The 72,089-nt window shown below is 47.9% G+C and overlaps 2 protein-coding genes across 5 annotated transcripts in view; one reads left to right on the forward strand and one right to left on the reverse strand.

The window, feature by feature from the left end:
• Positions 1-11,498: 11,498 nt before the first annotated feature.
• Positions 11,499-40,572, reverse strand: LOC309551495 (sterile alpha motif domain-containing protein 12-like). 4 transcript variants are annotated; one of them, XM_082252102.1, is made up of 6 exons: positions 40,300-40,572; positions 19,768-19,866; positions 19,235-19,385; positions 17,144-17,284; positions 14,024-14,316; positions 11,499-11,560 (listed from the first exon to the last, which is right to left on the reverse strand). In XM_082252102.1, exons 2-5 carry the CDS (start codon positions 19,783-19,785, stop codon positions 14,312-14,314), a joined length of 315 nt encoding a protein of 104 aa, XP_082108228.1. In that variant the 5' UTR covers positions 19,786-19,866; positions 40,300-40,572; the 3' UTR covers positions 11,499-11,560; positions 14,024-14,311. The 4 variants fall into 4 exon arrangements, with proteins under 4 accessions (XP_082108228.1, XP_082108225.1, XP_082108226.1 ...); XM_082252099.1 differs by having other exon boundaries at positions 11,505-11,579; positions 13,969-14,316; XM_082252100.1 differs by lacking the exon at positions 11,499-11,560 and adding an exon at positions 13,083-13,106 and having other exon boundaries at positions 13,938-14,316.
• Positions 40,573-60,883: 20,311 nt separating this feature from the next.
• CAD (carbamoyl-phosphate synthetase 2, aspartate transcarbamylase, and dihydroorotase) overlaps positions 60,884-72,089 on the forward strand; it is a 68,918-nt gene continuing 57,712 nt past the window's right edge. Inside the window, exon 1 of the mRNA XM_082249389.1 lies at positions 60,884-61,050. Coding sequence (XP_082105515.1) covers positions 60,951-61,050 — 100 coding nt within the window. The 5' untranslated portion in view covers positions 60,884-60,950. The remainder of the gene's footprint in view (positions 61,051-72,089) is intronic.

Consider the following 72,089-nt stretch of genomic DNA (forward strand, 5'->3'; position numbering starts at 1 on the left):
TCTTTTTTTTTTTTTTTTTTAATCACTTTTATTTCTATTACAAGGAATGTAAACTTTCCTTGTAATAGGAATAGTGTTATCGTTTATTTTAATTTACTTTTTTTATTTTTACACTTTTCATTTAAAATTGTTATTTATTTATTTTTTTATTTTTTTTCTATTCCTATTACAAGGAATGTAAATTTTCCTTGTAACAGGAATAGTGCATGACAGGTTCTCTTTATGGAGAGATCTGGGCTCAATAAGACCTCAAATCTCTCCTACAGGCTGGAAAGCCTGAGATTAAAAAAAAAAAAAAACTTTTTTTATTGTTTATTTTATTTTTATTATTTTATTTTTACACAAGGGCACTTAGGGACGCTTTACTTTTTTTGTTTTTTAATATTGTTCATTTTATTTTTACTTTTTTATTTTTACACTTTTCATTTAAATCTTTTTTTTTTATCACTTTTATTTCTATTACAAGGAATGTAAACTTTCCTTGTAATAGGAATAGGGCATGACAGGTCCTCTTTAAGGAGAGATCTGGGGTCAGTAAGAGCTCACATCTCTGCTCTAGGCTGGAGAGCCTGAGATTTAAAAAAAAAAAAAAAACTTTTTTTATTGTTTATTTTATTTTTTTATTTTTACACAAGGGCACAGGGGGCGCTTTACATTGTTTTTTTTTTTTTTTATATTGTATATTTTATTTTTATTTTTACACTTTTCATTTAAATTGTTTTTTTTTTTATCACTTTTTTTCCTATTACAAGGAATGTAAACTTTCCTTGTAATAGGAATAGTGTTATCGTTTATTTTAATTTACTTTTTTTATTTTTACACTTTTCATTTAAAATTGTTATTTATTTTTTTTTTTATTTTTTTTTTATTCCTATTACAAGGAATGTAAACTTTCCTTGTAACAGGAATAGTGAATGACAGGTTCTCTTTATGGAGAGATCTGGGCTCAATAAGACCTCAAATCTCTCCTACAGGCTGGAAAGCCTGAGATTAAAAAAAAAAAAAACTTTTTTTATTGTTTATTTTATTTTTATTATTTTATTTTATTTTTACACAAGGGCACAGAGGGACGCTTTACTTTTTTTTTTTTTTTTAATATTGTTCATTTTATTTTTACTTTTTTATTTTTACACTTTTCATTTAAATCTTTTTTTTTTTTTTTTTTAATCACTTTTATTTCTATTACAAGGAATGTAAACTTTCCTTGTAATAGGAATAGGGTATGACAGGTCATCTTTAAGGAGAGATCTGGGGTCAGTAAGAGCTCACATCTCTGCTCTAGGCTGGAGAGCCTGAGATTTAAAAAAAAAAAAAAAACTTTTTTTATTGTTTATTTTATTTTTTTATTTTTACACAAGGGCACAGGGGGCGCTTTACATTGTTTTTTTTTTATATTGTATATTTTATTTTTATTTTTACACTTTTCATTTAAATTGTTTTTTTTTTATCACTTTTTTTCCTATTACAAGGAATGTAAACTTTCCTTGTAACAGGAATAGTGTTATCGTTTATTTTAATTTACTTTTTTTATTTTTACACTTTTCATTTAAAATTGTTATTTATTTATTTTTTTATTTTTTTTATTCCTATTACAAGGAATGTAAACTTTCCTTGTAACAGGAACAGTGAATGACAGGTCCTCTTTATGGAGAGATCTGGGCTCAATAAGACCTCAAATCTCTCCTCTCGGCTGGAAAGCCTAAGATAATAAAAAAAAGTTTTTTTCCCTTATCGTCTTTCAGGACAGGCACTTCTGAGAGAACCTGGCTCCTCCCTTCTTAGGAAACACCGCCCCAATTTATTGGATTTAAGCCTCCCTCCAGCTGGCTGCTTCAGTTCTGGTGTTTCCTCCAGCGGGGAGACACCGTCCAAGAGGAGCCTTAGCTGAAGCCAGGAGGCTGAAGTTAGAGGGAGTCAGGTACTCTCAGAAGGCGGCCAAGAAAGACAGCACCGGGGGGGACCCGCTTACCTGTCGGCCGCAGAAAATCTTTATCACCACAGCCTCGCTCAGCGGAGTTTCTTGGCTGGGGGGCCCGCTCACCACGCTCGGGGAGAGCGTCCGCCATGGTGCATTCCGCCCCCCGCTTGCGGCGGTGTGGAGCAGCCGGGCCGGATGACGGGGGACGTCACTTCCGGTAGGGGCGGGCACTTCCGGCGGCAAACCGCGACTTCCGGTTCCGGGTCGCGGCGGTGAGCGCGCCACATATGAAAGGCTGGTGCGTCCTGCAAGCTGGGGGACAGCTGCCAGGTTAAGAAGAGCCACTCCAGGAAGCATGTCGGAGGCACATACCTCAGTTACCGCGCCGGGAGATAACAGCACCAGCCACCATAAGGTAAGGAGGCCTGGGGTGGTTCTCCCTTACTTCTCCCACTAGCTCCATTTTCTGTTCCCTTAGAATTAAGGGGAGTAGGGAGGCTGAGGGTCACACTGTGGGATCTTCTTGGTGATGGTCGTCCCTAGCAACACCCTCTGGTGGGGCAAGCTGTGCAGGCTGGGGAGCATTAGGTAGTGGATTTTAAACTATGCCTTTTATATTTGAAATTACAGAAAGCCTCAGAGAAAAAGCCAGCCCATGTTTCCAAGAAGAGATGCCCTTCCTGCAAAGAGAATATGGGGGAAACTTGGACTAAACCCTTATGCAAAGAATGTCTGGAGAGTTTAGTGAAGGAACACACGGAAAGTCAAAACGCAGATCTAGCCACCTCTGTCAAGGAGCTTGCTAGCACTTTCCAATCCTTTAAGGAATTGTTTGCTAACACCCAGCTTCCACAGAGTTCCCCCCAGTCGGCACGGCAGGAAAATGCTCCAACACCGCAGTTACTACCCTCTACAAGTGGGGAGGCACCTGCGGGTTCTGTACATCAAGGGGAAGAGTGCGATAGCACACCCCCCAATTCCCCAGGGGAATCTGAGGCAGAGGGGTCGGATGGGGAATCCAAAAGAACCTCTAGATACAAGCTGTCTCTGGAAGAGGTGGAAGGCCTGATAGCGGCTATCCACACCACTCTAGGAATCCAGGAAGAGAAGAAAACATTATCTTTGCATGATCAAATGTATGCAAGTCTGGGCAAACCAAAGAAAAAGGTTTTTCCAGTACACAAAGTCCTAGTAGACACTATAAAAAGCGAGTGGCAGGATCCAGAAAGGAAACCCTTCTTTTCAGGAGCTCTGAAAAGAAGATTTCCTTTTTCTGAGGATGATTCGGCGGTCTGGAACAAATCACCTAAACTGGACGCAGCCTTTTCGCGAGTCTCCAGGCATACGGACTTGGCTTTCGAGGATATGGGATCACTCCCTGATCCCATGGATAAGCGAGCAGACTCCCTCCTGAAGAAAGCCTGGGACTCAGCTCTAGGAAATCTTAAGCCTGCCATGGCAATTACGGTAGTAGCCAGAAACATGGAGTATTGGCTAACTCAGATAAAGGCACATATTGAGGCTGAGACTGGTAAGGAGACCATATTATCCTCATTTCCCATGTTACTACGGGGAGTAGCATACATAGCGGATGCCTCTGCGGAGTCGGTGCGCATGACGGCCAGGTCATCGGCCTTAACCAATTCGGCTAGAAGAGCCCTCTGGTTAAAAACTTGGCAAGGAGACGGGGGCTCTAAAGCCAAATTGTGTGGGATCCCATTTACAGGGGACCGCTTATTTGGTCCAGGATTAGAAACAGTCCTGGATCACACGGCAGACCGAAAGAAATCCTTCCCAATTAAACAGGGGAAAAAGACGGGATTCAATAGAAAGTCCTATCCCCAGAAAAAATTTTCGGCTCCAAAGAAATCTGAAGGACAGAAAAGATCCTGGAATCAAAGAGGGAAGGGCCGCGGGGGGGCTATTTTTCGCCCTCCTGAACAGCCCAAGAAGTCTCAATGACAACCTCACCACTGTGGGAGGAAGACTGGGGACCTTTCTCCCTCGGTGGGAAGAGATCACCTCCAGCCCCTTTATCCTGCAGATAATAAGACAGGGTTATCAGCTGGAGTTCTCAAGCCCCCCTCCTGCCAGAATGTTAATCACCCATCTGCCAAAATGCGAACAGAAGTCCAGGGCCATACTCTCCTCTCTCAAGGAACTAAAAATACAAAACGTCATTCGGAGAGTTTCAGCAAAGGAAGTGGGAGAAGGTTTTTACTCCCACATCTTTGTGGTGATAAAGCCTTCAGGCAGTTACAGGTTAATCTTAAACTTAAAACCCCTGAATCGTTCAATCAGATACAGGAAGTTCAGGATGGACTCTATCTATTCGATAAGAACCATCCTTCCCCCACAGTGCTATATGGCCTCGATAGATCTCAAGGATGCATACCTGCACATTCCCATTGCAGAGAAAAGCCAAAAATTCCTGAGGTTAGCCGTAAAAACAGGGGAGGACATTCAGCACTGGCAATTTCAGGCCCTCCCTTTTGGCCTCTCCTCGTCCCCCCGAATATTCACGAAGGTAATGGCAGAGACCTTGGCTTTTATGCGACTACAGGGTTTGTCGGTAATCGCATACCTAGACGACCTGCTGTTGTTCGCCCACTCCCAAGAACAATTGTCCAGGGATCTCCGGGATGCAACACGGATTCTGGAAGACCTGGGTTGGCTACTAAATTTAGAAAAATCCTCCTTAGTACCAACACAAAGGATATTGTTCTTGGGGTACGAGATAGACTCCAGGGTCCAAAAAATCTTCTTACCCCCGGACAAAAAGCAGAAAATAAACAAGGCAGTAGGACAGTTGCAAGCAAACCAAGCGATCTCAGTCAGACAATCCATGTCTATACTGGGGTTACTAACAGCAGCCATCCCAGCAGTTCAGTGGGCAGGCCTGCACTTTCGTCCCCTGCAACTATTCATCCTGGAAGCTTGGGACCGCAGCCAGGATTCCCTGGATACCTTCATACAGATCCCAACCGCAGTGAAAAGATCTCTGTGGTGGTGGAGAAAAGCCGAAAACCTATCACAAGGCCTCTGTTGGGTTCAGATAGCCTCCACCATCATCACCACAGATGCAAGCGGCATAGGCTGGGGGGCCCATCTGGGATCCAAGCTAGCCCAGGGGACCTGGGGACTGGAGGAAGCAAAACAATCCTCCAATTGGAGGGAATTGAGGGCGGTAGAGTTAGCCCTCAGAGCCTTCCAGGAGGACTTGCAGGGACACCGAATTCAGGTACGGTCAGACAATGCCACAGTGGTAGCATATCTAAACCGACAGGGGGGAACCAGAAGCAATCTCCTATGGGGTCTGGCAAAAAAGATCTTGCAATGGGCCGAGGTCCAAGTTCTCTCTCTTTCGGCAGTTCATCTCAAGGGAGAGTTAAATCAACTAGCCGACTTTCTCAGCAGAAAGATAAGAGAAGGATACTGGACGTTAAATCAGGAGGTGTTCAATGGAATTACCCAGAGATGGGGAATGCCAAACATCGACCTGTTTGCCTCACGGCAGAACACAAAGACACCTCAATATTTTTCCCTGAGCAGATGGGACGGAGCTCTAGGGGTGGATGCTCTAGCTCAACCCTGGGTGTTCCCCAAATCCTATGCCTTCCCCCCACCAGTGCTAATACCAGCGGTCTTGAGGAAGTTTCAGGAGGAAAGTACGACGCTAATACTTATAGCACCACATTGGCCGAGGAGACCGTGGTTCTCGACCCTAAATCGCTTAGCGGTAGAGCCCCCCTGGTTGCTACCAGTGAGAGAAGATCTCCTCTCCCAGGGCCCAGTACTCTGTCCTCAGACACAACATTGGAACCTTGCAGCTTGGCTACTGAAGAAGAACTGTTAAAGAGCAAGGGTTTCTCGGGCCAACTGGTGCAGACTCTGCTAGGAAGCAGGAAGAAAGAGACACAGAGCATCTACCTAAAAACTTGGAAGTTTTTTAGAAACTGGTGCAAAGCAAGCTCTTTAGACGCAGGAAGTACAGTATCAGTACTCGAGTTCCTACAAGAGGGGGCTAACAAAGGGTTAGCCATCAGCACCCTAAAAGGCCAAATTTCAGCCATTAGCGTATTCCTCGAAATACCTTTAGCAAAAGATCCCTGGGTGATCCGTTTTTTCAAAGCCCTGAATAGGCAAAGACCAACAAGAAATCTCCCATTTCCAATGTGGGATTTGTCTTTAGTTTTGCAGGCTCTCATTAAAGAGCCATTTGAGCCATTGGAGTCTTGTTCGGTGAGAAATTTAACCCTCAAGACAGTTTTTTTAGTGGCAATCACGACCGCCAGGCGGGTTAGTGAGCTAGAGGCCCTTTCGGTTAAAGCACCTTTTTTACAAATTTTTGCAGATCGGGTTATCTTTAAAACCGATCCAGCGTTTCTACCCAAGGTAGTCTCAAGGTTCCATAGAGACCAGGAGATAGTGCTACCGACGTTTTGTTCAGAGCCTGTGAAGGAACAGGAAATTCGTTTTCATAGTTTAGATGTCAGAAGATGCATTCTGCAATACCTAAACATCACGAAGGAGTTCAGGAAGTCAGACTCTTTTTTTGTTTTATTTAATAGTTCAAAGAAGGGTACTAAAGCGTCCAGGCGTTCAATAGCCAGATGGCTTAGATTAATCATCAGTGATGCTTATAGGCTTTCCGGTAAGGAGGTCCCTATGGGTATTAAGGCGCACTCTACAAGAGCAATGGCGGCCTCTCAGGCGGAAAGAGCTGGTGCTACCCCGGAGCAGATCTGTCGGGCAGCAACTTGGTCCAGCTACACAACTTTTTCCAAACACTATAGACTGGACCTGCTATTCGCTAAAGATCAGGCTTTTGGGCGAAAAGTCCTGCAAGCGGTAGTCCCACCCTGAAAGTAAGTACTCTCTTATCCTCTCAGAAGTGCCTGTCCTGAAAGACGATAAGGGAAAATTAAAGTTACTTACTGGTAACGTCTTTTCCAGTAGTCTTTCAGGACAGCACTAATACCCACCCGAAAAAGGTCTGAATATAAGATGATCAGAGGATGGAGGTTAGTATGATATATCTTTGTGTCTCCCCAGTGGCCGGAGGTACTCGTAAAGAACTGAAGCAGCCAGCTGGAGGGAGGCTTAAATCCAATAAATTGGGGCGGTGTTTCCTAAGAAGGGAGGAGCCAGGTTCTCTCAGAAGTGCCTGTCCTGAAAGACTACTGGAAAAGACGTTACCAGTAAGTAACTTAAATTTTTTTTTTCTTTTTAATTTATTTTATTTTTACACTTTTTAATTAAACGTTTATTTATTTATTGTTTTTTTTATTATTGTTTTCCTATTACAAGGAATGTAAACTTTCCTTGTAACAGGAATAGTGCATGACAGGTCCTCTTTATGGAGAGATCTGGGGTCTATAAGTCCCCACATCTCTCCTCTTGGCTGGAAAGCCTGAGATTTAAAAAAAACAAAACTTTTTTTATTGTTTATTTTATTTTTACTTTTTTATTTTTACACTTTTCATTTAAATCTTTTTTTTTTATCACTTTTATTTCTATTACAAGGAATGTAAACATCCCTTGTAATAGGAATAGGGCATGACAGGTCCTCTTTATGGAGAGATCTGGGGTCAGTAAGAGCTCACATCTCTGCTCTAGGCTGGAGAGCCTGAGATTAAAAAAAAAAAAAACTTTTTTTATTGTTTAATTTTATTTTTTTATTTTTACACAAGGGCACAGGGGGCGCTTTACATTGTTTTTTTTTTTTTTTATATTGTATATTTTATTTTTACACTTTTCATTTAAATTGTTTTTTTTTTATCACTTTTTTTCCTATTACAAGGAATGTAAACGTTCCTTGTAACAGGAATAGTGCATGACAGATCCTCTTTATGGAGAGATCTGGGGTCTATAAGTCCCCACATCTCTCCTCTTGGCTGGAAAGCCTGAGATGTAAAAAAAAAAAAAAAAACGTTTTTGATTATTTATTTTATTTTTACTTTTTTATTTTTACACTTTTTATTTAAATGTTTATTTATTTATTGTTTTTTTTTATTATTGTTTTCCTATTACAAGGAATGTAAACTTTCCTTGTAACAGGAATAGTGAATGACAGGTCCTCTTTATGGAGAGATCTGGGGTCTATAAGTCCCCACATCTCTCCTCTTGGCTGGAAAGCCTGAGATTTAAAAAAAAAAAATCTTTTTTTGTATTGTTTACTTTATTTTTATGTTTACACTTTCCCTATATTTGTATATTTTAATCACTTTTATTCCTATTAAAAGGAATGTAAACATCCCTTGTAATAGGAATAGGGAATGACAGGTCCTCTTTATGGAGAGATCTGGGGTCTATAAGTCCTCACATCTCTCCTCCAGACTGGAAAGCCTGAGATCAAAAATAAAAAAATGATCTCAGCCTTCCAAGTAGAGCTGCACAATTAATTTGCTAAAAGATCTTGATCTCGATTCAAACCCCAGCATTTCCAGTAGTAATAAGTGCAGAGCAGTTCCCTGCTCACAGCTGTCAAAAAAAAAAAAAAAAGCAGTCGGGAATGTTTATCAACAACATTGCTCAAAAAAAAAAAAAAGAAGCAGTCGGCAATGTTACAACATTGCTCGGCTCTATAGCGCTTTTCCACTGCATCGAACCGAACGGTTCAGCTCGCTTTTGTGTTTTTCCACTGCTGGTACCGCATGGTACGGTGTAGGAATGGTTCGGTACGGTACAGCGGTGCTTTTCCACTGCATGGAACCAAATGGTACGGCTCGCTTAAACAGTACCACCTCAATTGTGGTTCCAACAGGGCCGTACCGGTACCATATCCCACAATCCTTTGCATGCAGCCTTGACTGTTTGTCGCTACTAGCCACTGATTGGTCAGAGAATCATTGTTATCCCACCCACGTACTACTTTAGTGGAAAAGCAAACTGTACCGAACCGTTCCAACACGGTACCATGCAGTGGAAAACCAACAGAGCCAAGCAGGGCCGAGTGGAGCCGAGCCGGTACTTGCAGTGGAAAAGTGCCATAAAATGACAATGGACTTCTCTGGACGATAATAGGGAATTTATTTATTTTTTTCAACAGTGGTCTCCAAACTGCGGCCCGAGGGCCAGGGGTGGCCCTTAGCTTGCTTTTATCTGGCCCTTGGGGCACAATTTCCTTAACTGACACCAATGAAGGGGCACGATTCCTCCCAATGACACTAACAATGGGGAACAATTCCTACTAATGACACCAACAATGAAGCCCAATGACACCAATGATTGGGCACAATTCCTCCCAGTGACACCAATTATTGGGTACAATTCCTCTCAGTGACACCAATTATTGGGTACAATTTCTCTCAGTGACACCAATGATTGGGCACAATTCCTCCCAGTGACACCAATGATGGGGCACGTTTCCTTCCACTGGAACCAATGATGGGGCACAATTCCTTCCAGTGACACCATTGATGGGGCACGTTTCCTTCCACTGGAACCAGTGGTGGAGCACTTTTCCTTCCAGTGACACCAAAGATGGGGCATTGTTAACTCCCACTGATGCTGGGACATTTTCTACACCCAGTGGCCACAGTCCGACCCCCTAAAGTCTGAAGGACAGTAATCTGGTCCTTTGTTCAGAAAGTTTGGAGACCCCTGATTTACACTGCCATTGCTTCTAACAGTGATGATCACTGTTATAAGCAATAGTTTTAGCTGGCATGCATAGCTTTCATTCATAACCGCGTACTTACTATTGTGATGCTGTGATTGGCTACAGATAATCATATGGTACAGGGTGCTGTGACTGGCCCAGGCACCATGTGATAGCTGTGGGCAAATCCCAGCATCACAATAGCAAGCAGGTTGTCATGAATGTAAGCATTTCATGACAGCCGGCTTACTATTGTGAAGATGTGATTGGCTACAGCTAATGGTACAGGGAGCTGTGCTTGGCCCCAGTACAATGTGATAGCTGTGGGACAATCACAGCATCACAATAGCAAGCAGGCTGTCATGAATGGAAGCATTTCATGACAGTTTGCTTACTATTGTGATGCTGTGATTGGCTACAGTTAATGGTACAGGGAGCTGTGCTTGGCCCCAGTACAATGTGATAGCTGTGGGCCAATCACAGCATCACAATAGCAAGCAGGCTGTCATGAATGGAAGCATTTCATGACAGCTTGATTACTATTGTGATGCTGTGATTGGCTATAGCTAATCACACGGTACAGGGTACTGTGATTGGCCCAGGTACCATGTGATAGCTGTGGGCCAATCACAGCATCACAATAGTAAGCAAGCTGTCATGAATGGAAGCCATTCATGACAGTTTTTCTTACATATAATCATGCAATCGCTTTTATTGGTCATAGCGATCACATGATACCCCGGCCGCTCACAGCAGCCGGGTACCGAGCACCATGATCCGTTGTGGGCTCTGGACAAAAAGGTCATGGAATTGCGCCGTTGCGCGCCCCAGGGGGAACGCTACTGCGCATTCGGTGACCGACGTACCAGTACGTCCCTTAGCCTGTAGTTGCCGCCCACCCGCAGTAAAAATGTACTGTGAGTGGGCAGAAATTGGGATTTTGTTGCAGGAAAAACGCATCAAGAATGTACAAATGTAACTCTTAGCCCCCGTTCACACTGGTGCAACTTGTCATGCGATTTGACAGGTCCAAATCGCACGACAAGTCGAACCCTATTGACAACAATGGAACTGTTCAAAATGGTGTGACTGCGACTTTGCGGTGCCGCACCGTTTTGCAAAAGAAAAGGTTGCTGTAAGTTTTTTTTGCGATTTTAGGTGCGACTTGCAAGTGAAATCGCAAAATTTCAAAGTCGGATTCAGTGTGACCGGGGGCTCATAGTAATCACTTCTTCTGATAAGATACAATAGAATGGAACGTCTCTGAAACAATGTTTCCCCCTCCAGCCAGGACCTCCCACAGGGCGATATGATGAGAACGGAGAACATGACTACATTGTTACCAGAAAGCTGATTGTTTATTGAATGTTTACAGACACAGATCCTTCCCTTATATACTCCGAATATCACGCTGTTCTATTCCTGGGTCAGAGCAACGCGTTTCATATGTTTGATACATTGTGCTGGCTCAACGCGTTTCATCTTTGTCGGTTTTATTCTACAATTGTTCTTTTTTTTGGGGTGAAACAGATAACCGGAATCTTTGAAGGACTTTATTATACCGGGTGAGTAGAAGATCTCCCCGTGTATTGTATACATGCCAAAAATTAGAAGGAATTATCTGAGGCGGCTGTCAGAGTGGTCCCAGGAAATGACGACTCCCAATTTCTGGAGTGTTCTGTGAAGGGAAGAGATCATCTGACACCAGAGGTGGCACCCTGGTGTAATATATACACTGTATATGGAAGGGGTTTCCACCAGCGTGTAAACGTGGGGCCTCTGACTTATTATTGGATGCCCCCCCCCCAGAGCTCCAGTATGGACCCCAGTATGGCGGATTGACGCCACTTATCTGTACTGAGTATTTATTACATATCTACCTACCACCTATATTCCTATGGGCAGTTATATACTACAGATTGGACTGGTACGTGTCTGGTCTCTCCTGGGGAGATACATAGGGCCCATTGGACTGGTACCACTCTTCTGGGCAATTATATACTGTATGTTGGACTGGCACCAGACTTTTCACCCTACACCTACCTACCACCTACACACCTCTGGGCTGTATACTGTATATTGGACTGGCATGACTCTTCACCCTACATCTATCTATCCCCTATATTCTTCTGGGCAGTTATATACTGCAGATTGGACTGGCACCAAACTGGTCTCTCCCGGGGAGATATACACTGCCCATTGGACTGGCACCAAACTGGTCTCTTCCGGGGAGATGTACACTGCCCATTGGACTGGCACCAAACTGGTCTCTCCCAGGGAGATATACACTGCCCATTGGACTGGCACCAAAGTGGTCTCTCCCGGAGAGATATACACTGCCCATTGGATTGGCACCAAACTGGTCTCTCCCGGGGAGATATACACTGCCCATTGGATTGGCACCAAACTGGTCTCTCCCGGGGAGATATACACTGCCCATTGGATTGGCACCAAACTGGTCTCTCCCGGGAAGATATACACTGCCCATTGGATTGGCACCTAACTGGTCTCTCCTGGGGAGATATAAACTGCCCATTGGGCTGGCACCAAACTGGTCTCTCCTGGGAGATATACACTGCCCATTAGATTGGCACCAAACTGGTCTCTCCCAGGGTGATATACACCGCCCATTGGATTGGCATGAAACTGGTCTCTCCCGGTTAGATATACACTGCCCATTGGATTGGCACCAGACTCTGCACTCCACACCTATATACCACCTACATTCTTCTAGGGAATTATATACTGTATATTGGACTGGCATGACTCTTCACCATACATTTACCTACCCCCTATATTCTTCTGGGCAGTTATAACCAAACTGGTCTCTCCCCGGGAGATATACACTGCCCATTGGATTGTCACCAGACTGGTCTCTCCCGGGGAGATATACACTGCCCATTGGATTGTCACCAAACTGGTCTCTCCCGGGGAGATATACACTGCCCATTGGACTCGCACCAAACTGGTCTCTCCCAGGGAGATATACACTGCCCATTGGATTGGCACCAAACTGGTCTCTCCCTGGGAGATATACACTGCCCATTGGACTGGAACCAAACTCTGCACTTCACACCTACCTATCATCTACATTCCTCTAAGGAATTAAATACTGTATATTGGACTGGCATGACTCTTCACCCTACATCTACCTACCCCCTATATTCTTCTGGGCAGTTCTATACTGCAGATTGAACTGGCACCAGACTGGTCTCTCCCGGAGAGATATACACTGCCCTTTGGATTGGCACCAAACTTAGCACTTCACACCTACCTACCACCTACATTCCTCTAGGGAATATATATACTGTATATTGGACTGGCATGACTCTTCACCCTACATCTACCTACCCCCTATATTCTTCTGGGCAGTTACGTACTGCAGATTGAACTGGCACCAGACTGGTCTCTCCTGGAGAGATATACTCTGCCCACTGGACTGGCACCAGACTTTGCAGTCCCCACCTATCTACCACCTACATTCTTCTAGGGAATTATATACAGTATTTTGGACTGGCATGACTCTTCACTCTACATTTACCTACCCCCTATATTCTTCTGGGCAGTTATATACTGCAGATTGGACTGGCACCAAACTGGTCTCTCCCGGAGAGATATAAACTGCCCATTGGACTGGCACCAAACTCATGCACTCTTTTGGGAAGGTACATAAAGCAGACAGGACTGGCACTAGACTCTGCACTCCACACCCACCTACCTACCACCTACACTTTTCTAGAGAACTATATACTGTATATTGGATTGGTACAAGGCTCTTCAACCTACACCTACCTACCTTCTGTATTATTCTGGGCAGTTATATATTTTAGATTGGACTGGCAACAGACTGGTCTCTTCTGGGGAGTTATACACTGCCCTTCGGACTGGCACCAGACTGGTCTTTTCTGGGGAGTTATACACTGCCCATTGGACTTGCACCAGACTGGTCTCTCGTGGGGAGTTATACACTGCCCATTGGACTTGCACCAGACTGGTCTCTCCTGGGGAGTTTTACACTGCCCATTGGACTGGCACCAGACTGGTCTCTGCTGGGGAGTTATACACTGCCCATTGGACTGGCACCATACTGGTCTCTCCTGGAGAGTTATACACTGCCCATTGGACTGGCACCAGACTGGTCTCTCCTGGGGAGTTATACACTACCCATTGGACTGGCACCAGACTCTGCACTCCTCTAGGTAGTCATATACTAAAATTGGACTGGAACCAGGGCAATTATATACTGGATTGGACTGATACCAGACTCTACACCTTTCCGGGGCAGTTATATACTGCAGATTAGACTGCTTTCAGACTCTTCACCCTACATCTACCTACCACCTACACACCTCTGCATTATACTGTATATTGGACTGGTATATTCTTCTGGGCAGTTATATACCGTATATTGTTCACATTATTGTACATTTGCCTACCACCTACTCACCTCTAGGGAGTTATCTACTGTATATTGAACTGGCATCAAACTCCTCACCCTGCACCTACCTACCACCACTATTCTTCTGGGCAGTTGTATACTGTAGATTGGACTGGCACCAGACTCTGCACCCTTCGGGTAGTTGCAGACAAGACTGGTACCAGGCTCTGCCTTCTACAACTACCCACCACCTACACTCCTCTACGGAGTCAAACACTGTATATTGGAGTGGCACCAGACTCTGATCGGGGGGTTTGTCGTCAGTAGGATCTCCTCATATAACACTTTGTAACATAAACACTTCTATTGTTTCAGCTGATTCAGCGATGTGATTGGTCAGATCCTCCTAGCTTCATTCTGTAATGACAAATAGAGAAATATTCCCATTATTCCCATTATATAGATGTTCACAGAGAGAGGAACTCAGATCCTATAGATAATATACAGTATTTGTTATTACTTGATAAGTGTATATCAGAAATGTAGGTCTGTTCATAAAATTGTATGTTGTATGAGAGTATCTGAAAAGCTGTATGTTTCACCGCCACGCACACGGCATACTTCTATCGCTTCATCACAGCCAATATACATCAATACCATATACCTTCACCCCACATATACATTGTACACTGTTTATATTACTACATATATGGGTCCTCACCCCACCTATACATTGTATACTGTTTATACTACTAAATATATGGGTCCTCACCCCACCTATACATTGTATACTGTTTATACTACTAAATATATGGGTCCTCACCCCACCTATACATTGTATATATTACTAGATATATGACTCCTCAGCTGACATACATACATTATATCATTATATATTGTACATATTATTAGATATATGATGTTTAACCCCACCTATACATTATATACAGTATATATTACAAGATATATGAGGCTTTATCCCACCTATACAATATATACTGTCTATATTACTAGATATATGCTAACCTCTCTCACTCTTGGTCATTTTCATTTGTGGACATGCTTTGTTACACCCATCCTCAGTCACATCCACCCACGGCCATCCTCACCCTTGGCACATCCACTCTTGGTCATCTCAGCCTTGGACACCCTCAGTCACACCCAACCTCGTTCATCTTTAACCTTGGACACTTTCAGTCACACCCTCCCTCACTCATCCTTAGCCTTAGGCACCCTCAGTCAAACATTTTCTCAGTCACACCCACCCTTGTTCATCCTTAACCTTGAACACCATCAGTCACACCCACTTTCGGTCATCCTCAACCTTGGACACCCTCAGTCACACCCTTTGTCATCCTTAAACTTTCGACACCCACAATCACACCCATCATTAGTCATCCTCTACCTTGGACAACCTCAATCAAACACACTCTTACTTGTACTCAACCTTGGACAGCCTCAGTTACACACACCTTTGGCCATCCTCAACCTTGGACACTTTCAGCCTCCTCCACCCTCGGGCATCCTCAACCTTAGACACCTTCAGTCACAACCACTCTTACTCATCCTCAACCTTGAACACCCTCAGTCATCCTCAACCTTGGACACCCTCAGTCACACCCATCTTGAGTCATCCTCTAGCTTGGACACCCTCAATCACACCCACTCTTATTCATCTTCAACCTTGGACGGCCTCAGTCACAAACACCCTTCATCAGCTTTGACCTTGGACATCCTCAATCCCACCCTTGCTCGTTCATCCTCAACCTTGAAAAACTCTCTGGCACATAAATCCTGATTCATCCCCAACCTTGGACACCCTCAATCACACCCACCCTGACTCATCCTCAGCCTTTAGGCACCCTCAGTCACACTTTTCCTCAGTCACACCCACCCATGGTCATCCTTAACCTTGGACACCCTCAGTCACACCCATCTTCGGTCATCCTCTACCTTTGACACCCTCAATCACACCCACTCTTACTTGTCCTCAACCTTGGACAGCCTCAGTCACACACACCCTTGGCCATCCTCAACTTTAGACACTCTCAGTCACATCCACCCTCGGGGAACCTCAACCTTGGACACCCTCAGTCACACCCACTCTTACTAATCCTCAACCTTGGACACTCTCAGTCACACCCACCCTTGATATTCCTCAACCTTCAACACCCTCAGTCTCACACACCCTCGGCTATCCTCAACCTTGGACACTCTCAGTCACACACACCCTTGGCCATCCTCAACTTTAGACACTCTGTCACATCCACCCTCGGTATCCTCAACCTTGGACACCCTCAGTCACACCCACTCTTACTCATCCTCAACCTTGGATACTCTCAGTCACACCCACCCTTGATATTCCTCAACCTTCAACACCCTCAGTCACACACACCCTCGGCTATGCTCAACCTTGGACACTCTCAGTCACATCCACCCTCAGGCATCCTCAACTTTGGACACCCTCAATCACACCCTTCCTCAGTCATCATTTACCTTGGACACCCTCAATCACACCAACTCTTACTCATCTTCCACCTTGGACACCCTCAGTCATGCCTGTCCTCAGTTATCCTCAACCTTGGACACCTTCAGTTACACCCCTTTTTACTCATCCTCAACCTTGGACACCCTGAGTCACACCCACCCTTGGTCATCTTCAACCTTGTACACCCTCAGTCACGCCCGTCCTCGGTTATTCTCAACCTTGAACACCTTTAGTCACACCCATGCTCGGTCATCCTCACACTTGGACACCTTCAATAACACCCACCCTCGGTCATCTTCAACCTTGGACACCCTCAGTCACACCCATCCACGGTAATTTTCAACCATGGAAACCCTCAGTCACATCCCTTTTTACTCATTCTCAACCTTGGACACCCTCAGTCACACCCACCCTCGGTAATCTGCAACCTTGGACAACCTCACTCACAAACCCATCCTCGGTCATCCTCAACCTTGGACACCCTCAGTCATAACCATCCTCAGCCATCCTTAACCTTGTACACCCTCAGTCATACCCATCTTCGATCATCCTGTACCTTGGACACTCTCAGTGACACTAACCCTCGGCCTCGGCCATCCTCAACCTTGGACGCCCTCAGTCACACTCATCCTCGTTCATCCTCAACCTTGGACACCCTCAGTCACATTCACCCTTAGTCAAACCCATCCTCAGCCATCCTTATCCTTGGACGCCCTTTGTCACATTCATCCTCAACCCCCCCCCAGTCATCCTCACCTTCAGTGATAAACAGCAGTTGCTGTAACTCTTGCTGCAACCTCAGCTCCAGGACTTCTACCAATATCATTCTTCGCAGACTCTCCTGGTGAATCCCTATCCGCTGCAGCAGGTCATCAGAGAGTCTCAGCAGAGCGCGACCTGGAGAGAGGAGACAAACGGTCACGCTATGCTATAGTATTGCATCTGTAACCATAACCCAACCTATTAGGGGAATTCCAATCACTTGACCTCTAATGTACCTGACCTAATACACTGGGTCATTAGAGAAATAGCCAATTATGTGGCTCCAGCATAATATATAAAGAATGCTGACATGGTGAAGACATTCAGCTGTGCTTCAAACAAATATGAGAATGTGCAAGATTTAATTATGGCCTAGCTGTTAATGGCAGCCGGAACGGTTTCTGCACCTCAGGGACTTCTGACCTCTCTGGATTTTACAGCATAGAAGGAACAGTGAATGGTGTGATGGCAAGTCTTTTCAAACCTTTTACAGAGGAGCCCTTCAAACAATATTACGGTCTTGGGGAACCACTTCGTTAAGTGTCAGTTACATTGGTGATCAGTGGGAATAATGTCCCTTACATTGGTGGTCAGTGGGAATAATGTCCCTTACATTGGTGATCAGTGGGAATAATGTCCCTTACATTGGTGATCAGTGGGAAGAATGTCCCTTACATTGGTGATCAGTGGGAAGAATGTCCCTTACATTGGTGATCAGTGGGAATAATGTCCCTTACATTTGTGATCAGTGGGAAAAAAGGCCCCCTACATTGGTGATCAGTGGGAAGAATGCCCTTTTCATTGGTCGTCAGTGGGAATAATGCTCCTTCCATTGGTGATAGGTTTGAAGAATGTCCCTTACATTGTGGTCAGTGGGAAAAATGCCTCATACATTGGTTGTCAGTGGAAATAATGCTTCTTACATTGGTGATTAGTGGGAAGAATGTCCCTTACATTGGGGTCAGTGGAAAGAATGTTCATTAACCGCTTGCCGACCGCCGCAAGTAGATATACTGCGGCGGTCAGCCCCGGCCAGGCAAAGTGATGTACAGTATATATACGTCACTAGCCTGTGACCGGTTTGTGAGCCAATATCGGGCGAGCGCGCGCCCGCTGAGGCTCGTTCACGGAGGAGTCCGCGCGTGTGACCGGCGGACCCGATGTCTGCCGGTCACACCACGATCGTCAGTAGAGCGGGAGAAAGGCGGTCGGCTTATGTAAACAAGCCGCCTGTCATTCTCCCCTGTGTAAAAATGGAGATCAGACGGTTCTACTATGTAGAACCGTTGATCTCTGTTTTTACAATAGGAGACCTGTCCCACTACAGTAAAAAAACACGCCCCTAGGACACACTTAACCCCTCCCTCTCCAATACAGTTAGCCCCTTCCCTGCCAGTGTCATTTTTACAGTAACAGTGCATATTTTTAGCACTGATTACTGCAGTAATGTCACTGGTAACCCCAAAATTGTCAAAAATGTCAGTCAAGGGTCCGATCTGTTCGCCGCAATGTCGCAGTCCCGCAAAAAAAATTGCAGATCGCCGCCATTACTCGTTAAAAAAAAAAAACACCAAAAATGACAAAAATCTTTCCCTTTGTTAGTAAACGCGATAACTTTTGCGCAAACCAATCAAAATATGCTTTTTGCGATTTTTTTTACCAAACATATGTAGCATAAAACAAATTGGCCGAAAATGTTAAAAAATTTTGATTTTTACATTTTTTGGGGGGGAAATTTCATATAAAAAATGTGAAAAATATTGTTATTTTTGCAAAATTGACGCTCTTTTTTTGTTTATAGCGCATGATCAAAAAATCACACAGGTGATCAAATACCACCAAAAGAAAGCTCTGTTTGTGGGAAAAAAAAGGACGTGAAATTCATTTAGGTTGGTGATCAGTGGGAAGAATGTTCCTTACATTGGTGGTCAGTGGGAAGAATGTCCCTTACATTGGTGGCCAGTTTGAAGAATGCACCTTACATTGATGGTCTATAGGAAAAATGACCTTCCTGTCCTGCGACCCCTCTTATCTCCCCATGAAGAGGATATGAGCCAGGGTGCAGTAAGCAAAAAGACAGCTTACCAGATATGTGATGAGTGTAAGCTGCCTGGAGGAGCCCAGCACTGTTCTGTAGGGGTCCATACTGGAGCCAGGAGCACACGTCCTGCACTGTCCAATCACTAACTGGCTTCTCCCAGATGATCTCGTCGTCCGACCCTTCTGACTCTGAATCCTAAAGAGGAATGAGACACTTTAAGAATACTATGCTTCCATCACCCTCCTCTACATCTTATGTTAGCAGCACAGACTTTGCCGGGTTTAGGTGAGTTCTGGGGTCTTAGTCGCTTGTTGGCCCAATATGCCATGGGAGCTCCAGCAATGAGGTCTCCCTACCACAGCTCTTGGCCTTTGACTTTGGAGTGTTGCCACCCATCTTTATGCTGCAAGTTCCATCAACTTGCACCTTCATCAGGGGTGAATGATGACGCATGTGAAATGCGTAGAGAATGCACCTAAAACACTGTGCGTCCCTTCACAGGGGTTTTGACGCCATGTTTTAATGGAAAGACAAGCATGACACCATTGCAGTCTGGATGAGGATTAACACATATTACCTTGAAGCACTCCGCCATGAATCCCTGCCGTATATTCCTTCGCCTCCTGGATTACCGGGCCTATCACAAGCTTCATCCAAGCCTCCTCATTCTCCTCTCCTGTGTGGAGCCAATGGAGTGTAAATAGGTCTGCCATATAAACACAGTACATTACATGAGCATACTAAACAAGTCACTAGACGTTGCATTCACTTCATTATATTGAGAGATTCCTGCGCTCTGGTTTCCACGATCTGTTTAACCCCTTTATTCACGTATGGCTACATTGTAGCAATCTGTTTGCTGTCAATTGAATATGTATAATTTCCTTTGGGAACAGCCAGCAAAATAACCCTTGGGAACAGGCAGGGTATACCCCTTTGGGACAGTTGGGGAATAACCCTTGGGAACAGGCAGGGTATACCCCTTTGGGACAGTTGGGGAATAACCCTTGGGAACAGGCAGGGTATACCCCTTTGGGACAGTTGGGGAATAACCCTTGGGAACAGTCAAGGTATAGCAATTGGAGACAGTCAGGGTATAGCCTTTAGGGGACAGTCAAGGAATAACCATTGGGGATCAGCAGAGAATAACCATTGGGGACAGGCAGGGTATAGCCCTTGGGGAGATGAAGGGAATAGCTCTTGGGGACAGTCAGGGTATAGTCCTTGGGGACAGTAAGGGAAAAGTCCTTGGAGACAGTCAAGGTATAACCATTGGGGACAGTCAAGGTATAAGCATTGGGGACAGGCAGGGTATATCTCTTGGGGACAGTCAGGGTAAAAGCTTCGGGGACAGCCAGGGTTTAGCTCTTCGGGACAGTCGGGGTATAGACTTTGGGAACAGAAGGTAAAAATTATTGGAGGCAGTCAAGGTATAGTCATTGGAGACTGAAAGGGTATACCCATTGAGGACAGGCACGGTATATCTCTTGGGGCCAGTCAGGGTATAGGCCTTGGGAACATCCAGAGTATAGTCCTTGGGGACAGTAAGGGAAAAGTCCTTGGGGACAGTCAAAGTATAGCCATTGGACACAGGGTATAACCATTGATGACAGGCAGTGTATATCTCTTGGGGACAGTCAGAGTATAGCCCTTAGGGACAGTCAGGGAACTGCCCTTGGTGACAGACAGGGAATAGCCCTTGGGGACAGGCAGAGTGTGGGCCTCACAGATAGTCTCAGAGTTGATACAGCAGTGTTAGTACAAGAAGAGGTATTTTCTGCTAAACAATAAATAAGGATGACACAGAGGACACAGGCTGGGACACGTACTGCTCCACAACTGCCAGCATTCTTCATACTGTCCACCCTCTGATTATATGTAATACACAGCAGAAAAGTCATCCCAAACACGCAAAACACTGCACCAACATCTGATCTCAAACCACCCAACACTGCACCAACATCTGATCTCCAACCACACAGCACTGCACCAACATCTGCTCTCCAACCACACAACACTGCACCAACATCTGATCTCAAACCACACAACACTGCACCAACATCTGATCTCCAACCACACAACACTGCACCAACATCTGATCTCCAACCACACAACACTGCACCAACATCTGATCTCCAACCACACAACACTACACCAACATCTGCTCTCCAACCACACAACACTGCACCAACATCTGATCTCAAACCACACAACACTGCACCAACATCTGATCTCCAACCACACAACACTGCACCAACATCTGATCTCCAACCACACAACACTGCACCAACATCTGATCTCAAACCACCCAACACTGCACAAACATCTGATCTCCAACCACACAACACTGCACCAACATCTGATCTCCAACCACACAACACTGCACCAACATCTGATCTCCAACCACACAACACTGCACCAACATCTGATCTCCAACCACACATCACTACACCAAGATCTGATCCCCAAGCACACAACGCTGCACCAACATCTGATCTTCAACCACACAACACTACACTAACATCTGATCTCAAACCACACAACACTGCACCAACATCTGATCTCCAACCACACATCACTACATCTACATCTGATCTCCAACCACACAATACTGCACCAACATCTGATCTCCAACCACACAATACTGCACCAACATCTGATCTCCAATCACACAATACTGCACCAACATCTGATCTCCAACCACACAACACTGCACCAACATCTGATCTCCAACCACACATCACTGCACCAACATCTGATCTCAAACCACACAACACTGCACCAAGATCTGATCTCCAACCACACATCACTGCACCAAGATCTGATTCCCAACCACACAACACAGCACCAACATCTGATCTCCAACCACACATCACTGCACCAAGATCTGATTCCCAACCACACAACACAGCACCAACATCTGATCTCCAACCACACATCACTACACCAAGATCTGATCCCCCAACCACACAACGCTGCACCAACATCTGATCTTCAACCACACAACACTACACTAACATCTGATCTCAAACCAAACAACACTGCACCAACATCTGATCTCCAACCACACATCACTACATCAACATCTGATCTCCAACCACACAATACTGCACCAACATCTGATCTCCAACCACACAATACTGCACCAACATCTGATCTCCAACCACACAATACTGCACCAACATCTGATCTCCAACCACACAACACTGCACCAACATCTGATCTCCAACCACACAGCATTGCACCAACATCTGATCTCCAACCACACAACACAGCACCAACATCTGATCTCCAACCACGCAACACTGCACCAACATCTGATCTCCAACCACATAACACTTCACCAACATCTGATCTCCAACCACACACCACTGCACCAACATCTGATCTCCAACCACACAACACTACACCAACATCTGATCTCCAACCACACAACACTGCACCAACATCTGATCTCCAACCACGCAACACTGCACCAACATCTGATCTCCAACAACACAATGTTGCACCAACATCTGATCTCCAACCACACATCACTGCACCAACATCTGATTCCCAACTACACAACACAGCTTCATCGCTCCTTTAGTAAATCAGCCCCAGTGTGTAGACAATGTATTTCAGCATATATGACATCTCCACCCTTCCAACAATAATAATGTGATTGGACTTTGCCCCTTGTTGTCTTATCTCTGACTATTCATATTTCCATCCCACATCCTAGAAGCTCCTCTGATGTCTCTGTACTGTAATGAGCTGACAGTGTTACATTGTCATATATTGTTAGCGTGACATTTACTATGATTCACATTGTATACACCCACTATAATTACTTTCATTACATGATTAACCATAAAGGCTTTCAGAAGACGTCACTTAGGCCTTCAAACTCTGTTCACTGATAAAAACATAACCTAACTAAGATACTTTATAGGATTTGAGATAAATTATGATATTAGGGATGGAGATACTTTATATGATATGATGGATGGAGATACTTTGTATGATATGAGGAATGGAGATACTTCGTATGATATGAGGGATGGAGATACTTTGTATGATATGAGGGATGGAGATACTTTGTATGATATGAGGGATGGAGATACTTTGTATGATATGAGGGATGGAGATACTTTGTATGATATGAGGGATGGAGATACTTTGTATGATATGAGGGATGGAGATACTTTGTTTGATATGAAGGATGGAGATACTTTGTATGATATGAGGGATGGAGATACTTTGTATGATATGAGGGATGGAGATACTTTGTTTGATATGTAGCGGGGTCTTCCATTATACAAGTTCTAAAAGACTGCTGCTTGACATTTGAGAGGAACTCGGCTCCATCTAGTGGCCAAAAGGACACATTGCAGCGGCTATGGAATGTCTTTTGATGTTATTTTCCTTTCAGGAAGTTGAGCAGTCTTCATCGCCCATAGTGCTTTGAGAATACCAGGGTGCACTGCTGCACCGCACAGCCTTCTGGGGGAAGCTTTATAAAGGAAGGGAGGAGCCAGGCTCACTCTCTTGGGAAAGACACAGTGAGACAAGCAGGATGCCAGTGCTGTGGGCTGATGCTGTATGCTAGGCCGAAACTCCTGGGCCTTAAGTGACTAAGTTGCAGTGTTTCATCTCCAGTAGAGGATCCCTCCTGGAGGTCCCATCGATGTTCTACAGAGACCAGACTCATCCACCCCAAATACCTAGCGCGGCTGGTGACAGAGGCCGGAGACTGAGACAGCAGCGGAGGCTTCCTGGGAGACAGTCCTGTTGGTGAGAGGGCACCTGCCCAAAAACTGACTCTATCTATCAAAGAAGTAACTTTAGTCAGGATTAGCCTTAGAGTAGTAGAAGGCAATATACCAGGTGGCCCAGTACATCTCTCACAGAAGTTTTACCGGCAATCCTGCACAGACACCCCGCGGTGATTACTAACTGTTTGCTGCCATTCTCTCTATTGATCACCCATCCTCAATGTGGATTACAAATTGCGAGTGCACCAACGTTGCTAGCGAAGATATAGAGAAGAAACAGCGGACTCAGATAGGTCTGACATTCTGATACTGTGTCTAACTGAATGCTGAGCCTTATCTCCAAAAGTATAATAGTGATTAAGATGGCGGTCCTATAGGCTCTGAGACATTTCCTGAAACAATTAATGTGCCCTTGAGGAGTGATATCACAGTATTTATCTTATCTTTGATTAATTAATTAGTATATCCTTTTACAAAGTCATATTTTACTGTATCGAAACTGTTTATTTGATTCACAGTAAATAACTTTCCTGTTTAAAAGCAAGCTTGTGTGTGGTCACCTTGTATTACCCAGAAGGACTGCAGCTGGAGAGAGGTAACAGGTCATTATTATTTATTGAAGTGTTATATTCCAATCTGTGTAGCCATTTGGTATTCCAGTCCTATTCTGGGTCAGTTGTGCCTAGGGAGGGTTCGAGCCAATTCTGTGGGTTGTTAGGCAGGACGTAGACCCAATAATCTAATCAGCAGCTCCTGCGGGGGTGGTGCTACACGTGGGGGCTCGTCCGGGATGATCTACAGTCCTGCAACACAACCCTCTCAGCCACAGAATCCCCCTCAACGCAGAAATGGATCCTACCGCTGCAGCCGAGTGGTGCAGGGAAGAGAATGTCGTAGTGGAAAATGGCCTGGTGGTTGAAATCAAGGGAGAGGTCTGGACTGAGGAAAAACTCCTCCCAGTTTTAAGGGCACTGTCCACAGACAGGAAATTCTGGGTGACTGACATAAAGACAGACACCACCGTTCCACACACGTATGCATTGTGTGAGTGGAGGAAGGGGGTCCCTGATTACTTTAAGGGAACCAGTGTAAAGACTACTGACCAAACAGAACTTTTCTTAATACATCCAGAAGTCCTTACTGAAGGTCCCTCATCCACCACTCCTGGGGGATCCAGCAAAGAAAAAGGTGTCCAAGAAGGGAGTCCAGAGTCACCACCTTTGTCTACCTTTAGCTCAGAACTGTGTGCTGTTCTCGGGGAAATCGTAGCAAAATGTAGTAAGGACTCCCCAAACTATCTGATGACTGAATATAGGAAGCTCAGGACATTCTCTGGGAAACAGCCTGTGCCTTCGACAGAAGATGGGTTTGAAGAGTGGTTAGATACCGCCACTCAGGCTTTGGAAGAGTGGGAGGTACCAGAACAGCACAAGAAACAGAGAATCACAGAAAGTTTAAAGGGACCTGCACTAGAGGCCGTACGTAATCTCAAGCTAAGCAAAAAGAACTGTACTGCACAGGATTATCTAGACATTCTACAAGATGTATTTGGTCGGACGGAGAACGTGGCTGAACTTCTTTACCAGTTAGACCACTGTTACCAAGAAGAGGAAGAGAAGTTGTCCGAATTTATTAGACGCCTAGATAAGATCATCCACCAGATCTTGATAAAGAAAGGGATAGACCCCCGGAAGGTAGATGAGACTCGTGCACGGCAGGTGCTGAGAGGGGCTCAACCCTTAGATCCCATTGCCATACTGTTGCGAACTCGCCAAGATGGTGGCATTCTGGAATACCCTGACCTGATCCGAATGGTCAGAGAAGAAGAGGTCATGTTAGACAACAAAAGGAAGAGTCGGCAGTTTGACTCAACTGCTCGTGTCAGAGTGATAAGTGCAAAAGAAAGTGACTCGCAAGTTGAACTCCTAAAGACCCAGGTGTCCCAGTTGATAGAAATGGTGTCCATCCTGACTAGTCAGGCATCTACTCTACCTGATGGGAACGTGTCAGAGAAGCCGGATAAACCTTCTAACCTTAGAGTAGACCCGGAACCGAGACCTAGGAGATCGCTAACTTGTTTCAACTGTGGGGGAGTAGGACATGTTAGAGGAGTATGTCCCAGCCCAGGAAATGTCGCCTCAGAACCTCGCAAGCCAGCGGAAAAACTTCAGAGGGCACCCGTGAAGGAGTCGACCGGGTGCCCGCCAGTTTCAAGGGAATCCAAGAGACTCAATGATTCAGGGAATCTGAGTCAGGGAGTCAGATCCAGGTACAACGCCCCTAGTTCTATACTCCAGGCTACTGAGAGAAGGAAAATCAATGCACACCGGGCCCAGAGGGGACTGAAGTCCAGAAGAAAAAAAAAGAAAAGAGCCTGGGTGCAGAGAACTGAATCAGACAACAAGGCCACTTCAAGAGAATTCCCAACTAACTTGGTCGGGCCTTCCCCTGTAGTCTCTGTCCAGGTAGAAGGAATTTACACAAGAGCCCTCCTTGACACTGGGGCCCAAGTGACTCTTCTGTATAGAGACTTCTATGATAAACACCTTACCCATCTACCTCTGCAGAAGTTGGAAGATCTGGAGATATGGGGTATCGGGACTCAAAGTTTTCCCTATGACGGGTATCTGCCAATCAAGTTGACCTTTGACCCATCAGTGGCTGGTGAAGCTGAAACCTTCGACACCCTAGCGGTGGTCTGTCCTCGTCCGCCAGGGGCCAACAAAAGCTCTCTCATCGTAGGGACCAACACTGACCTAGTAAGGCGCCTCCTGACACAACTGGTCCAGGGACAGGATGCTCCAGCGCCAAGGATTCACCCCATGCTACGGCAGGCCTATCAACGATTAGTATTGGAGCAAGAGACTCCTGCAGAAGGAGTTGGAAGACTCTGGAAGTTGGACAGAACGGAAAAGGTCTTGCAGCCAGGAGAGGTGGCTTGTCTGAAAGCTTCCGTTAAACTCACATGGAAACAGCCGGGCCCTTTTATCATCTTTGAATCAGGTCCACAGGAAGAGGAGAGAGGGATAGAAGTAATCCCTGAAGTGATCCCTTTGAAGGTGTTACAGAAAAACCATGGAAGGGTTTTAGTGAGTGTCAGAAACACCTCTACTACACCGGTGAAGGTACCGGCCAGAGTGCTGTTGGGCCAAGTTAACCCGGCTACCCCAGTTGTCCCATCTGATCTTAAAGAGGAGGGAAGGGGTGAAGATGTTATAGAAGAGCTCTGCTCTGGAAACGCTGCCCTCCCACCAGAATGGGTGAAGAGGGCCAAGGCACAACTTGCTGGATGGCGAGGAATATTTTCTAGGGCTGAGTTCGACGTGGGATGCGCCAGGAGTGCCACTCATAAGATCCGCCTGAGTGAGGACAAACCTTTCCGAGAAAGAGTCCGGCGAGTTCCCTTAGGTGACTTAGAAGATCTACGTCAGCAGCTGGCGGAACTCAAGAAGACTGGGGTTATTCGAGAATCCAGGAGCCCATATGCTTCTCCGATAGTGGTAGTCCGGAAGAAAAACGGATCTCTGAGGCTTTGTATCGACTACCGAACACTGAACAGAAGAACCATCCCAGACCAGTATACCACTCCTCGAATCGAAGACGCCCTACAGAGCCTGTCAGGGGCGAAGTGGTTCAGTGTGATGGACTTAAAGAGTGGGTATTATCAGATCCCCATGCACCCTGAAGATCGGGAGAAGACAGCCTTCATCACCCCTGTGGGGTTCTTTGAGTTCAATCGCATGCCTCAGGGATTGTCAGGGGCCCCTGCTACCTTCCAAAGGCTGATGGAAAGGACCGTTGGAGATATGAATTTGATAGAGGTACTGGTATACTTGGATGATGTTATCGTGTTTGGCAGAACTTTGGAAGAACACGAGGAGAGGTTGGAAAAGGTCCTGAAGAGGCTACATGAAGAAGGCCTGAAACTTTCTCCTGAGAAATGCCAATTCTATCAGTCCTCGGTCCATTACCTGGGCCACATCGTGTCTGAAGAAGGGGTGGCCACCGACCCGGACAAGCTGGATGCTGTCGCCTCCTGGCCGAGACCTACAAATGTGACCGAACTTCGGTCGTTCCTGGGTTTTTGCTCCTATTACAGGAGGTTTGTAGAGGGGTTCGCCAAGATTGCCCGACCCCTCAATGAGTTACTAAAGAACGAAGAAGATGACGTTCCTGAACTGGTCAAGCCAATGAAGTCCACCATGGGACCCCGGAAGGCCAAGGAGTCCATCCAGGATCAGTGGACCCCAGAATGTGAAGGGGCTTTCATTCAGTTGAAAAAGAATCTAACCACTGCCCCTGTGTTGGCCTACGCAGACCCCACGAAACCATATGAACTACATGTCGATGCCAGCCGAGATGGGCTGGGTGGGGTACTCTACCAGGAACATGGGGGCCACCTGCGACCCGTAGCCTACGTGAGCAGGAGTCTACTACCTGCTGAAAGGAATTATCCTACCCACAAACTTGAATTCCTGGCCTTAAAGTGGGCAGTGGTCGACAAACTGAAAGATTACCTGTACGGAGCTGAATTCATTGTCAAGACGGATAATAATCCCCTTACCTATCTGTTGACTACAGCTAAGCTGGATGCAACAGGACACAGATGGTTGGCTGCCCTCTCTAGCTTCAACTTCAGCCTGAAGTATCGGCCAGGAATCGGGAACAGGGATGCAGATGCCCTATCCAGAAGGTTGCATGCACCACACGAACCTGATGAAGAATGGACCCATTTGGCTCCAGAAGGGGTGCGTGCCCTATATCAGGGAACTGAACTTCGATCCAGAGGAGGATCAAGAGCCGAAGAGATTGGGGTTTCGGCTGTCGGAGTACCCAAATACTATTGCAGGGTGACCCAGGTTGAAGGGGAAGATTTACCCCGGCTGTCCAAAAGGGACTTGAGGAAGGAGCAGCTGGAAGACCCTCTGGGAAAACTTCTTTTGGAAGCCTTGGAGATCCAGCGCCCTGAGTTGCTTCTCACCGACTCTCCTCAGGGGGCCCGTCTGTTGCATAGAGAGTGGACCCGGTTACAGATCCGAGAAGGGGTGGCCTACCGAAGAGGCCCATCTGAAGATCTGGAGGAGAAGTGGCAACTGTTCTTACCAGCTAAATACAGGGAGAGAGTTCTGGCTGCTCTTCATGATAATCATGGCCATCTGGGACCTGAAAGAACTTTTCAGCTTGTCAGAGACAGGTTCTACTGGCCCTGTATGAGGGCCGAAGTTGAAGGATACTGTCATTCTTGTGTCCGATGTATACAAAGGAAGACTCTGCCACGTCAAGCAGCCCCAATGGGCCATCTGCAAAGCCAGGGACCCATGGAACTGGTGTGCATTGATTTCCTTTGCCTAGAGCCTGATCTGAGTGGCCAAGGGAATGTCCTTGTGGTAACAGACCATTTTACCAGATACGCCCAAGCATTCCCAACAAGGGATCAGAAGGCCTCTACAGTAGCCAAAGTTCTTGTAGAAAAGTTCTTTGTACACTATGGGTTACCACAACGCCTCCATTCAGATCAGGGAAGAGACTTTGAAAGCAGACTGATCAAGAGACTGTTAGATCTGTTAGGCATCCAAAAGACTAGAACTACTCCCTACCATCCACAAGGGGATGCCCAGCCGGAAAGATTTAACAGGACTCTTTTGGACATGTTGGGGACTTTAAGCTCAGAGAAGAAACAGCATTGGGGCAAACATGTAGCTGCCATTGTGCATGCCTACAACAGTACTGTCAGTGATGCTACTGGATATTCCCCTTATCGTCTAATGTTTGGACGAGAGGCTCGATTGCCAGTGGATTTGGCCTTTGGCATCTCGCCCGATCACACCTCTTCAGCATCGCACAAGGGATATGTGGACCGACTGCGGAAGAGTCTGAAATCGGCCTATGATAAAGCTCAGGCCACATCTGATCAACGTGGACTGAGGAATAAAAGGAATTTCGACTTAAAAGTTCGGATCCAAGACTTGCAACCAGGGGACAGGGTATTGTTGAGGAACTTGGGTGTCCCGGGAAAACACAAGTTGGCAGACCGCTGGAAGTCCCAACCTTATGTTATCTGCAAGCAACTACCAAACCTCCCTGTGTATCAAATTCGGCCTGAAGGAAGTGTGGGTCCATTGAAGACTTGGCATAGGAACCATTTACTGCCTCTCTCTGAAGCAGTTCGCATGCCTCCTGTCGTAGATTCGCCAGAGACCCCTTCGACCTCTCGCCTGTCCAGACCAGTCACCAGATCTCAGTCGACACTCCCAGATGTGAGGGAGGGAAATTCTCCATCTGAAGATCTGGAAGATGAAGAGGAGGTACCTGACTGGATGTGGTCGTCTCAGTTACCAGAACCCACACCTGCCTCCCTGTCTTCATCCGAATTGGCTGACAGAGGAACCCTTCGGGCGGAAGCCCCCGAATTCATACCTTTCCACATGCTTCCAGAAGAAGTAGTTGATGATGAAGATCCTGAGGAGGAGGTTGCACCTTCCTCTGAAGAAGAACTGACCGCTCTTGAAGCATCAGATTCCTGTGTGTTGGAACATGAGGAGGAGGACATTGAAGAATCCCCAGAAGTGGCTGGTCCTAGTACCTCTGAGATCGTGCATCCCAAAGAACAGAGGGAAAGAAGAGTCATTCACCCGCCCAAAAGACTGACCTATGACCAATTGGGTGAATGCTCAGAAGAGGCTATCTTTACTTCCAAACGAACTCTTGATCAGCCTAGTTCTTCCACCGCAGATTTGGTGGAGGACAACCCTAGCTCACCCCCAGGCACATCTGTACAAGCCACTCAAGTGTCAGGGGTCTGTGAACAGAATTACCTTCCCTCCCCTGACAATTGGTGGGAGGTTCCTATGTCGAACCTGTGTTGTAATATGCAGTTGTTAAGTTTGAACTCTGCTTATGAAAAGGAAGATGATTCCCTGTTATGCATATGTTAATGTTTTTTTTGTGTACTGCCAACATATGCACTGGAGTACATGCTGTTGTCCTCTTTGGGGACCAAAGTTTCTCAAGTGGGGGGAGTGTGTAGCGGGGTCTTCCATTATACAAGTTCTAAAAGACTGCTGCTTGACATTTGAGAGGAACTCGGCTCCATCTAGTGGCCAAAAGGACACATTGCAGCGGCTATGGAATGTCTTTTGATGTTATTTTCCTTTCAGGAAGTTGAGCAGTCTTCATCGCCCATAGTGCTTTGAGAATACCAGGGTGCACTGCTGCACCGCACAGCCTTCTGGGGGAAGCTTTATAAAGGAAGGGAGGAGCCAGGCTCACTCTCTTGGGAAAGACACAGTGAGACAAGCAGGATGCCAGTGCTGTGGGCTGATGCTGTATGCTAGGCCGAAACTCCTGGGCCTTAAGTGACTAAGTTGCAGTGTTTCATCTCCAGTAGAGGATCCCTCCTGGAGGTCCCATCGATGTTCTACAGAGACCAGACTCATCCACCCCAAATACCTAGCGCGGCTGGTGACAGAGGCCGGAGACTGAGACAGCAGCGGAGGCTTCCTGGGAGACAGTCCTGTTGGTGAGAGGGCACCTGCCCAAAAACTGACTCTATCTATCAAAGAAGTAACTTTAGTCAGGATTAGCCTTAGAGTAGTAGAAGGCAATATACCAGGTGGCCCAGTACATCTCTCACAGAAGTTTTACCGGCAATCCTGCACAGACACCCCGCGGTGATTACTAACTGTTTGCTGCCATTCTCTCTATTGATCACCCATCCTCAATGTGGATTACAAATTGCGAGTGCACCAACGTTGCTAGCGAAGATATAGAGAAGAAACAGCGGACTCAGATAGGTCTGACATTCTGATACTGTGTCTAACTGAATGCTGAGCCTTATCTCCAAAAGTATAATAGTGATTAAGATGGCGGTCCTATAGGCTCTGAGACATTTCCTGAAACAATTAATGTGCCCTTGAGGAGTGATATCACAGTATTTATCTTATCTTTGATTAATTAATTAGTATATCCTTTTACAAAGTCATATTTTACTGTATCGAAACTGTTTATTTGATTCACAGTAAATAACTTTCCTGTTTAAAAGCAAGCTTGTGTGTGGTCACCTTGTATTACCCAGAAGGACTGCAGCTGGAGAGAGGTAACAGGTCATTATTATTTATTGAAGTGTTATATTCCAATCTGTGTAGCCATTTGGTATTCCAGTCCTATTCTGGGTCAGTTGTGCCTAGGGAGGGTTCGAGCCAATTCTGTGGGTTGTTAGGCAGGACGTAGACCCAATAATCTAATCAGCAGCTCCTGCGGGGGTGGTGCTACAGATATGAAGGATGGAGATACTTTGTATGATATGAGGAATGGAGATACTTTGTATGATATGAGGGATGGAGATACTTTGTATGATATGAGGAATGGAGATACTTTGTATGATATGAGGGATGGAGATACTTTGTATGATATGAGGAATGGAGATACTTTGTATGATATGAAGGATGGAGATACTTTGTATGATATGAGGGATGGAGATACTTTGTATGATATGAGGAATGGAGATACTTTGTATGATATGAGGGATGGAGATACTTTGTATGATATGAGGGATGGAGCTACTTTGTATTAGGGCTGCGCATCTTCACTTTGTATGCTATGCGCATCTTCACTTTGTATGATATGAGGGATGGAGATACTTTGTTTGATATGAAGGATGGAGATACTTTGTATGATATGAGGGATGGAGATACTTTGTATGATATGAGGAATGGAGATACTTTGTATTAGGGCTGCGCATCTTCACTTACCTCACGATTCGATGCGATTACGATTATTAGGGTCGCGATTCGATACGATTTGATTCCGCGATGCATCACGATGCATCATGATTACTGCCCAATGCCCATGCCCAGCCCACTGCCCAATGGTTTTCAAAACTTTATCAAAAAAAACAAACAATCAAGCAGTCACAAATAAAATAATCCTTTTTATTTTCATTTGCTTCAAAGGACACTTTCCTGGACCCTGTCATGGCCTGCAAGCCCTGCATACTTTAGTGCACTTGCACTGCAAACATATAGGAAGGTCTGAAAATGCAAACAGCATAGCAGAGACAGACAACAACACTAGTATTTTACTAGAAGTAACAGTAAAATTAGTAAAAAACTGTAGTAGTGCAGTTTACTGCTTCATAAAAGAAAATATTAATATAAGCCAGGCCTACCACCATTTAAAGTACAACTAAAGGCAAAACTTTTTTGATTTTGGATAAAGTTTGGCCTATAGTTGTACTTTAAAGGCAAGCCAAGATAGAAGAAGCCAGCCAGCCAAGCTAATATTCTTGTGAAAATGGTCATCATAAATTCCCACAAAACATTATATATAAATCCTTTTATGTGAATATGCATTGCAATAAATTCCAGGTGTGCCATAACCTGTCCTCTACAAAACAGAGCACTTCCTGACTAGTAGCAAACATCAAGGGTGAACCTGGCAATAGTGCACTGCTGCATAACTTCCATGTTCACCGTGATGTTTATTTCCCTCTGCAACTGCCAGTCAACTCAAGTGAGTTGATGGCTGCTAGAGGGGAGTTACAAATATAAGCTTTAAGCTTATCAATTCACTTATGTCACTTTTATGTCACTTACTTTACAGAAAACGTTACCTGTCCTGCAGACAGTCTCTGTCTCTACCACGATTAAACCCAACTGAAGCCAAGCCAAAGCCACCATTAGAGGAAGGAAAACCCTTGACAGAGTAAATCACCAACTGAAGCTGAAACCTTGAGTAAATCTTCATGGGATCACAAAAAAACACACAACAGTCTGCATCAGAATCATGAGAACTGAAGAAAGGTTTGGCATTGGCACACTGGTACAACGCGAGGCATATAGGTTAGGTCAGGTTTGTGTGTATTTGTGATCCAGTAAAGATTTAATCAAGGTTTTACGCTTCAATGTATGATTGATTTAATCTTTCAAGGATGTCCTTTCCTGTACCATGGCTGCCGGCTTGCCTTCAGTTGTCTAGATACACTTTTACCTTTAGTATTTGTTTGGTTGAGGGAACCCCCTACACTTGCTATTGTTACAGAGTACAACAGACACCAGCAGACAGACATGCATTGCAATAAATTCCAGGTGTGTGCCATAACCTGTCCTCTACAAAACAGAGCACTTCCTGACTAGTAGCAAACATCAAGGGTGAACCTGGCAATAGTGCACTGCTGCATAACTTCCATGTTCACTGTGATGTTTGTTTCCCCCTCCAACTGCCAGTCAACTCAAGTGAAGTTAGTTGATGGCTGCTAGAGGGGAGTTATACAAATATAAGCTTAAGCTTAAATATTAATTCACTTATGTGAATGGACCAATTTTGAAAAAAAGCCATTCTCCATCTCTCCAGTGCCAGAAAAGCTGTAAAAAATATAAAATGTTCCAGGTTCACTGCGATTGTGTTTGCCCCTGCCATTGCCAGTCAACTAAACACAGTGTGTGTGTGTCGTGACTCGTGACAACTCAAAAGCTTATACGCAGCCTCAGCATCAACTCAACACACACACACACTGTGTGTGTGTGTGTTGAGTTAATGCTAGAGCTGCGTTATAAGCTCTTGAGTTGTCACGACAGTCAGTCAGTCAGTCATGTTACAGAAAGAAAACTTTACCTGCACTGCACTGAGCAGCACTCTACCATGTCTATTACATCTGTAACTGAAGCCAAGCTAGCCAACAAGCCACCATTAGAGGAAGGAAAATCCTTGAGAGAATAAATTGTAAACTGAAGCTTAACCTTGAGGAAATCCTATGGGGGTCACATTCACAAACTCATAAATATAGTATATTACACAAGAATCCACAATTGGTGTATTTATTTGTGATCCAATAAGATAAGATTTACTCGAGGTTAAGCTTCAAATGTGCAAGTTATTTCTCTCAATGATTTTCCTTCCTATAATGCTGCACCGTGGCTGGCTTGGTGTCAGTCAGTTGTCTAGAAGAAAATACACTTTAATATTATTTATTTGGTTGAGGGTTAAATGAACCCCTGCCTACTTGTCTAATGCCTAGACACTTTTAGTGTGAAGCAACGGAACGGATTATGGATTGGAAATGGACACATTGGACAGGACAATCTTCAAAACAAACCATCAGTGCTTTAAAGCTATAAAACAAGACTGGTGGTGTGACTGACTGGTGACTGGCGGCAGACTGAATTAGTAATTACTAATTCATTAAAAACATGAATTAGTAATTATTTCAGTGCTTAGCATTTGGGAACATGTAGGTTTTTCTGTAAGAACACTAGATGATCCATATGCTCAGGTTTCAGACTGCTTCTTTTCGCTGTTATAACATCTCCTGCAGTATTCGGTCTGACCAGACTTATGAGGTTGAGCATCCCATCCCCCACACACACCTGTACTCTATTGGTTTCCTCTATCAAGTAGATATAGGAGGAGTCCCCTGCAGTGCATTAGCACACCTTCCCAGCAAGGAGTGTTGTCTCCAAGGGTAAGAGAGGCTGGATTCACCCCTTTTTTATGGATAGTGTAGGACCCACTGATAATGGGGTACTTTGACGCAGTGGTGGGCTTGAGCACGATATGGCCATATGGTGGGACTAAACCCCCATTTTTATTTATGGATTGTCTCCATATTTAATAGTCATTTCTTTTGCATGGTTGCGCTATTCTTTTTTAATAGTAGAGAAAACCCGCTCTGCAGATACACTTGTACCTGGGATACACAAGTATTGCTTTGACAGCTGAGAGAGGAGGGGGAATATGACCTCATGCTCACGCCACAATTTCAAAGGGTCCTCAGTGAGAGGCAGAGGTGGGGCTTTACAATATTTTTCCATTTTGTCTTCTGCCTTGGCATAGGGGGTCATAGGTTCTATTGCACCATCAGTGAAAGACTGCCCCAGCAAAGTCATGAGCAGCGATGTTGTGGCCTTTTTTTTGGGAGGAGAATGGCTGTCCTCAATGGGTGTTTCTTCTTCCACAGTTGCTTTTTCCCTAGGCACTTCATCCACATTTGTCCTTCTATTAGATGTAATCTGTGTGTTTGAACAAAAGATAATAGTATAAGAAGAGCTGAACTGACTAAGAGTGTGATTCATTGATGAGGTGTGGGAAACTGCACGGTAATCCATACCATACAGTTCCACTTCCCACACCGCATCAGTGAATCAGGGCATGTTATTACACAACACAATGTAGCTGAGCTTCTAGCTGTCTGGGAGGAAGCATGATGAAATTCTAATTACCCCCAAAGATGCAGCCTCCTCAGTCACTCCTCTGTATATCTCCGATCTCTCCTCCTCTGTGAGAATAAAAGGCAGTCCTTTAAAGCGAGGATCCAGTGCAGAGGCTGTATGAAGGATCTTCTTCTCTGCCTCACTGCTGTACCTCTTCAGGAGATCTGTTTTGATGGCATTCTTGATCTCATGGGTCATGGCTGTGTCTCCCATGGTGTCTGTCATGCTCTGGAGCAGTTGTGCATTTAGAGGGGCAATGAGAGACACTGTTGGGTTGCGCTCTTCTGACATCAGCAAGGTTGCATCCTTCATTGGCTTTAATGCACTCACAGCGTCCTCTGCATTTGACACATCTGTTTCATTGAGAGTGCAGAGATCAGACTCTTCTTTTCTGACTTCTGGAGACAGCAAGGTGGCACAAACTGCAGGTTGTTGTTCTAAGAACCTCTCGACCATGTCATATGCGCTGTTCCATCTTGTTGGCACATCAGTTATTAGCTTATGATTCTTCAGGCCCAGACATTTCTGTTTCTCTTTTAGACAGTGGCTTGCTCTAGTGCTGCGATGGAAGAATGTGGATATTCGTCGCACTCTGGCGAGAAGCCTGGAGAGCGTGGCCCCTTTCAGTGCCCGCTGACATGCAAGATTGAGTGTATGGGCAAAACATTTAACATGAGGAAATTTACCAACTTGAGCTGCAACTATCATGTTCGCCGTGTCTCATCTGTGTGAGACTCATAAATGGCTCTTGTTTGCAACACATGTGACAAGACCTGCCAGTCCTTAGTAACGTAATGTGCTGTTATTTTAACATAGGACTCCATTGTGACTGAAGTCCATGAATCACACGTTATTGCGACTCGACTGGCTTGGTTCATTGACGCAAGTACCTGAGCTTTGGTGTCGTGGTAGAGTGCAGGTATAACGTTTTCTGTAAAGTGACTGCGTGATGGGATCTTATAACGTGGCTCTAGCGTCTTCACAAGGTAGCGAAACTGGCGTTGTCCACAACTGAGTAAGGCCGTAGGTCCTTGGCGATGAAAGCTGCCACAGCTTTGGTTAGTTTCTTCCCTTTTTCTGAGTTGGGCGGATAAGTTGACAGTATGGCATCAATTCTTGGCTGATCTGGGTCTAGCAGTCTTTCCTTGGCAGTGGTGGCACTGCTGGTGGCGACAGGTGTTACTAACTCAGAGTGAAAACGGCTAACATGGTTTCTCAAGTTCGTAGTATTCCCTAGGTATTTAATTTTTGTGTGACAGGCTTTACATACGGCGTGTGTCTTGTCGAACTCACGCTTCCCTGTGTGTTCGTAAAATCCGAAATGTGCCCAGATGTTTGCTCTTAAAACGCTAGGTGCATTTTTTTATCTCTCGATCTTTTTCTCCTTCTGCCATTACCATACTACCACGTATGTGACGGAGACAGATGACGTAAGTTGCCAAACTCTGTCAGTGTTTAAAAAAAAAAAAATACCACTTGTAAACTAAGCCGCAACAAGTCAACCAAGCAACATCTTTCATAAAATATGACTGTCTGTCTGTCTGTCTGTCTGTCTGTCAGACTCCCTCTTATGCATGCACTGAGCCAAAACCCCCGGGCCCCCCCCCCCCCTTACCCCACAGCTGCCTGTGACAGTGACACTGACAGAGACCCCCCTCCCCCCACAGCTGAGCTGACAGCCTGATACACTGACAGAGACCTGGATGTCCCACTGTCCCACACCTTCCCCAATCCCCCACAGCACTGACAAACACTGAGCATGAGTCCCACCCTTGCCCAGACCCCCACAGCTGACACTGACAGAGACCTGGATGTCCCACTGTCCCACACCTTCCCCAATCCCCCACAGCACTGACAAACACTGAGTGAGTCCCCCCCTTGCCCAGACCCCAACAGCTGACACTGACAGAGACCCCCAGGCCCCCACTGACACTCAGAGAGAGCCCCCCTGGCTGCCAGACTGCCACAGCAGAACAGTAGCCCCGGGCCCCGACCGACCGTCCCCTGTCCCAGCCCCCCCCCCCATCACAGACATCCCCCAGAGATACAGACGAGACCCCCATGAATGTCATGATTATACAATTATTTGTTCGGACTACATACCTGCTGCTGTGTGACTGTGTGGGTTGTTGTGCACTGCATTGCAGAGGAGGACAGTTGCTGTGCTGCTCTGTGGCAGCTACGGTGAGGCTGGCGGCGCTGGCTGGCTGCGATGGGGACGCACTTTGGGGCTCCTCGCTCCTGTGCTGTGGAGTGTGGACTGGCTTCTGGCTTGTGGCTTGGCTGGCTGGCTTCTTGGCTGCAAGGCCGCAGGTGGGGGATGTCTTGCTGCGCCTCGGCCCGGGTCAAAGAGACGGAAGGGGAGGGGCGGAGCCTTTTTATCAAGCTCCCGCCACTAACCCACCAATCAGCTGCCGATCTTGTGACTTTTTCTCCCTTGCGTGATATGGCGTGGCCGCGGCTGATGACGTCATTTCCTAATCGATTATGCCGGCAACCCGCATCGATGCAGAATCGCGAAGGGTCGAATCGCGATGCATCGATCTTTCGATTATATTCAGCAGCCCTACTTTGTATGATTTGAGGGATGGAGATACTTTGTATGATATGAGGGATGGAGATACTTTGTATGATATGAGGGATGGAGATACATTGTATGATATTAGGGATGGAGATACTTTGTATGATATGAGGAATGGAGATACTTTGTATGATATGAGGAATGGAGATACTTTGTATGATATGAGGGATGGAGTTACTTTGTATGATATGAGGAATGGAGATACTTTGTATGATATGAGGGATGGAGATACTTTGTATGATATGAAGGATGGAGATACTTTGTATGATATGAGGGATGGAGATACTTTGTATGATATGAGGAATGGAGATACTTTGTATGATATGAGGGATGGAGATACTTTGTATGATATGAGGAATGGAGATACTTTGTATGATATGAGGGATGGAGATACTTTGTATGATATGAGGGATGGAGATACTTTGTATGATATGAGGGATGGAGATACTTTGTATGATATGAGGAATGGAGATACTTTGTATGATATGAGGGATGGAGATGCTTTGTATGATATGAGGGATGGAGATGCTTTGTATGATATGAGGGATGGAGATACTTTGTATGATATGAGGGATGGAGATGCTTTGTATGATATGAGGGATGGAGATGCTTTGTATGATATGAGGGATGGAGATACTTTGTATGATATGAGGGATGGAGATGCTTTGTATGATATGAGGAATGGAGATACTTTGTATGATATGAAGGATGGAGATACTTTGTATGATATGAGGGATGGAGATACTTTGTATGATATGAGGGATGGAGATACTTTGTATGATATGAGGAATGGAGATACTTTGTATGATATGAGGAATGGAGATACTTTGTATGATATGAAGGATGGAGATACTTTGTATGATATGAGGGATGGAGATACTTTGTATGATATGAGGAATGGAGATACTTTGTATGATATGAGGAATGGAGATACTTTGTATGATATGAAGGATGGAGATACTTTGTATGATATGAGGGATGGAGATACTTTGTATGATATGAGGAATGGAGATACTTTGTATGATATGAGGAATGGAGATACTTTGTATGATATGAAGGATGGAGATACTTTGTATGATATGAGGGATGGAGATACTTTGTATGATATGAGGGATGGAGATACTTTGTATGATATGAGGGATGGAGATACTTTGTATGATATGAGGGATGGAGATACTTTGTATGATATGAGGGATGGAGATACTTTGTATGATATGAGGGATGAAGGTACTTTTTATAATACGAAGGAATTGAGATAACTTGTATAATATATTCCATGTCAGCAACCAGGTCTTTTATTTTTTTTCATAAAAGCCGGACTACATTATATAGAATCCCATTCCCAATAGTGACATTCCACGTAATGGCCACCCCATTATCACCAGCAAGTTTAATGAAGTATTCTTATTTATAATAAAAGTCATGGAGGCAGGTGTGTAATACACCTTACATGTTTTGGTATTCTGTGACTTGGAGGATTATAATCTTTGCATCCGGCATTGTATAACAATGTGTGCTCAGCGGCTTATTATCTCTCTACATTATATCTGGACACGTTGTCTTACCTGCATTTCCTGGCACCATACGACATTCCCTGGCGATGGGATGGAGGAGGTAGTGGACTGAAAGCCAGATTTCCCGTCACCCGTTCCTGTGTGCTGTTATAATGGCAATACGGTGGCTGCTTGACCGCAGAGCTTGCACTCTCTCCGGTGAGATGACAGCAGGGATTGCTCTCGGCGTGTACAGGACTCTGTACTCACATGGACGCCCCGCCTCTCCCCTGACATTCCTGGGCTGGCTGTGGGATGGGATGGTAGAATTACAGAGCCTGGGGCTGCACTCCACCTGTGAATACCGGAAACCATACAGACACACCGTACCCACTACCTGCCAGGACTTGTACACCTTCACCGACTGCTTCCAGGCCAAACCCAGCGTGCACATGGTGCTACTATTTCTAGAAGATTCCGCCTGCCTGCAATTTCAGCCCTGGGCACATAGACAGCCAGGGAAATAAGAGATATTGGTCAGATTAAAAAAAAAAAAAAATTCTCTGAAGGTGATTTTTAGGAAATGTAACATCGGTCATACAAGTAACGATTAATCAATCACAAAGTCGAAACAAAGAAACACAAAGACATTAAAACATTATATATCATATATATATAATCAAATATATATTTAATATATCTTTTTTTTTTTTTTAAATGTCTTTGTGTTTCTTTGTTTCGACTTTGTGATTATATTTATTTGGTTAAATTTGATTGAATTCCCTATTGAGAATAATTGTCCAAATTACTGAAAACAATCAAATTGACCATTTTGTGCACTCAGCTTCTGATCTGATTCTTCCGCTACAATCAGTTCATTGTACAATTTCTGATATGATTCTTCCGATCCAATCAATACATTGTACAATTTCTGATACGATTCTTCCGATCCAATCAATACATTGTACAATCTATGATATGATTCTTCCGATCCAATCAATACATTGTGCAATTTCTGATATGATTCTTCCAATCCAATCAATACATTGTACAATCTATGATATGATTCTTCCGATCCAATCAATACATTGTGCAATTTCTGATATGATTCTTCCGATCCAATCAATACATTGTACAATTTCTGATACGATTCTTCCGATCCAATCAATACATTGTACAATCTATGATATGATTCTTCCGATCCAATCAATACATTGTGCAATTTCTGATATGATTCTTTCGATCCAATCAATACATTGTACAATCTATGATATGATTCTTCCAATACAATCAATACATTGTACAATCTATGATATGATTCTTCCAATACAATCAATACACTGTGCAATTTCTGATATGATTCTTCCGATCCAATCAATACATTGTGCAATTTCTGATATGATTCTTCTGATCCAATCAATTCATTGTGCAATTTCTGATATGATTCTTCCAATCAATACATTGTACAATCTATGATATGACTCTTCTGATACAATCAATACATTGTACAATTTCTGATATGATTCTTCTGATACAATCAATACATTGTACAATTTCCGATATGAATTTTCTGATATGATCAATACATTGTAAAATTTATGATCTGATTCTTCTGGTACGATCAATACATTGTACAATTTCTGATATGATTCTTCCCATATAACACATACATTGTACGATTTATTATATGATTCTTCTGATATAATCAATACATTCTACAATTTCTGATATTATTCTTCTGATACAATCAATATATTGTGCACTCTATCATCTGATTCTTCCAATACAATCAAAAAATTGTACAATTTCAGATCTGATCTTCTGATACAATCAATATATTGTGCAATCTAATATATGATTCTTCTAATACAATCAATACTTTGTACAATTTATTATATGATTCTTACAATACAATCAATACTTTGTACAATTTATTATATGATTCTTACAATAAAATCAATACATTGTACAATTTCTGATCTGATCTTTTGATACAATCAATATATTGTACCATTTCTAAATCCATTCCTCTGACACAGGCAATACGTTGTATCCTTTCTGACACAATTCTTCTGATATAATCAATACATTGTTCGATCATGTAAATATCTGGGCCTCGTTATCACTTACAGAACATAAGCTCCATAATTGTCCAATCACATCCCATAAATCTCTATACTTTGATCACCTGCAGTCATATTGTTCTGCAATGTGCGTGTTACAGCGAGGAGGGTTACCACATGCTATGTGTTTTGTGGTGTGACTCATTTGGAATGGTGCCCCAATGCAGTAAGGTAATGCCTCTCCGACACACATGTATAGCATGCACCACAAAGCAGGGCAGTGCGCTACCTATGGTGAACTACATTGCCAAAAAGAGCACAGGTCCCAACCAATGACCTTCACTTTACTCTTCACACTCCTTGCTATTAATACTCTTTACACTCTTAGGGCTGCATGCACATCTCCGCGTGGTGTGAACATGCTTATTGCGCTACACACATAAGGCAGCCGCCCAATACTCTGAATGTGCTGCCCTTTGAGAGACAAATGCGCTAATGAAGCTCCTGCACCTTTTTAGACGTTGCACACAGCAAAAAGAAAAAAACGTGAGTTTGCTGGCCGCAATTGGTACTGCAAGCAGAACACACATTTTGTGTGCATTCTGTGAGCGCATGTGGAAATGCTTGCTTTTGTGTGCGTTCATGCAACACTTAGATGTGATTGGAGCCTTATAGTCTTTATATTCTTTATAATCTTTATACTCTTTATATTCTTTATAATCTTTATACTCTTTATAATCTTTACACTTTTTTATATTCTTTACACTTTTATTACTCTTTACACTTTATACTTTTTATATTCTTTACACTTTTATTACCCTTTACACTTTATACTTTTTATATTCTTTACACTTTTTATATTCTTTACACTTTTATTACTCTTTACACTTTATACTTTTTATATTCTTTACACTTTTTATATTCTTTACACTTTTATTACTCTTTACACTTTATACTTTTTATATTCTTTACACTTTTTATATTCTTTACACTTTTATTACTCTTTACACTTTATACTTTTTATATTCTTTACACTTTTTATATTCTTTACACTTTTATTACTCTTTACACTTTACACTTTTTATATTCTTTACACTTTTATTACTCTTTACACTTTATACTTTTTATATTCTTTACACTTTTATTACTCTTTACACTTTATACTTTTTATATTCTTTACACTTTTTATATTCTTTACACTTTTATTACCCTTTACACTTTATACTTTTTATATTCTTTACACTTTTTATATTCTTTACACTTTTATTACCCTTTACACTTTATACTTTTTATATTCTTTACACTTTTTACATTCTTTACACTTTTATTACTCTTTACACTTTATACTTTTTATATTCTTTACACTTTTTACATTCTTTACACTTTTATTACCCTTTACACTTTATACTTTTTATATTCTTTACACTTTTTATATTCTTTACACTTTTATTACCCTTTACACTTTATACTTTTTATATTCTTTACACTTTTTATATTCTTTACACTTTTTATATTCTTTACACTTTTATTACCCTTTACACTTTATACTTTTTATATTCTTTACACTTTTTATATTCTTTACACTTTTATTACCCTTTACACTTTATACTTTTTATATTCTTTACACTTTTTATATTCTTTACACTTTTATTACCCTTTACACTTTATACTTTTTATATTCTTTACACTTTTTACATTCTTTACACTTTTATTACTCTTTACACTTTATACTTTTTATATTCTTTACACTTTTTACATTCTTTACACTTTTATTACCCTTTACACTTTATACTTTTTATATTCTTTACACTTTTTATATTCTTTACACTTTTATTACCCTTTACACTTTATACTTTTTATATTCTTTACACTTTTTATATTCTTTACACTTTTTATATTCTTTACACTTTTATTACCCTTTACACTTTATACTTTTTATATTCTTTACACTTTTTATATTCTTTACACTTTTATTACCCTTTACACTTTATACTTTTTATATTCTTTACACTTTTTACATTCTTTACACTTTTATTACTCTTTACACTTTATACTTTTTACATTCTTTACACTTTTTACATTCTTTACACTTTTATTACCCTTTACACTTTATACTTTTTATATTCTTTACACTTTTTACATTCTTTACACTTTTCTCTCTTTATATTCTTTACACCTTTATTACTCTTTACACTTTATACTCTTTATATTCTTTACACTTTTTACTCTTTATATTCTTTACACTTTTTATATTCTTTACACTTTTATTAGTCTTTACACTTTATACTTTTTATATTCTTTACACTTTTCTCTTTATATTCTTTACACTTTTATTACTCTTTACACTTTATACTCTTTATATTCTTTACACGTTATACTCTTTATATTCTTTACACTTTTTACTCTTTATATTCTTTAAATTTTTTATACTCGTTACTCTTTATATTCTTTACATTTTTATTACTCTTTACATTCTTTACACTTTTTATACTCTTTACACTTTATACTCTTTATATTCTTTACATTTTTATTACTCTTTACATTCTTTACTCTCAATGGAGCCGGTTCACACAGGTCCGGTGTGGCCACGGTCCACATTCCAAATGGGCCCTGTGCACGTTTGGGACCGGTTCAGGTGCGAATTCAGGCAAAAATTCAGACCAGATTCACACCTGAACCAGTAAACAGGAACGCACCGGACCCCATGCTGTGAACAGCGGTCGCACATATGTGAACCCGGCCTTACTCTTTATACTATTTTTACCCTTTACACTGCTTATACTTTTTACTTTTTACACTATTTTTACTTTTAACACGTTTTTCTCTTTATACTGTTTTCACTCCTTATACTCTTTATTCTTTATACTCGTTTTAGTTTTTGTATCCTTTACTTTTCATTTTCTCTTTTACTCTTTACACTACCGTATACTCTTGATATTCTTTATACTTTTTATTCTTTATACTCTTTTTACTCTTTATACATTTTCTATTCTTTATACTCTTTATTCTTCATATTCTTTATACTCTCCTTACTTTTTATGCTCTTTTTACGCCCTTTCTCTTTTTATACACTTTATACTCTTTTGACTTTTTATACTCAATTACTCTTTATAATCTTTACTTTAAATACTTGTTTTATCTTTATACTTATTATTCTTTATACTCTTTTCCTTTTTTGCATTCTTTATATTTTTAATATTCTTTATTACTCACCTTACTTTTTACGCTCTTAATTATTTTTATATACTTTATACTCTTTTTAGTTTTTATGCTCTTTTCTATTTAATATTCTTAATACTCTTTAGGCTCTATTCACACCTGAGCGTATCATTTTTGGTAGTTTTTTAGGCGTTTTTTTTAGGCGTTTTCTGCAGGTGTTTGGAGGCAGGCATTGATATCTAACAAAAACACTTGTAATCTGCCCAAAAAAAAAAGCTCATGTACTTTTTTGAGCTTCAGGCGTTTTGCTTCAGGCGACAAAACACTCATATGTGAACAGGGGCCAATGAAATGAATGGGATTTTGCTTTTTGGGCGTTTTGAGACTTCAGAGATGAGCGTTTTTTACGAGCTGAAAAACGCCTAGATGTGAACACGGCCTTACTCTTTTTTAACTTTTTCTTCGCTTTTGTCATTGTCTGGTGTAATTTCTGACACAATGTTCCAGTGTCGTTTTCTGGCCCCTTGTGTGTGGGGGGGGGGAGGGGACTCTGGACATTCTTTATGTACAGAACAGCTCATGTGATTGGTTGGTTGTTTTCCCCAGAAGTCATTGCAGTCTGTCCACACCGTCATCCTTCTTGTCCTGATCTGAACTTTGCCACTTTAGTCAACCGGATGAAAACACGACACAAGCTGCAAGGTTTACGATTCCACGCGCACGGTGTGAACCTTGCCTGGCTTTCCTCTGCAGCCGTGCTCGGCTTTTATTGCACTATATATATATCTGTCATTACAGAACGGGGTGTCCGGAGTGAACCAGGCTCTGCTTATAAATGAAATACAGTAAAACCTTGGATTGCAAGCATAGTTAGTTCCGGAAACATGCTTGTAATCCAAAGCACTCTTATATCAAAGCAAATTTCCCCATAAGAAATAATGGAAACTCTGATGATTCGTTCCACAACCATTTATTCATAAACCCTTCAGTTTATAGTCCATATAAAAAGATTATAGAAATGTGATAGGTTGTGTAACCATAAAATGTCCATCCACAAATGGCGCCTCCACAAGGGGATTAGAAGCAAAATCCAGCAGGAGCTCCAGATTATAAAAGAGAAGAGAGGGCGCCTCTAAGTGTAGCAATCTAGTTACATTTAATGAAGGTTTGTCTCCAGCTCTACCTCTTTTGTTTGAGGTGCACATATATAGTAAGTTTTGTAACGAGTATAATTATCCTTAAAGCGGAGTTCCGCCCCCCCCCATGAAAAAATTAAAAGTCAGCAGCTACAAAATACTGTAGCTGCTGAATTTCAAATAATAGAACTTACCTGTCCAGAGAGCCCGCAATGTCGGCACCCAAAGTCATTTTTCGTATCGGCTCTCGGGTGCTGCCGCCGCCATCCAGGGTAAGGGAACCCAAGAGTGAAGCCTTTCGGCTTCACTACTGGTTCCCTACTGCGCGAAGCGCGCTGCGCTTTGCAATTGGCCCGGCGGCGGAGGAAAAAAGGAGGGGGCCGAACTTCCGAGGGACAGCGCTGTCTCCCGGAAGTGGGGAAGGGTATCTGTCAACAACAGGTACCCGTTCCCCCCTCCCCCCTGAAAGGTGCAAACTGTGGCACTGGAGGGTGGGAAGCATATAAGCAGAGTTCCACTTTTGGGTGGAACTCCACTTTAAGTACACTGTTACCTGATTTTATAAATGTAATAAAATGTTTGATGTACTGTATGTATACAGATCTTCTTTTGTATATTATATTTATTTTCATACATCACGGGACACACAGCCATAATCATAACATATGAGTTATATAGCCACCTTCAGGTAAAGGACACTGGGAACCAATCAGAAAGGATGCCCCCCTATATAACACCTCCCACACATGAAGTACCTCAGTTTTTTCGCCAGTGTCTAAAGGTGATGGTCACTGTGGAGAGTCTCTCCACATTTCTCTTCAAAGAAGATATGCTACATACCCTTATCAAAGATCTCTGGATCTAAGGGGTTAGCTATCGGATCCATCTAAAACAATCAATAGACTAAAAAGATGGTACCCGAGCCTCGGGAAGCAGATACGAGGTTTTGCCTGTAATGCTGTCCTTTTTTAGGCGCTGGACTCTTGGAATACCAAACCCCAAAGGCGCTCCCTGCAGGGTGTTCTACAGGTCCAAGGCTGCGGCCCCTCAGATATAGGGGACCCAGCCCTTGAAGGTCACCAAGACAAAGCTGCTCCTCCCCTGGCCCGACTCCCACAGTGACTGAATACAGCGGGAGCGAGCCTCCGGCGGCGCGCGTGCGCCGCCGAGAGAGGGGAATGTCTGGCGACATAGGTCTACGTCGTCAGACGTTATCGAACCACTTTGCCGCAGTAGCAGCTCAGTGAGCAGCGGTAAAGTGGTTAAAAGACTGTTTGAAGCTGTAATGTTCTGGTACCTTTGGGTACCCTAATTACTCTTTCATAAGTGTATGCACCCCACCATTCTCTTTTGGTAAGGTGCGCATACACCTTTAAGACTGATGCTGTCATCACTGAGCGCCGGACTGGATGGCTATTTAGATCGCCGGCTCTCACTCACATGTGTTCGTTAAAACTGCTTTGTGCCTTGATGCTAACCTGTCTTGAAGCTCACATGCTTGCAAGCATACCTCGCTGTCGGAACCACGCTGCGCTGATCCCTGTATCCCGTTACCGGATCATCCGCTCTTGCCGAACCTCTCCTCTGCTACATTGCTATTAGTGATAAGTACCCCACAGGGGAAACCTCTATAACCTTTATACTAAAGCTTACACTATCTAGCTCTGCATACTAAGGACTATTACTACATCTGCATTATCTAAGATTGCTAGCTCTTGAGACTACTACCACCTGTTCTTGCACTGGGTTGATCTCTCTTGTATGTCCACCTGCTACTCTGTCATCTACTACCATACATGATTGCTAAACCTATCTGCATCCCATCTGCTACTATCTTACTTTCAAGAACATTTCCTTTCAAGTGTCTGTCATCTACCATCTCTACCCAACCTGTCTCTTCAGCCTATCATCACTGTGTTACTATATACATAAGTCACTCTAGGAAACATCTTATTGAGTGTGTGTATTTACTTGCTGAATTGAGATCATCCACACATGATGAGTCATTGAGAGTTGGGAATGGTGTCTCAGTGTTTCTCTACATGACTACTGAAGTGGAATATTTCTGCAGCTGAAAATCCACATCATACGTAAAACGCAGGAGCGTTACAGATTGAACGAACCACAAATGGATTCAGCAGAAATAACCACTCAGATGACACAATTAAAACAGCAAGTAACTGCGTTAATACACGCACTTGCTGAATTAAAAGAAGACAATCAGGCTCTGTCGCAGCAGGTAATTAGACTGACACAACTTACCACTGCTCAGTCCCCTGAACCCAAAATAAATCCTCCTTTGGTATTTACAGGCGATCGCAAAAAAATTCGCGAATTTAAAAACGCATGTGAGTTACTTTTCTTGCTAAAACCCCGTACCTACCTTACTGATCACATTAAGGTTTGTACTATTATTTCTTACCTAACAGGCGATCCTCGGGCCTGGGCAGACTCTCTTTTTGAGAAAAGCGACCAGCTTCTCAACTCCTATGCCTTGTTCCTAGCAGAACTCACTAGCCTATATGATGATCCCAATAGGCAGAGTACTGCCGATCTTCAATTAAGATCCTTGAAACAAGGTGGGAGACCTGTAGAAGACTTTGTCGCAGAATTCAAGAGATGGACCCTTGATTCAGAATGGAATGATGCATCTCTGAAATCCCAATTTAGGCTTGGCCTATCAGAGGCCGTTAAAGACGAGCTCGCCCGAGCGGATCTGCCAAAAACCCTGGATGCATTGATACAACTCAGTATCACCATAGATAGAAGACTACGAGAAAGAAAGGCTGAGAAAATGGGAATGCCATTATCCAGTTCTTCTCGGATTTCGGCCGTTGACCCCGTTCCTATGGAGGTAGGAACCATACGCCCACCTCTATCAACTATGGAAAGAGCCAGAAGACGATCTGGTAATCTCTGCTTGTACTGTGCATCCCCGGATCACAAGATAAACGTCTGTCCCCTAGTCTACAAAAAGAAGGGTGAGTGTTCACATGTCCTCCTAGGGGGATTGACAACTTCAATCACTAACCCTTACATTTTTGTTTGCTTAACATTACAGTGGGACCAGAACAGGATTACTACTAAGGCCATGATTGACACAGGATCTTGTGGAAATTATATTGACATACGTTTTGCTGCTTTAAATAAAGTTCCTATTACAGTATTTCTAAACTTAAACCTGTCTCAGTGAGTCTTATTAACGGTGTTCCTTTATCCTCTGGTCCGATCACTGATCAGACACAGGCACTCCTAGTCACTACTAACGGGTCTCATATGGAGACCACTACCTTCGATCTAATACCTTCACCCCACTTTCCCATTGTTTTGGGACTTCCCTGGTTGCACACACATCAACCAACCATAGATTGGAAGGAACGGACCCTGACCTTCCTCTCTTGCTATTGCGAGGGTACGTGTAACCTCCCGTCTTTCGGGAAGATCCTGTCTGTGGTGACAGATGAGATTGCATCACTATGTTATCAGGATCTCTCTGAGGTTTTTCTTGAGAAAAATGCTCAAGCACTACCTCCCCATCGAGACTATGATTGTAGCATTGATCTACTCCCAAATAGCAAATTGCCGTTCGGTCATGTTTATCCTCTTTCACAGGATGAACTTTCCCATCTCAAAGACTATTTGGATGAGAATTTGGAAAAAGGTTTTATTAGACCTTCCACTTCTTCCACAGCAGCAGGACTCTTTTTTGTCCGCAATAAGGACTCAAGTCTCAGGCCTATCATCGACTATAGGCAATTGAATGCTATTACAATAAAAGATCGCTAGCCTCTACCGCTTATCCCTGAGCTCATTGAGCAGGTGCGTGGAGCTACCTATTTTTCAAAATTGGACCTGAAAGGAGCATACAATCTCATTCGAATCCGTGATGGACACGAGTGGAAGACTGCATTCAGAACCAGATACGGATTGTTCGAATATCTTGTAATGCCATTCGGGCTATGCAACGCCCCTGCAGTTTTTCAACGATTTATAAACGATATTTTCAGAGACTTACTAGATGTCTGTGTTGTGGTATATCTGGACGATATACTTATATATTCAGGATCCCTGTCTGAACACATAAGACATGTAAGACTAGTATTATCGAGATTGCTTGCACACAACCTTTATGTGAAACTGAAAAAATGCTTGTTTCATAAAGAAGAGGTACTGTTTCTAGGCTACATCATATCCAAAACAGGAATCGAGATGGACATGAGTAAGATATCCTGCATTCAGGATTGGCCTACACCAACCACACGCAAGGCGCTACAGCGATTCCTTGGATTTTCGAATTTCTACAGGAAGTTCAGTAGAAACTTCTCTGCCATTGTGAGACCCCTCACACAGCTCACTAGCATTAAAAAACCATTCAAATGGTCAGATGAAGCAAATAAAGCTTTTCCCCTGTTAAAGACAAGGTTTACTTCTGCTCCCATACTACGCCATCCAGACCCATCCCTCCAATACATTCTGGAAGTAGATGCTTCAAACATGGCAGTAGGAGCAATACTCTCCCAACGACCAACTCACACTTCACCACTTCATCCAGTCGCCTTTTTTTCTAAATCCCTAAGCAGTCCAGAGATAAATTACCCCGTGGGTGAAAAGGAACTGCTTGCTATAAAATTGGCTCTGGAGAATTGGCGACATCTACTCGAAGGCACCCAATTACCAATACTTATATACACGGACCATAAAAATCTCCAATATCTTCAGACTAGCAAAACTCTCTCGCATCGACAGGTACGATGGTCACTATTCTTTCTAAGGTTTAACTTCCTAGTGACCTACACACCTGCAGATAAGAACAAAAAGGCGGATGCACTATCACGACTAACTGAAGAAAACTACTTTGAAATCCCTTCCGTTACTATAATACCTCACAATGCATTATTGGAGTTGTCCGTTCCTTGAAGGAAGAGGTTTTGCATGGTATAAGTTTGGATTCACCCCCACCACAACTAAATACTGATGCAGAAGGCTTCCTCTACTACAACGACAAACTTTACATACCACCTACCATACGCACCAAGATCTTGGAATTATCGCATGATGTGCCTATGGCAGGACATATGGGTATGACAAAGACTCTTAATCTGATTACCAGGCAATTCTGGTGGCCTGACATGAAAACATCTATACAAAAATTCGTCTCTTCATGTAATGTCTGTGCCAGGTCCAAAATTTACACTACGAGACCATCCGGTCTACTATGCAGTCTACCAATACCCCAAACTCCATGGAAAGTTGTGTCCTTGGACTTTATAGTGGAATTGCCTCCTTCCAAAGGATTTAATACCATCTTAGTGTCAGTGGACCATCTGACAAAAATGGCACATTTCATTGCTATTCGCAGACTACCTTCGTCCAAACAAACGGCAGAACTCCTGATGAAACATGTCTTTAAGTTACACGGTATCCCAAAAACTCTTCTGTCTGACCGTGGATCACAATTTATTTCCAAGTTCTGGCAAGAACTATGTCACATACTACGGATCGAGCGGAAGCTCACTTCTCCTTACCATCCGCAGACCAACGGACAGACTGAAAGAGTCAACCAATGCATCGAGCAATATTTACGTTGTTACACTTCTTACCAACAGGATGATTGGGTGGATCTTCTCCCTCTGGCAGAATTTGCCTACAACAACGCAACCCACAGTACGACCAAGCAGAGTCCACTCTACTTGAACTATGGGTTTCATCCCTCTATTCTTCCACCACGCATCCTTCCTTCAAATAACCCAGTAGCTTCAGACTATCTTACCCAAATAAAGGACTCTCTGGGTTTGCTTAATACTACCATTGCACACGCTCATAGTCAACAAAAGAAGTACTATGATCTTCGCAGAAGACCTTCTCCTCAGTACGCTATCGGGGACCTCGTTTGGCTCTCAACAAAAAATTTAAGACTGAAAATCCCTAGCAAAAAGCTTGGACCTCTGTTCTTGGGACCTTTCCCAATCAAGAAACTTATTGGAAAAGCTGCAGTACAGCTTACATTGCCAATAGACCTCAAAATACATCCCATTTTCCATGTGTCGCTACTGAAGCCCCATGTTCCGGACCAAGGAATAAGGCCTACTATCCCACCTCCTCCTCCTGTACAAGTTGAAGGTGGAGAAGAATATGAGATAAAAGAGATTCTGGATTCTCGTATCCACAGAGGAAGACTTCAGTACTTGGTTCGATGGAAGAACTATGGGCCCCAAGACGACACCTGGCTAAACACCTCTGACATACATGCCTCTAGATTAATCCGCAATTTTCATGCGAAGTACCCAGACAAACCAGCTCCAGAGGCCTTCAGGAGCCGGCCTTAAGGGGGGGTACTGTAATGTTCTGGTACCTTTGGGTACCCTAATTACTCTTTCATAAGTGTATGCGCCCCACCATTCTCTTTTGGTAAGGTGCGCATACACCTTTAAGACTGATGCTGTCATCACTGAGCGCCGGACTGGATGGCTATTTAGATCGCCGGCTCTCACTCACATGTGTTCGTTAAAACTGCTTTGTGCCTTGATGCTAACCTGTCTTGAAGCTCACATGCTTGCAAGCATACCTCGCTGTCGGAACCACGCTGCGCTGATCCCTGTATCCAGTTACCGGATCATCCGCTCTTGCCGAACCTCTCTTCTGCTACATTGCTATTAGTGATAAGTACCCCACAGGGGAAACCTCTATAACCTTTATACTAAAGCTTACACTATCTAGCTCTGCATACTAAGGACTATTACTACATCTGCATTATCTAAGATTGCTAGCTCTTGAGCCTACTACCACCTGTTCTTGCACTGGGTTGATCTCTCTTGTATGTCCACCTGCTACTCTGTCATCTACTACCATACATGATTGCTAAACCTATCTGCATCCCATCTGCTACTATCTTACTTTCAAGAACATTTCCTTTCAAGTGTCTGTCATCTACCATCTCTACCCAACCTGTCTCTTCAGCCTATCATCACTGTGTTACTATATACATAAGTCACTCTAGGAAACATCTTATTGAGTGTGTGTATTTACTTGCTGAATTGAGATCATCCACACATGATGAGTCATTGAGAGTTGGGAATGGTGTCTCAGCGTTTCTCTACATGACTACTGAAGTGGAATATTTCTGCAGCTGAAAATCCACATCATACGTAAAACGCAGGAGCGTTACAGAAGCGAAGGTCCAAGACAGTTCCTTCTCAAGGAGAGTCTGTGGAAGATCTGTCAGATCTACCTCGCACTTTATGTTTTTCGCAGTTGATGCTCTTACGGACTCCATAAGGCAAATGTCACGAGTTGCTCTGATGACAGGGCATATGTGCAGTACCCTTTAGTTAAAGAGCTGATCTGCGGAATTACCATGTAAAAGGTTACTGGCTAGCTCCCTTTTCATGGAGAACGCCTTTTTGGTGATGATCTGGAGGATAAGTATATCCAAAAGATCTCGGGGGGGGGGGGGGGGTAAGTATGTTGCTACCTGTAAAAAGGAAGAGCAAGCGTCCTTCTTTTAAGATCCCCAGCACTCATACTACCAGTGCTTCTAATTCGAGATGGTGGGGACAGCTTTAGCCATCTGGGTCCGGAACCAAGCCTTTAGGGCAGGGTCAGAAAAAGTCCTGGGCCCAGAGATTAGCCAAGTCTTCCTCTAAGCCTACTGTGTGAAGGGGCACCCCCACTCACTTGGGTGGGGAAAGGCTGCTTCGATTCTCAAAGGTTTTGGTGGAAACGATCCAAGACAACTGGGTTATTTCCACCATCTCGCAGGGGTACAAACTGGAATTTTGGGTGTTCCCGCATCCTCAGTTTGGAAAGTCAAGTATATCGACAGATCCCCTAAAAAGAAGGTCTCTCTTTCTGGTGTTGGACCAGCTGAGGGCCCAAAGAGCGATAATGGAGGTTCCGGAGAACGAAAAATTCAGGGGTTTTTACTCAAACCTGTTCATAATCCCCAAACCAAGCGAAGACTCGAGACCTATTCTGGATCTCAAAGCTCTAATCTAGTTTCTGAACTTTCGTACTTTTCGTATGGAGTCAATTCATTCAGTCATTGCCCCCCTGCAGGTAGAGGAATTTGTAGCATCCATAGACATCAAGGATGCATATCTTCATGTGCCTATATTCCAGGCTCATCAAAGGTTTCTACGCTTTGCAATAGAAAACTGTAATTTTCAGTTTGTGGCCCGGCCCTTCGGGTTAGCCACAGCTCCAAGAGTGTTCACAAAGATCCTAGCTCCAGTATTGGCTGTTCTAAGGTCCCGATGGATATCTATAATAGGATATCTGGACAATCTATTACTTATAGACCGATTGGCTTCGGCTCTAAGCCGAAATGTCCTCCAAACAGTACAGTTCCTAGAACGTCTGGGATGGATACTGAACTTGGCAAAGTCAGCACTACAGCTGGTCCAGCGTCTGGAATATCTGGGTCTTCTGGTGGATACAGTACAGGCAAAGATATTCTTGCCAACAAGAAAGGTCACAGACCTAAAGGATCTGGTTCGGTCCGTAGTAAGGCTGAGATATCCTTCTGTACATCTTTGCATGCAGTTATTGGGGAAGATGATGTCAGCATTCGAGGAAATTCCCTTTTCTCAATTCCTTGCCAGACCTGTATCATGCCCGCAGCCCTGCATCTCCTACACCATGCCTGCGGCTTCTGCATCTCCTGCACCATGCCTGCAGCCCTGCATCTCCTGCACCATGCCTGCGGCTTCTGCATCTCCTGCACCATGCCTGCAGCCCCTGCATCTCCTGCACCATGCCTGCGGCTCCTGCATCTCCTGCACCATGCCCGCAGCCCCTGCATCTCCTGCACCATGCCTGCGGCTCCTGCATCTCCTGCACCATGCCTGCAGCCCCTGCATCTCCTGCACCATGCCTGCGGCTCCTGCATCTCCTGCACCATGCCTGCAGCCCCTGCATCTCCTGCACCATGCCTGCAGCCCCTGCATCTCCTGCACCATGCCTGCAGCCCTGCATCTCCTACACCATGCCCGCAGCCCCTGCATCTCCTGCACCATGCCTGCGGCTCCTGCATCTCCTGCACCATGCCTGCAGCCCCTGCATCATGCCTGCGGCTCCTGCATCTCCTGCACCATGCCTGCAGCCCCTGCATCTCCTGCACCATGCCTGCTGCCCCTGCATCTCCTGCACCATGCCTGCAGCCCTGCATCTCCTACACCATGCCTGCAAATCCTGCATCTCCTACACCATGCCTGCAAATCCTGCATCTCCTACACCATGCCTGCAAATCCTGCATCTCCTACACCATGCCTGCAGCCCCTGCATCTTCTACACCATGCCTGCAAATCCTGCATCTCCTGCACCATGCCTGCAGCCTCTGCATCTCCTACACCATGCCTGCAGCCTCTGCATCTCCTGCACCATGCCTGCGGCTCCTGTATCTCCTGCACCATGCCTGCAGCTCCTGCATCTCCTGCACCATGCCCGCAGCCCCTGCATCTCCTGCACCATGCCCGCAGCCCCTGCATCTCTCTCTTATTTGTTACAAATATTTTTTTCCTCTTTGTGTATGTTTAGGTGATCAGGGGGCGAGGGGTGAGGATGGGGGGGGGAGGCGCCACAAGATTATCTCACGCAGGGTGCCTGAACACCTAAGGCCGGCCCTGACTGACTCTCATACAGCACCCATATGAACTCCAACCCTAAAGACTAAACCCTATAGAGATTTTCTGGTGGCAACCAACTCTGCATATAGAATTTCAGAGATCTGGGTTCTGGGCTGTAGAGAACTATATATAACCTTCTACCTAGACGATGTAGTCATTCTATCAACCCAACAGTTCCTGCCCAAGGTCACCTTAAGGACTTAAGGTCTGCCTTCAGAACTTTACCAGAGAGCTCAATGCCACCAGAACTCTGAAAGCATATCCCCAGGTCTTGTTAGTCAAGGAAAGATAAAGAAGAGTTCATCCTCTTCATGGATGGTCTATCGGTAGATTTACACTGAAGACCATCTACTAACTGACCCTCATACACCACCAATATGGGGTCCAACCCAAAAGACTAAACCCTAAAGAGATCTTTTGGTGGCAACCAACTCTTCATATACAATGTCAGAGATCTGGGTTCTGGGCTGTAGAGAACTATATATAACCTTCTACCTAGGCAATGCAGTCATACTATTAATCCCACAGTTCCTGCCCAAGATCAACTTAAGTTCTTCAGGTCTGCTTTCAGGCCTTGGCCAATGCCACCAGAACTCCGAAAGCATATCCCCATTCCCCAGTTCTTGTTAGTCCAGGAAAGGCAAAGAAGTTTCCAATATATCCTCCTCATGGATGGTCTATCTCTAGATTTACACTGAAGACCATCTACTAACTGACCCTCATACACCACCAATATGGGGTCCAACCCAAAAGACTAAACCCTAAAGAGATCTTTTGGTGGCAACCAACTCTGCATATAGAATGTCAGAGATCTGGGTTCTGGGCTGTAGAGAACTATATATAACCTTCTACCTAGACGATGTAGTCATTCTATCAACCCAACAGTTCCTGCCCAAGATCAACTTAAGTTCTTCAGGTCTGCCTTCAGGCCTTGACCAATGCCACCAGAACTTGGAAAGCATATCCCCAGATATTGTTAGTCCAGGAAAGGCAAAGAAGTTTCCAATATATCCTCCTCTACTAGTTTACCTTCATACAACACATTCATGGCACTGCTCACTATGGCGGAGTCTAGAGCTGAAGATGTCTTCTACCTTTACCTTTGCTATGGCAGAGTCTAGAGCTGAAGATGTCTTCTACCTTTTCCTTTGCTATGGCAGAGTCTAGAGCTGAAGATGTCTTCTACCTTTACCTTTGCTATGGCGGAGTCTAGAGCTGAAGATGTCTTCTACCTTTTCCTTTGCTATGGCGGAGGCTAGAGCTGAAGACGTCTTCTACCTTTTCCTTTGCTATGGCGGAGTCTAGAGCTGAAGATGTCTTCTACCTTTTCCTTTGCTATGGCAGAGTCTAGAGCTGAAGATGTCTTCTACCTTTACCTTTGCTATGGCGGAGGCTAGAGCTGAAGACGTCTTCTACCTTTTCCTTTGCTATGGCAGAGTCTAGAGCTGAAGATGTCTTCTACCTTTTCCTTTTCTATGGCGGAGTCTAGAGCTGAAGACTTCTTCTACCTTTTCCTTTGCTATGGCGGAGTCTAGAGCTGAAGACGTCTTCTACCTTTACCTTTGCTATGGCGGAGTCTAGAGCTGAAGACTTCTTCTACCTTTACCTTTGCTATGGCGGAGTCTAGAGCTGAAGACTTCTTCTACCTTTACCTTTCCTATGGCGGAGTCTAGAGCTGAAGACATGTCTTCTACCTTTACCTTTGCTATGGCGGAGACTAGAGCTGAAGACGTCTTCTACCTTTACCTTTGCTGACCAATAAACACTTACAAAGTCTAAAAATTGATGTCTTCATTTGTTCCGCCATTGGGACTGCATTCGCTCTGTGCCAATGGGGTCATAAGGAAAGTTCTTTAGACTCTTTCCTCCTCTAAATGAACATTTTTTTATTTTTTTATTAAGGTCAGTAGAGAAATACTGAACTGTGGCCACTAGATGGAGTTGAGGAGCAAAGGAAATACATCCATGGTTACGAGGAGAGATACAATGTAACAATTGCAGAGGGAAGTGACAAATAAATATAACCAATGGTTCTCCATAAATTGTTGGCTCTAGATGGCGCTGAGGAGCATAGGAAATACATAGGTCTTTATAACGGGAGATACAACAGTGGCGGCTGGTGCTCAAAATTTTTTTTTGGGGGGGGGGGGGGGCAAAAAGGAAAATGTAACAGGTATTGATTCGCGGCAAAAAACGCATCAATGCAGTGACCAGCTTGCATGCCCCCATCAATGCAGTGACTCAATGCAATGACCAGATTGCTGTGCCCCCATCAATGCAGTGACCAGCTTGCATGCCCCCATCAATGCAGTGACCAGCTTGCATGCCCCCATCAATGCAGTGACCAGCTTGCCGTGCCCCCATCAATGCAGTGACCAGCTTGCCGTGCCCCCATCAATGCAGTGACCAGCTTGCATACCCCCCTCAATGCAGTGACCAGCTTGCATGCCCCCATCAATGCAGTGACCAGCTTGCATGCTCCCATCAATGCAGTGACCAGCTTGCATGCCCCCATCAATGCAGGGACTAGCTTGCCTTCCCCCATCAATGCTGTGACCAGCTTGTCTGCCCCCCATCAATGCAGTGACCAGCGTGCCGTTCCCCCATCAATGCAGTGACCAGCTTGCCTGCCCCCATCAATGCAGTGACCAGCTTGCTTGCCCCCATCAATGCAGTGACCAGAGTGCTGTGCCCCCATCAATGCAGTGACCAGCGTGCCGTGCCCCCATCAATGCAGAGACCAGCGTGCCGTGCACCCATCAATGCAGAGACCAGCGTGCGTGTCCCCATTAATGCAGAGACCAGCGTGCCGTGCCCCCATCAATGCAGAGACCAGCGGGCCGTGCCCCCATCAATGCAGAGACCAGCGTGCGTGTCCCCATTAATGCAGAGACCAGCGTGCCGTGCCCCCATCAATGCAGTGACCAGCGTGCCGTGCCCCCATCAATGCAGAGACCAGCGTGCCGTGCCCCCATCAATGCAGAGACCAGCGTGCATGTCCCCATTAATGCAGAGACCAGCGTGCCGTGCCCCCATCAATGCAGAGACCAGCATGCCGTGCCCCCATCAATGCAGAGACCAGCGTGCCGTGCCCCCATCAATGCAGTGACCAGCGTGCCGTGCCCCCATCAATGCAGAGACCAGCATGCCGTGCCCCCATCAATGCAGTGACCAGCTTGCATGCCCCCATCAATGCAGTGACCAGCTTGCCTGCCCCCATCAATGCAGTGACCAGCTTGCTTGCCCCCATCAATGCAGTGACCAGCTTGCCGTGCCCCCATCAATGCAGAGACCAGCGTGCCGTGCCCCCATCAATGCAGTGACCAGCGTGCCGTGCCCCCATGATCAATGCAGTGACCAGAGTGCTGTGCCCCCATCAATGCAGTGACCAGCTTGCCGTGCCCCCATCAATGCAGAGACCAGCTTGCCGTGCCCCCATCAATGCAGTGACCAGCTTGCCGTGCCCCCATCAATGCAGTGACCAGCTTGCATGCCCCCATCAATGCAGTGACCAGCTTGCCTGCCCCCATCAATGTAGAGACCAGCGTGCGTGCTTGCCCCCTTCAAAGCAGTGTGTGGGCCCCCCCCCGACTCCCTGAGGCATCACTTCACTTACCTCACACTGGTGCCGTCACCCTGCCTGGCGTGCTGCTGCCCAGAGTCGGGACTACTCAGAAGAGACGACCTCTTCTGCCTTCTTCCTCGATCACGCGGCGGCCCTCCTCTCTGGTCTGATGGCGGGCGGGAAGGTGATGACGTGATGCCGGGACGTTGAGTGACTGACGCACGCACCACCCCCACGCGTCACGTCACCCGGGATGTCCCCCTGTATGATTGGTCCAGGCTGGAGTCTGGACCAATCACAGCCAGGACAGCACTAAAGTGGGGAGTGTCGGGGCACATTGCTCTGCGCCCCGATGACCCCCAGAAGGCCCCCAATCGGTGCCTTTGCCTGGCGCACCCCCCCCATAGACCGTAGTAGGTCCGGCGCCCCTAGTGGGCTGAAAATGGTAATTTATTTTTTATTTTTGACACAGATTGGGGGGCGGCGCCCCTGCGCCCCTTATAGACCGGCCGCCACTGAGATACAATGTAACAATTATGGAGGAAAGTAACTAATAAATGTAACCAATGTTTCCTGATTCCCTCTAGAACTGTTACATTGTATCTCTTCTTCCAAACACTTGTGGGAGGGAAGCCCAGAGGATCCCTCCATCATCTCAGAGATTCATTGGCTGCATGGAGGGTGTAGCTTTAACAGCAGGCCACACCCAGCCCTCTGACCCCATCCTGGTAAACATCCAATCACAAATCATCTTCATTACATCAATGCTATGTCATTCTCATCCTCAATAATTATAAATCGGCTAATTCTAATAAAATGATCCCTGGAGGTCCTTGTGCAGCCACTTCATGAGGGTGACAACGCTCTGTTCCTGTATCCTAATTGTGTTCTTGTGTTGTCACCCCCACACACGCACGAAGAATGAGGTGGGCGGATCCGCAGGGATGTCTCCTCCTCCGCGCGGTGTGGCCAGCATATGGGACCCCGCCTCTCCTCCACCTGTAACCCCGCCTCCCGGCATTTCTGCCCCGCCCTCTCATTCTTCTTTCACTCGTATCCCCGCCACCCGGAGTCCCCGCCCACCCGTTCATTCCTCCGCACCTGTATCCCCGCCCAGCCGTCATTCTCTCCCTCCCCCCCGCCCCTCGGTACGGGCACGTGGCCGGCTGTGACACACATGGCTGCGGCAGCGGAGATGGCGGAACTCATCCTGGAGGACGGGAGCCGCTTCACCGGCACTCTGATAGGGCGGAGCCGGCCCGTGTCCGGGGAAGTGGGTGAGTGATGGAGGGGAGAGGAGGATGGAGGGGACACTGAGGGGGAGAGGAGGATGGAGGGGGCACTGGGGGGAGGAGGATGGAGGGGGCACTGGAGGGGAGAGGAGGATGGAGGGGACACTGGGGGGGAGAGGAGGATGGAGGGGACACTGGGGGGAGAGGAGGATGGAGGGGACACTGGGGAGAGGAGGATGGAGGGGACACTGGGGGGGAGAGGAGGATGGAGGGGACACTGGGGGGAGAGGAGGATGGAGGGGACACTGGGGGGGAGAGGAGGATGGAGGGGACACTGGGGGGGAGAGGAGGATGGAGGGGACACTGGGGGGGAGAGGAGGATGGAGGGGACACTGGGGGGAGAGGAGGATGGAGGGGACACTGGGGGGAGAGGAGGATGGAGGGGACACTGGGGGGGAGAGGAGGATGGAGGGGACACTGGGGGGAGAGGAGGATGGAGGGGACACTGGGGGGGAGAGGAGGATGGAGGGGACACTGGGGGGGAGAGGAGGATGGAGGGGACACTGGGGGGGAGAGGAGGATGGAGGGGACACTGGGGGGGAGAGGAGGATGGAGGGGACACTGGGGGGGAGAGGAGGATGGAGGGGACACTGGGGGGAGGAGGATGGAGGGGACACTGGGGGGAAGAGGAGGATGGAGGGGACACTGGGGGGGAGAGGAGGATGGAGGGGACACTGGGGGGAGAGGAGGATGGAGGGGACACTGGGGGGGAGAGGAGGATGGAGGGGACACTGGGGGGGAGAGGAGGATGGAGGGGACACTGGGGGGAGAGGAGGATGGAGGGGACACTGGGGGGAGAGGAGGATGGAGGGGACACTGGGGGGAAGAGGAGGATGGAGGGGACACTGGGGGGAGAGGGAGAGGAGGATGGAGGGGACACTGGGGGGGAGAGGAGGATGGAGGGGACACTGGGGGGGAGAGGAGGATGGAGGGGACACTGGGGGGGAGAGGAGGATGGAGGGGACACTGGGGGGGAGAGGAGGATGGAGGGGACACTGGGGGGAGAGGAGGATGGAGGGGACACTGGGGGGAGAGGAGGATGGAGGGGACACTGGGGGGAGAGGAGGATGGAGGGGACACTGGGGGGAAGAGGAGGATGGAGGGGACACTGGGGGGAGAGGGAGAGGAGGATGGAGGGGACACTGGGGGGGAGAGGAGGATGGAGGGGACACTGGGGGGGAGAGGAGGATGGAGGGGACACTGGGGGGGAGAGGAGGATGGAGGGGACACTGGGGGGGAGAGGAGGATGGAGGGGACACTGGGGGGAGAGGAGGATGGAGGGGACACTGGGGGGAAGAGGAGGATGGAGGGGACACTGGGGGGAAGAGGAGGATGGAGGGGACACTGGGGGGAAGAGGAGGATGGAGGGGACACTGGGGGGAGAGGGAGAGGAGGATGGAAGGGACACGGGGGGGGGGAGAGGAGGATGGAGGGGACACTGGGGGGAGAGGAGGATGGAGGGGACACTGGGGGGAGAGGGAGAGGAGGATGGAAGGGACACGGGGGGGGGGGAGAGGAGGATGGAGGGGACACGGGGGGGGGGAGAGGAGGATGGAGGGGACACTGGGGGGAGAGGAGGATGGAGGGGAAACTGGGGGGGAGAGGAGAATGGAGGGGACCTGGGGGGGAGAGAGGATGGAGGGGACACTGGGGGGGGGGGGGAGAGAGGAGGATGGAGGCGACAATGAGGAGGATGGAGGGGACACTGGGGGGGGGGAGGAGAATGGAGGGGACACTGGGGGGGAGAGAGGATGGAGGGGACACTGGGGGGGGGGAGAGGAGGATGGAGGGGACATTGGGGGGAGAGGAGGATGCAGGGGACCTGCGGGGGGGGGAGAGGAGGATGGAGGGGACACTGGGGGGGGGAGAGGAGGATGGAGGGGACACTGAGGATGGAGGGGACACTGGGGGGGGGGGAGAGGAGGATGGAGGCGACAATGAGGAGGATGGAGGGGACACTGGGGGGGGGGAGAGGAGAATGGAGGGGACACTGGGGGGGAGAGAGGATGGAGGGGACATTGAGGATGGAGGGGAAACTGGGGGGGAGAGGAGAATGGAGGGGACCTGGGGGGGAGAGAGGATGGAGGGGACACTGGGGGGGGGGGGAGAGAGGAGGATGGAGGCGACAATGAGGAGGATGGAGGGGACACTGGGGGGGGGGGGGAGGAGAATGGAGGGGACACTGGGGGGGAGAGAGGATGGAGGGGACACTGGGGGGGGGGGGAGAGGAGGATGGAGGGGACATTGGGGGGAGAGGAGGATGCAGGGGACCTGCGGGGGGGGGAGAGGAGGATGGAGGGGACACTGGGGGGGGGGGAGAGGAGGATGGAGGGGACACTGAGGATGGAGGGGACACTGGGGGGGGGGGGGAGAGGAGGATGGAGGCGACAATGAGGAGGATGGAGGGGACACTGGGGGGGGGGAGAGGAGAATGGAGGGGACACTGGGGGGGAGAGAGGATGGAGGGGACATTGAGGATGGAGGGGACACTGGGGGGAGAGGAGGATGGAGGGGAAACTGGGGGGGAGAGGAGAATGGAGGGGACCTGGGGGGGAGAGAGGATGGAGGGGACACTGGGGGGGGGGGGAGAGAGGAGGATGGAGGCGACAATGAGGAGGATGGAGGGGACACTAGGGGGGGGGGGAGGAGAATGGAGGGGACACTGGGGGGGAGAGAGGATGGAGGGGACACTGGGGGGGGGGGGAGAGGAGGATGGAGGGGACATTGGGGGGAGAGGAGGATGCAGGGGACCTGCGGGGGGGGGGAGAGGAGGATGGAGGGGACACTGGGGGGGGGGAGAGGAGGATGGAGGGGACACTGAGGATGGAGGGGACACTGGGGGGGGGGAGAGGAGGATGGAGGCGACAATGAGGAGGATGGAGGGGACACTGGGGGGGGGAGAGGAGAATGGAGGGGACACTGGGGGGGAGAGAGGATGGAGGGGACATTGAGGATGGAGGGGACACTGGGGGGGGGGGAGAGGAGGATGGAGGGGACATTGGGGGGAGAGGAGGATGCAGGGGACCTGCGGGGGGGGGGGGAGAGGAGGATGGAGGGGACACTGGGGGGGGGAGAGGAGGATGGAGGGGGGGGAGAGGAGGATGGAGGGGACACTGGGGGGGGGGGGAGAGGAGGATGGAGGGGACACTGAGGAGGATGGAGGGGACACTGGGGGGGGGGGGGGAGAGGAGGATGGATGGGACCTGGGGGGGAGAGGAGGATGGAGGGGACACTGGGGGGAGAGGAGGATGGAGGGGACACTGGGGGGGAGAGGAGGATGGAGGGGACACTGGGGGGGAGGGAGGAGGATGGAGGGGACCTGGGGGGGGGAGGAGGATGCAGGGGACCTGGGGGGGGCAGGGGACCTGGGGGGGGGGAGGTGAATGGAGGGGACACTGAGGGGGAGAGAGGAGGATGGAGGGGACACTGAGGGGGGAGAGAGGAGGATGGAGGGGACACTGGGGGGGGGGAGAGGAGGATGGAGGGGACACTGAGGGGAGAGGAGGATGGAGGGGACACTGGGGGGGGGGGAGGAGGATGGAGGGGACATTGGGGGGGAGAGGAGGATGCAGGGGACCTGCGGGGGGGGGGGAGAGGAGGATGGAGGGGACACTGAGGAGGATGGAGGGGACACTGGGGGGGGGGAGAGGAGGATGGATGGGACCTGGGGGGGAGAGGAGAATGGAGGGGACCTGGGGGGGGAGAGAGGATGGAGGGGACACTGGGGGGGGGAGAGAGGAGGATGGAGGCGACAATGAGGAGGATGGAGGGGACACTGGGGGGGGGGAGGAGAATGGAGGGGACACTGGGGGGGAGAGAGGATGGAGGGGACATTGAGGATGGAGGGGACACTGGGGGGGGGGGAGAGGAGGATGGAGGGGACATTGGGGGGAGAGGAGGATGCAGGGGACCTGCGGGGGGGGGGGGGAGAGGAGGATGGAGGGGACACTGGGGGGGGGGGAGAGGAGGATGGAGGGGACACTGAGGAGGATGGAGGGGACACTGGGGGGGGGGAGAGGAGGATGGAGGCGACAATGAGGAGGATGGAGGGGACACTGGGGGGGGGAGAGGAGAATGGAGGGGACACTGGGGGGGAGAGAGGATGGAGGGGACATTGAGGATGGAGGGGACACTGGGGGGGGGGGGGAGAGGAGGATGGAGGGGACATTGGGGGGAGAGGAGGATGCAGGGGACCTGCGGGGGGGGGGGGGAGAGGAGGATGGAGGGGACACTGGGGGGGGGAGAGGAGGATGGAGGGGACACTGAGGAGGATGGAGGGGACACTGGGGGGGGGGGGGAGAGGAGGATGGATGGGACCTGGGGGGGAGAGGAGAATGGAGGGGACCTGGGGGGGAGAGGAGAATGGAGGGGACACTGGGGGGGGGAGAGAGGAGGATGAAGGCGACAATGAGGAGGATGGAGGGGACACTGGGGGGGGGGGAGAGGAGAATGGAGGGGACACTGGGGGGGAGAGAGGATGGAGGGGACATTGAGGATGGAGGGGACACTGGGGGGGGGAGGAGAGGAGGATGGAGGGGACCTGGGGGGGAGAGGAGGATGGAGGGGACCTGGGGGGGGAGGGGACACTGGGGGGGGAGAGAGGAGGATGGAGGGGGGGGGAGAGGAGGGTGGAGGGGGCGGAGAGGAGGATGGAGGGGACACTGAGGAGGCTGGAGGGGAAACTGGGGGGGGGGTGAAGGGGGCACTGGGGGGGGAGGGTGGAGGGGACACAGAGAGGAAGATGGAGGGGACACAGAGAGGAAGATGAAGGGGACACTGGGGGGGGGGAGAGGAGGATGGAGGGGACACGGGGGGGGGGGGGGAGAGGAGAATGGAGGGGACCTGGGGGGGAGAGGAGAATGGAGGGGACCTGTAGGGGGGGGAGAGGAGGATGGAGGGGACACTGAGGAGGATGGAGGGGACACTGGGGGGGAGAGGAGGATGGAGGGGACACTGGGGGGGGAGAGGAGGATGGAGGGGACATTGGGGGGAGGGAGAGGAGGATGGAGGGGACACTGTGGGTAGGGAGAGGAGGATGGAGAGGACACTGGGGGGGAGAGGAGGATGGAGAGGACACTGGGGGGGAGAGGAGGATGGAGAGGACACTGGGGGGGAGGGAGGAGGATGGAAGGGACACTGGGGGGGGGGGGGAGAGAGGAGGATGCAGGGGACCTGGGGGGGGGGAGGAGGATGCAGGGGACCTGGGGGGGAGGAGAATGGAGGGGACACTGGGGGGGGGAGAGGAGGATGGAGGGGACACTGGGGGGGGGAGAGGAGGATGGAGGGGACACTGGGGGGGGGGAGAGGAGGATGGAGGGGACACTGGGGGGGGGAGAGGAGGATGGAGGGGACACTGAGGGGGGGGGGAGAGAGGAGGATGGAGGGGACACTGAGGGGAGAGGAGGATGGAGGGGACACTGGGGGGGGGGGAGAGGAGGATGGAGGGGACATTGGGGGGAGAGGAGGATGCAGGGGACCTGCGGGGGGGGGGGAGAGGAGGATGCAGGGGACCTGCGGGGGGGGGAGAGGAGGATGGAGGGGACACTGGGGGGGGGGGAGAGGAGGATGGAGGGGACACTGAGGAGGATGGAGGGGACACTGGGGGGGGGGGGGGAGAGGAGGATGGAGGGGACCTGGGGGGGAGAGGAGAATGGAGGGGACCTGGGGGGGAGAGAGGATGGAGGGGACACTGGGGGGGGGGAGAGAGGAGGATGGAGGCGACAATGAGGAGGATGGAGGGGACACTGGGGGGGGGGAGAGGAGAATGGAGGGGACACTGGGGGGGAGAGAGGATGGAGGGGACATTGAGGATGGAGGGGACACTGGGGGGGGGGGGAGAGGAGGATGGAGGGGACCTGGGGGGGGAGAGGAGGATGGAGGGGACCTGGGAGGGGACACTGGGGGGGGGAGAGAGGAGGATGGAGGGGGGGGGGGAGGAGGGTGGAGGGGTGGAGAGGAGGATGGAGGGGACACTGAGGAGGCTGGAGGGGAAACTGGGGGGGGGGGGTGAAGGGGGCACTGGGGGGGGGGAGGGTGGAGGGGACACAGAGAGGAAGATGGAGGGGACACAGAGAGGAAGATGAAGGGGACACTGGGGGGGGGGGGGGGAGAGGAGGATGGAGGGGACACGGGGGGGGGGGGAGAGGAGAATGGAGGGGACCTGGGGGGGGGGAGAGGAGAATGGAGAGGACCTGTGGGGGGGGGGGAGAGGAGGATGGAGGGGACACTGAGGAGGATGGAGGGGACACTGGGGGGGGGGGAGAGGAGGATGGAGGGGACATTGGGGGGAGGGAGAGGAGGATGGAGGGGACATTGGGGGGGAGGGAGAGGAGGATGGAGGGGACACTGTGGGTAGGGAGAGGAGGATGGAGAGGACACTGGGGGGGAGAGGAGGATGGAGAGGACACTGGGGGGGAGAGGAGGATGGAGAGGACACTGGGGGGGAGAGGAGGATGGAGGGGACACTGGGGGGAAGATGAGGATGGAGGGGACACTGAGGGGGAGAGGAGGATGGAGGGGACACTGGGGGGGGGAAGAGAGGAGGATGGAGGGGACACTGAGGGGGAGAGGAGGATGGAGGGGACACTGAGGGGGAGAGGAGGATGGAGGGGACACTGGGGGGGGGGGAGAGGAGGATGGAGGGGACACTGGGGGGGGGAGAGGAGGATGGAGGGGACACTGGGGGGGGGAGAGAGGAGGATGGAGGGGACACTGGGGGGGGAGAGAGGAGGATGGAGGGGACACTGGGGGGGGAGAGAGGAGGATGGAGGGGACACTGGGGGGGGAGAGAGAGGAGGATGGAGGGGACACTGGGGGGGGGGAGAGAGAGGAGGATGGAGGGGACACTGGGGGGGGAGAGAGAGGAGGATGGAGGGGACACTGGGGGGGGGGGAGGGAGGGGACACTGGGGGGGGGGGGGAGAGAGGAGGAGGGAGGGGACACTGGGGGGGGGGGGAAGAGAGGAGGATGGAGGGGACACTGGGGGGGGGAGAGAGGAGGATGGAGGGGACACTGGGGGGGGAGAGAGGAGGATGGAGGGGACACTGGGGGGGGGAGAGAGGAGGATGGAGGGGACACTGGGGGGGAGAGAGAGGAGGATGGAGGGGACCTGGGGGGGAGAGGAGAATGGAGGGGACACTGGGGGGGGGGGGAGAGGAGAATGGAGGGGACACTGGGGGGGGGGAGAGGAGGATGGAGGGGAAACTGGGGGGTTGAAGGGGGCACTGGGGGGGAGGAGGATGGAGGGGACCTGGGGGGGAGAGAGGAGAATGGAGGGGACACTGGGGGGGGGGAGAGAGGAGGATGGAGGGGGCACTGGGGGGGGGAGAGAGGAGGATGGAGGGGGCACTGGGGGGAGAGAAGGATGGAGGGGAAACTGGGGGGGTGAAGGGGGCACTGGGGGAGGAGGATGGAGGGACCTGGGGGGGGGGGAGAGAGAATGGAGGGGACACTGGGGGGGAGAGAGGAGGATGGAGGGGAAACTGGGGGGGTGAAGGGGGCACTGGGGGGGGAGGAGGATGGAGGGGACACTGAGAGAGGAAGATGGAGGGGACACTGGGGGGGGGGGGTTGGAGGGGACACTGGGGGGGGGGTAGAGGAGGATGGAGGGGACACGGGGGGGGGAGAGGAGAATGGAGGGGACATTGGGTGGGGGGGGGAGAGAGGAGGATGGAGGGGACCTGGGGGGGAGAGGAGAATGGAGGGGACCTGGGGGGGGAGGAGGATGAGGGGACACTGGGGGGGGAGAAGAGATGGAGGGGGACACTGAGGGGGAGAGGAGGATGGAGGGGACACTGGGGGGGGGAGAGGAGGATGGAGGGGACACTGGGGGGGGAGAGGAGGATGGAGGGGACACTGGGGGGGGAGAGGAGGATGGAGGGGACACTGGGGGGGGAGGAGGATGGAGGGGACACTGGGGGGGGGGGAGGAGGATGGAGGGGACACTGGGGGGGGAGGAGGCTGGAGGGGACACTGGGGGGGGAGAGGAGGATGGAGGGGACACTGGGGGGGGGGGAGGAGGATGGAGGGGACACTGGGGGGGGGGAGAGAGGAGGATGGAGGGGACACTGGGGGGGGGGGAGAGAGGAGGATGGAGGGGACACTGGGGGGGGGGGGGATAGAGGAGGATGGAGGGGACACTGGGGGGGGGGAGAGAGGAGGATGGAGGGGACACTGGGGGGGGAGAGAGGAGGATGGAGGGGACACTGGGGGGGGGAGAGAGGAGGATGGAGGGGACACTGGGGGGGGGGAGAGAGAGGAGGATGGAGGGGACCTGGGGGGGAGAGGAGAATGGAGGGGACACTGGGGGGGGGGAGAGGGGGATGGAGGGGAAACTGGGGGGGTGAAGGGGGCACTGGGGGGGAGGAGAATGGAGGGGACACTGGGGGGGGGAGAGAGGAGAATGGAGGGGACACTGGGGGGGGGAGAGGAGGATGGAGGGGACACTGAGGAGAGAGGAGGATGGAGGGGACACTGGGGGGGAGAGAGGAGGATGGAGGGGACACTGGGGGGGGGAAGAGGAGGATGGATGGGACCTGGGGGGGAGAGGAGAATGGAGGGGACCTGGGGGGGAGGAGGATGGAGGCGACAATGAGGATGGAGGGGACACTGGGGGGGGAGAGGAGGATGGAGGGGACACTGGGGGGGGGGGGGAGAGGAGGATGGAGGGGACACTGGGGGGGGGGGAGAGAGGAGGATGGAGGGGACACTGGGGGGGGGGAGAGGAGGATGGAGGGGACACTGGGGGGGGGAGAGAGGAGGATGGAGGGGACACTGGGGGGGGGGAGAGAGGAGGATGGAGGGACACTGGGGGGGGGAGAGAGAGGATGGAGGGGACCTGGGGGGGGAGAGAGGAGGATGGAGGGGACCTGGGGGGGGGGGGAGAGGAGGATGGAGGGGGCACTGGGGGGGGGAGAGGAGGATGGAGGGGAAACTGGGGGGGTGAAGGTGGCACTGGGGGGAGGAGGATGGAGGGGACAATGAGAGAGAAAGATGGAGGGGACACGGGGGGGGGGGGGGGTTGGAGGGGACACTGGGGGGGGGGGGAAGAGGAGGATGGAGGGGACACGGGGGGGGGGAGGAGAATGGAGGGGACCTGGGGGGGGAGGAGAATGGAGGGGACCTGGGGGGGGGAGGAGGGATGGAGGGGACACTGAGGAGGATGGAGGGGACACTGGGGGGGGGGGAGAGGAGGATGGAGGGGACGGGGGGGAGAGGAGGATGGAGGGGACACTAAGGAGAGAGGAGGATGGAGGGGACACTGGGGGGGGGGAGAGGAGGATGGGAGGGGGCACTGGGGGGGAGAGGAGGATTGAGGGGGCACTGGGGGGGAGAGAGGTGGATGGAGGGGACACTGGGGTGGGGGGAGAGGAGTATGGAGGGGACACTGGGGATGAGGGGTGACTATGAAGGAGGATGGAATGAGGGGTGATTCTTGGTTAGGATGGTGATGACTATGGGGGAGGATGGAGGGAACAGCGAGGATAGATCTCATGCTGGATGGAGATGAGAATGGACCTTAGATGAGGCTAAATGAAAGTTGAGAGGGTAGGGATTAAGATGATGACGAGGAGGAGCCTGGGATTAGGGATGGAGAGGAGTTTGGACCTTAGATGGGGCTAAATGAAAATAGAGGTTGGGGTAGGGATGGGGTTGAGGATGTGGAGGGGGATAAATGGAGAGGAGCATTAGGAGGAGTCTGGGGTTAGGAATGGAGAGGAGGATGGACCTTGGATAAGGCTATTGAAAATAGAGAGGAGTCTTGGTAGGGATGATGGTTAGAAGGAGTCTAAGGTTAGGGATGGAGAGGAGAATGGACCTTAGATGAGGCTAAATGAAAATAGAGAGGAGTCGTCTGGGGTAGAGATGTAGATGAGGATTAGGAGGACTCTGGGATTAGGGACGGAGAGGAGGATTAGAAGTCTAAGGTGGGGATGGAGAGGAGGATTGGGAGTCTGGGTAGGGATGGAGATAAGACAGTGCAGTATATCAGTACCTGGGTGATGATTACATGGAGTTTGGGGTGTAGGCAGATGGAGGATGTACGTGTAGGGATGAGGACTGGAGACAGCAGAGTGAGGATGGGGATGATGATTGACCTTAGTAGGTTGTGTCTATAGTACAGATGGTGAGGTTCCAGTCACCCCCCCCCCCCCCCCACTTAAGAAGTGATCTGCCCAGGGTATGGAGGATGTACGTGTAGGGATGAGGACTGGAGACAGCAGAGTGAGGATGGGGATGGATGATGATTGACCCTAGTAGGTTGTGTCTATAGTACAGATGGTGAAGTTCCAGTCACCCCCCCCCCCCCACTTACTGAAGAAGTGATCTGCCCAGGTATGGAGGAAGAGGGAACCTCCTCCAGGTGAATAGTCTGGTAATTGGACCTGCACAGGTGGAAAGCAGAGGCATGGTGGCCCCAGGCATGTCTAGTCACACCCTGGTCAGGAATGAAGTCGCATTAACCTGTCATTGAATATTGATGGGTGGAATGTGATCAGTCAGTCAGAGAATCTGAACATGACTGGGACACACAGCGCTAGAGTCACACTAAAAGGTTCAAAATACAAGTAAACATGGACCACTTGGTCTTGGTGTCACAGGTTTTGCTTTCCCAGGTGGCATGGTGTTCTGGGATTATCCCGTGTCTCTGCTTCCAAGGAGAGTTGGTGGTTTGGGGATATCGCAAGTCTTTGCTTCCCAGGATAGATCGGGGTCTGGTGTTTTCCTGGGTCCTGGCTTCTAAGGTGGCATGGTGGTCTGGAGGTGTCCTGGGTCTTGGCTTCCTAGTTTGGATGGTGGTCTGGGATTGTATTTGCTCCCAAGGTGGGATGGTGGTCTGAGGTGACCAGGGTTTTGGCTTCCCAGGTAGGATGTTTGGTTTGGGGTGTCATAGGTCTCTGCTTCCCCCATGTAGGATAGTGGTCTGGTGTGTTTCAAGTCTCTGCTACCTTAGTAGGATGGTATTCTGGGTTTTCCCAGGTCTTGGCTGCTCAGGTGGGATGGAATTTTAGGTGTCTCTTGCC

This window comes from Pelophylax lessonae (genome assembly GCF_965119305.1).
Source record: "Pelophylax lessonae genome assembly, chromosome: 3".
Classification (NCBI taxonomy): domain Eukaryota; kingdom Metazoa; phylum Chordata; class Amphibia; order Anura; family Ranidae; genus Pelophylax; species Pelophylax lessonae.

Bases quoted from the DNA above. Each gene is read 5' to 3' on its own strand.
- LOC309551495 (XM_082252102.1), bottom strand. The intron at 17,285-19,234 runs GTAAGCTGTCTT...TCCTCTCTCCAG, and splicing joins TTACACTCATCACATATCTG to GTCGCGCTCTGCTGAGACTC.